We start from the raw sequence: 72,089 nt of genomic DNA on the forward strand, positions 1-72,089 counted from the left end.
ATTTTTTCTAAAATTATTATTATCTATTTATTGTGAAAAAACTCATTTTATATCTATTTATATATAAGAGTCATATAAAAATAAAAATTAATCATATAATAATAGAGATATTTGATTTTAAATAAAATTGATCTAATCTCAAAGATTACTATTAATAAATCTTATTATATTTATAATTAGTTTTAAATTAAAAATTTTAAATAATAATAAATTATTTATTATTTTAATTAATTAAAATAAAAGTAATTTATAATAAATGTAAATATAAGTATTTTAGACAAATTTATTATTTAATACTCTTTTCATTTTGATATATAATATAAATTATATATAAACCAAAAAAATAATAAAAATTATATAAATTTATTATAGATAATAATTAAATTAAATTAATATTTAATTAAATAATTTTTTTTTAATTTCTAAATGTAAAATTTTATTTTTTTTCTTAGTATATTAAAAGTATGTTACTTTTTATTAATATTATTATAAATATTTTAATACTTTTTATAGAATCTATTTAGTTAAAAAAATTCTATGAAACAACTATTGTTTAATCGGTTAGAACTTTTTTTTTTTTGAAAAATTTAAATTATAATAAAAATAATTAAGAATTAATTAGAAATAAATAAAGAATTTAAATTTATATAAATTATATAATTAATAAAATTTAAATTAAATTAGTTTAAATTTTTTAAAAGTTTTCAATTATCTATCTAATAAAATTATTTTTTAATTAAATTTAATCTACATAGAATAACTAAAATTACCTATTAAAATAATTTCATGGGTAAAACTAAAAAATATTTAAATAATATGATATAACAATTATATTAAGTATTTTTTATTTTTTAAATATTTAGATAGTATTAAAATTAGTTTAAAATTATGATATTTTTAAAATTAAAATAATGTCTTTCAAATATTAACTCCACAATTAATTTAATTAATAAATTTTAAATTAAAATAATTTGAATTTTTAAAATTTTTAAAATTATTTATCTAATAAAATTATTTTTTTATTCAATTTAATGCTGATAGAATAACTAAAATTATTTATTAAAACAATATTATCTGTAAAATTATAAGGTTTCGATATTTAAATAACATAATATAATAATTATATTATGTATATTAAATTTAAAATTAGAATAATTTTTAAAATTAAAATAATATTTTTTGGATATTAAAATTAAGATAATTCCACTAATAAATATTACAATAATATTTAAATAAATTTGGGATTTTCTATTCTTCATATATATATATATAATTTAAATTTATTATACATACATTCATAATTAGTGAACGTTCATGTCATTCAAAAATTTAAAATATCATTCAATCTACAATATCAAAATATTTATTATTCAATTCAATTTTGTAATGCTCAAATTTATTTATATTATTATGAAAATTAATTGTCCATTTATATTTTATAATTTTTATATTTATATTTATGACGAAAATCCTATAAATAGAGTTCTTATATAATATAAATGTAGAATTAAAATTATAAAACAATGATATGTGAAGTTGTAAATGAATCAAATTATTTTTAAATTTTTTAAAATTTGATTTGATAAAAACTCAATCTAACTAGATTTGATTTCTAAATGAATTGAGTTCAAACTTAATAAACGAGTCAAATTTGAAACTCATTAAAATTTCCGACCTGACTCATTAAGAGACATGTGAGTTAATTCATTAATAAACTCATGAAAAGACTCGTTAAGAGGTTTATGAGTATTTTTGTTAAGAGATTCGTGAGCAGATTCGTTAAAATATTCATCGAGCAGGCTCGTTAAAAGGTTCGACTCGATTCAATTACACCTCTTTTTTAAATGAATTAATTACATTTTTTTAACCACTTAATTTATTTAACACATATATAGTTAATTTTTATATTTTTATCTCGTAATTATATAATTATATTATTAATTTATATATTTATTTTTTATTATATATTTTTTTAAATACTCACTTTTTTTAAATTATTAAATTTTTTAATAAATTATTATTATTATTATTTTTATATGTTTATATATGTATTTATAGGATTATTTTCCTACGTAAAATATTATTCACTTAATTTTATAAATTAAAAATTTTATATAATTTAAATATAAATCAATATGATTATATTAATAAAATTTTAGTATAATGTATATATATAATTATATAGTTTAAATTGATTATATTTATATTAATATATTTATTTTATGTAATATTTTATATTTATATTATATGTATAGTTTTTTTATACAATATAACATAATTTAATATAAATAATATATTTAAATAAAAATAAATAATAATAATATATGAATAATTAAATGGCAACATATGAATAATGAATGATGATATATTAATAATTTTTATATAAAAATATCTATTCATATTAATAATAAAACTATATGAATTTAATTAAAATTATATAATTTAAAAAAATTATATTTCTCTCGCATCTATATAGACGATTTATATATAAATTTATATATTTATTATATATATTTTAATTAATTTTTTATATAATATAAATATTTAAATAAATAATTATTAAATTTAGTATTATATCATTCATCTTGTAATAATATATTTTATATAATTAATTAAAAATTTTATAATTAATATTTGAATAATAAATAATATTTGATGTTATAAATGAATAAATGAATATTTAAATATTAAAATTTAAATAATAAAAAAATAAAAAAAAATAAATATTAAAATTTAAAAAATTAAAAAATTAAAAAAATTAAACAGAGAATAAAATCCTTAGAAAAATCACATTTCATTAACTATTAGAGCATGAATCCACTTTCATTAAATCTCTATTCCGTTATTTTAATATGAAATATTGAATGTTACTGAAATATCATCTCCTATGTCAGTAACTTTCAATAACATTCCCTATTTCACAACAAAAATTTATGGGATGGAGTAATCTACAAATAAAAATTTCACTTTTATTGTATTTTAAATTAAAAATTTAATTGTAATAGATTTTAATTAAATTATATTTAATTTTATTAAAATCTTTTATCTTTTAATTTAAAATTTTAACGTTTAAAAATTTCAATTAATTATATTTAATTAATAAATTTTTTAATCAAATTTTCGAAAGTTTAAATTAACCTCATTATTAATTTAAATAAATTTTTCACGCGTCAAAACTTAAATCAATATTGATTATAAAATTTAATTTTTAAGTCGAGTTTTAACTAATTATTAGAGTTCAAGTCGAATTCCAATTCAAGTTTATAAAATTTTTTAATAAATGAATATAAGTTTTATAAAATTCACCAACATTCCATTACACCCCTAATGATATATGTGTATTCATATTATAAATTATTTTAATCAAATAATAATTTTAAACTTATTTTTACCCACATTTAAGCTAACGCTTAATTTATAAATAAATGCCTATCAATTTTAAACTAAGTTAGTATCAATTTTTTACCCTTTAATTAAATTATTTTATTTTGGCAAATTAATGCATGAATATGTTTTTATTTCGTAAATATAAAAATTTTAATTAAAATAAAAAATTAATCGACTAAAATTATAAAATTATATAAAAATTTGGCTAAAATATATCATTTAGCATGGTAGACTCCATGATTTTTAATTATAGTTTTCCTGACTCAGCATGCCGCATAAGCATCCTCCAACCTCTAAATTGATTCATAGTTAAAATTATTAACAAACCTTTTAATTTGACTAAATTATTTTAAAAAATAACGATAATATGTTATTAGCATGAATTTCTATTCTCAAATTGTATGAATATGTAATTTTTACCATTATGTTGAAATCGAATTTCATTTCTTTTATGATTATATTTATTTTTTATTAAATATTAATTTTTATATTTTATTTTAATTATAATTTAATTATCATGTTTTTTTAATTTCTCGGTAAAAATATAATTTATATATTTTATGATTATATTTCTATTGATTTGTTTTACATAATATTTTATTAAAACTATTTAATTTTTTTACTAATCATTTTAAAAATTTATAAAAACGAGAATTATTGTTTATATATTAAACTATTCTTTCTACGACTTTATTTGAATATGATAATTTTTTTAAATTTATATCTTTGGATATTATTAATAATTTATCTTCTTGAAATAACTTTTATTTCATTATTTATGTGAAAGCTAAATATTTCATGATAAAGTATCTATATGAACTCCATAGGAGTCCTTAAAAACATTAATTATAAAAAAATGTCAATATTAAACGATGAGAATATATTAAATAAAATATTCTCTATTTTTATGTTTTAAAAAATACTCCTGCAATAGTAATATATTAAAAATATAAAAAATATTATAAATTAATTTATAATTAAATTAATCAATGAGTTATTATTAAATAATTAGAAACTAACTCCACTAATAAATTTTTCATTTCTTGTGATAATCATTATTATATTATAAAATTATATTTTGCCACCAAAAGTGATGGATAAATAAACACTAAAAAATGGCTGAATAGGAGACAAAATAAAAAGAGAGTAAAAAATGAGTATTATCAGAAAAAAAAAATTCAAAATAAAAACCCTATCTCTGACCTCAACATGGCATACATGTTCATTAGTAGGACAATTTTTTTTTAAGTTAAAAACATAATTTGTTTCTTAAATTTCTTAAAAAATAATTCTATTTCTTTAATGTTACTTTCATTTTATTTACTTCTTTAAGATCTTAAAATTATTATTTACTTTTTTTTATAAATAATTAATATATAGATTGATTATTATAATTTTATTTTATTTTTAAAATAATTTTTTATTAGCTTTTCAAACATCTCTTAATATTTAATAAAATTTAATTTTTTTAAATAAATATAATTAAAAAGTTTATAAAAATTTTTTTATATAAAAAATAAAGTGGATAAAAATTATAAAAAGAAGGGAGTATTATTTTTAATTAAAATAAATATTAAAATAAAAAATTACTTTTAATATTTAAAAATAAAAAAAAATAATATTTTATTGTTAGAAAATAACATTTTATTTTTTATTACAATATATATTTGAATTTAAATGCAAATTAAATTCAAATTTTGGGATTTGATTTAGTTGAAAAAGATCAAAATTGATTTATTTGAATTTTAATAAAAACAATTGAGAGGCTCATTTAAACTATCATCCAAATACTAATTATGATACTAATATCTTAATATATTAATTTCAACATATATAAAGAAAAAAAATGTATCATTTAGGTTTGAAAATTTTATTATGCAGTACTAGTAAAATTTATTAATTAATTATTTAATTTTAAAAAATATATTAAATTTTTTTAAAAAATTTTAAAAAATTTATTAATTAATTATTTTATTAATTTTAATTATTAAATATTTTATTATTTAATTTTTATAATTTAAAAAACTTACTAATTAATTATTTAATTTATAAAAAGTTAATTATTGTACTCACAATTTTATTCGGGTGGTAAATATATTTAAATAAATATTTTATTCTCTTAATTTTTAATTTAAAAAAAATAAAAAATCAATTACTTAATTTATAAAAAGTTTATTTATTAGTTATTTATATTAAAATATTTTAAAAATTTTTATAATATTTAAATATTAAAATTAATAGAAAAATTAATTAATAGATTTTTAAAATTTTAATAATTTTATATATTTTTAAAATTGATAAATTAATTAATTTTTTATAGTACATGCGTAAATAATAATTTTTTTTATTTTTTGAAAATAATTTTTAAAATATTAAAGATAATTTCAAAATTAATATATTTTATTTAAAATTTTAAAATAGTTATATTATTTTTAAAAATATTTTAAAATTAATATACATATTTAAAAAAATATATATAAATATTTTCTTGCCTATCACAGTATTAATGTGGACATTAGATTAGATAAATCTCTAGTACTACTAGAGGGGACCCTTAATGTGAAAATCAAGTAATAAAGTAGGAGGAAATGCAAAGGTGTCAGGATTATAGTAGAGAGATAAAAGGAATTCCATTCTAAGGTGTTAAAAAAACTTTTTAGAGAGTGTCTAGGGGTGGTGAACCTTGGGAGACACAAGCCCCCCTCAGTTTCTAAAACCAGCAACTTCTATGTCAGCATGCCCCACTTCAATAAGAGAAATTCAGTGAACCCAACCCCTTTCTCTCTCCTCCCTCTCTCCCTCTTTGTGCTATGAATCTTCAAAATTTTAAATAGTAATTATTATACTAATACAGTGCAAGAAACCAAAAAGCCTTCAAAATTCATCTCTTTCCACTGAACTTGCATCTCCTCCATTCTTTTCTTTCTTTGGTTCTTTCCTTTTTTCCTTTATTTCTCTTTCATCTCATTGAATCAAATAGAGAAAGAAAGATCGAAATAAGAGTTTGTTCATGCCCTTTTTGTTATTGCCTTATTTGGAACCACCTTCTCTTCCACCATCTTCATCACAGGTATTCTCTTTTTTCTTCTTTATTTGTTTTCTTAACCTTGCAAGAAGATAAGCTAATTTTTAGTTTCTAATCTGGGTATTCTTATTTCTCTATTTTAATTTTGTTTTCTGTATTTGGATTTTCTGGTATAAGAATCTTCAAGATTTCATAGAAAAACTCTCTCTTGAAAGCCCTTGTTTGCTATTATTTTCTTGGCATGTTTTTCCCAGGAATTTGTGAAGTTAGGCTTGAATTTGTTTCTTTTAATTTGTTTATATCTCTTGTGGATATTAAGATCGTTTAACTTTAATAGATTACTAGTAATGATTAAACATGATTAAGATTTTGAAACTGACTCCATGTTTCCTCTTTTCTGATTGTTTATCCAGCTGTGTGTGATTGGGGACAAAGTTTCTGGGTACTGAAATTGAAGGCAGCTGGTTTTTCTAAAATATAACGGCATAGAGAATGGTCACAAGAGTTGGACATTGCTTTTATTAATAGAATTTCGAACCTCATCTAGGTTTCTTGTGAATTTGTCTTTGAATCTGGTTCAAAGTTCTTGCAAATGAAGCATCAACCGTCCACATTGTGATCTACAAGAAGCATTTGCATTATAACACATCTTTCTTCAAGATTAGAGTCCTGCTGGTTTGCTGCATATCACATTTCAGAATCTGGGTTAGATCTTAAATATTTCAATATAGAGAGAAAGATTTCTGGGTTTGGACAGAGCTGGTTGTCCATTGAACAATCTCGAGAAATCAGAGGCTCAAATCTGTGGCATTGTCTGGGGATTTGGATTTGGTGACTAAATCAAGTATTAAATGAGTTCTGGACATACTGAATCAGGTACAAAATTCTCAAGAAGTATAATTAATTTGCAAGATCGTTGTTCTAGCAACATAATGGATATGAGATCAAGAAAGTTGAGCGTCTCATCTCCAAGTACACCTCATCATAGAGTTGAGAAGAAGAAAGTGGAGTATCAAAGATCTCTATCACAAGGCAGTGGGAGAAAGCTGTTTCCGGCGAGCTATTTCAGCTTGGAATCACTGCTGCTACTAATATGTCTCACAGCATCTCTGTTGATCCTTCCTCTGATACTTCCGCCGTTGCCTCCGCCACCTTTCTTGTTGCTTCTGCTTCCTATAGGCATATTAGCAGTGCTAATGATCTTGGCTTTCATGCCTGCCAATGCAAGGGATATAACTTATACATACGTGTAATTTTCACCTCTTTTTTACCTTACAAATTTTGTATTTTCAGCCCTCCTAAATGTTGAAATTAAAGAAAGGAATATAACAGTTCTTTTATTTCTTAATCTACTCCTCATGGATCTTTAGTTTTATGCCTTAATACTTGTGTTCAACTTAGTTTATTCTAAAATTTAACTTTTCAATTTTTAGATTAAATTTAAATTTTTAAGACGAATACTGGAGTAAAATTAAATATTTAGCTTTGATTTTTGGTTTTGATGTGATCTTATGCTCAAGATTATTTGGAGAAATTTTGTGTGTTGGAATGGAACTAAGCAATTACTTCATGCCATTACATTTGTGGCTTGCGAAGAAAGGCATTATGTGATTTTTCCCTTTTGTGGTTTTCAATAATTCTTTCCCCTTGATTTTAAGATCAGATCAATTATTCCTCTCAATGGTATGAGTTTGAGTTCTACCTGTTAAAAAAATTTTTATTATTCGAGATTTAAGATTAAATTTGTTTTGAACATTATATTTAAGATCAAATTCGAGTTTCATTGCAATATACGGGTACATATCATATAAGGTAAATTAATATCATATAAAATATATTAATTTTAATATTTTGAGACTGATTTAGTTGATCTATTTTAAAGGATCATAATATATTAAAAAGGAGCTAATTTAGTTGGTATAAAGGATTGAGCAAATTTACAATTTAAAATTAATGTAATTTGATTTAAAATTACTATTTTTAAAGTTATATTTGTTGTATTTAGTTTTTGAAATGTAAGTGTATTGTGTTTGAACACTAAAAATTGAAAATATAATGTGAGGGAGAGTAAGCGATTTAGGTGTATTTTCATTACTCAAATTGATTATTCATTAATATAAGGCTTTAAACTCCCATCATTCACGGAAAATAATTTTCTGTGGAATATATTTTTTAATTAAATAATTTATTTTTTTATTATTTAATTTTAATTTAAAAAATAAAATATATTAATAAATTTATATATAGAAATTTTAATGGATGAAAAATAAAAGGAAGTCAATTTTTTTAAATGTTTAAAAATGTTAAAAATATTTTTTTAAAATAAATAAAATGTTTGTATATAAACTCAATTATATACTACCTAAATTTGTATTATTAAAATTTGATTAAATTGAGTATTCGAAAACGCCCATTTATAAGAGAGAGACATAAAAGCAGAGAAAGGGATAAAGTGAGAGAGATATGGAGCTCTCAAATTCCATCTCTCCATTCAGAAATTCAAAGTGTAATAAGGCCTTCATTTGTATAATAGAAAGACTCAACAAAACAACAAAGCATCTCGAGTCTCCATCACATAATCTCTTGTACACAAATTTATCTTATTTGCTTGATTTTAACAAAACCATTTTCATGTTGAAATTGAAGTATTTAAATATAGTAAAGTAGAATAAAGAAAGAGAGAGAGAGAGAGAGAGAGAGAGAGAGAGAGAGAAGGAACAAGGAAGGAACAATTGAAGATGGAGATGAGTATGCAAGAGAAAACATGTACCATGGTTCGGTAATCTGCATTGTTTGACCACAGCCACACGCCTTCTAGGATATTGTGCGCAAATGTTAGGCAATTTCTTTCAAACACAATCACCTCAACATACCCAAATTCTATTTTTCTTTTTTTTTTTTATTTATTAAAAAAAATAGTTTAAGATCTAAATTTTTCTTTATTTTGAAATTCCTTAATTAAAATATTTTTATATTTTATAAAATTATTTTTTTATTTTTTCTATCAAATAAATTATTAACTAATTTATTTTAATATTATCAAAAAAATCAAATAATATGAATATTTAAAACTATTAAAATTAAATAATATGTGTAATTAAAATTATAGAGATTAAATAATTAAAAATAATTAATATTCTTTTAATTGAAAAATTACAAAATTAAATTTATAAAATATAAAATATTTTAATTAAGTGATTTTAAAATAATAACAAATTAATTAATTTTATAAATTTAAGAATTTAATAGTAATTTATAAAAAAAATATAGGTATGCTTCTTACCTTAAAATAATCAATTTTTATTTACTTAATTTGATAATTTTACTTTTTCTATATTCTTATAAAAATGACATCAATTAATATTATTAAAATTATTGAATGAACACATAATTAATTTTTTTTTAAATACAGTTATTGCCATATAAAATTTTATATTTGTTTATACAAAGCTGATTTGTTAAAAATATATATATTCATATAAATTTAATAATAAAACATGTTTTCAAGTACTTTATCAGATTTTTTAATTAAAAATTTTCTTTTTCGTTTACATGTTCTATAAATTGATCGATATTTGTAACAAAAACTTACGGATATTTACTTTATACAATTTTAATAACTACACAACGGTGCAGATTCTTTAGTCAAAATTTCAAATGGGAATTTTCTTTTTTTTTTTTGAAAAAAAAAATCTCTGACTTTATAGTTTCCATAATTAAAAACTAATTTTTAAAATAACCATATGTATATATATTCGATTGAAAAAATAACGAATCAATAACATAAGATCAGGAAAATAAAAATTCAAACAATAATTTTAGCATATTCTTTTTTTTTTTGTTTATATATACATAATTCATCAATATTTTTGAATTGGAAAAAGTTCAAATTCATTAACATACAATGAAAGATTAAAATTTTAATTCAATAATATTTAAATTGCTTTTTAAAACTTAAAATGTAAAATTAATTCTATTTGAAGATAAATAAATAAATTTAAAACAAAATTTGAAGAATTATATATATAATTATATCAAAAGAGTTAGAATTCATCAATCTATATTGTATTTAGTGAAAGATGCTAGATATTTTTTAAATAAGATTAACCAATTTTGTAATAAAAAATATTTATTTAGACTCGATTTATTATAAATTAAATTATTTTTATATAAATAAATAAATTGTTTTATAAAAAATAAATAAAATTCACTTTAAAATTCCTTGCGTTTATGGTAGATTTAAAGAACTTTTCTCTTTTTATTTCGATGCTCCAAATGAACCTGAAATAACGTGTATTTCGAACACCGGAGACCTAGTAAAGAGGTTGAATTTCCATAGCATAATCCTAACCAAAATTGCATGTAAATTAGATAAATAGTATTTTTAAGGCCGTACAGAGGTATAGAGATGTTTGCAATTGCAGTATGATGGAAAGAAAGAAAGAAAGAAAGGGCCCAAAATCAAAACGAGGGCGGCTCTTCCAAAATTATTTTAGTGGGGGGAGAATTCAAACCCACCAACCCAAGCCATCCATCTCCATTTGATTAATATAGCTAGGGGTGAGCATTCGGTCGGTTCGGTTCAAAACCGAACCGAACCGAAATAACCGAAAACCGAATTGCAGAATTTTACACAAACCGAACCGAACCGAATAAGAGGAATAACCGAATCGAACCGAACCGATTTGGTTCGGTTCGGTTCGGTCGGTTCGATCGGTTCGATTCGATTTTTAAAATTTTTTTTTCACATTCATTCTAAAATCCAATTAAAATATTTTAATTTTAATTTTTATAAATAAAAAATCAATATTGGGACTGGGGACGGGGACGGGGACGGGGACGGGGACGGGGACTGGGGACGGGGACGGGGACGGGGACGGGGAGCGGGGACTGGGGACGGGGACGGGGAGCGGGGACTGGGGACGGGGACGGGGAATGGGGACTGGGGACCTGGGACTGGGGACGGGGATGGGGACGGGGACGGGGGCGGGGAGCGGGGGCGGGGAGCGGGGAGCGAGGACTGGGGACGGGGACTGGGGACTGGGGACAGGGGACTGGGGACGGGGGACGGGGACGGGGACGGGGAAGGGGACGGGGGCGGGGGCGGGGGCGGGGGCGGGGGCGGGGGCGGGGAGCGGGGAGCGGGGAGCGGGAAGAGCGGGGAAGAGCTAAAACCGACGTAGTTTAGTGATTTCGGTTCGGTTCGGTCTGATCGAAATTTTTGAATCTAAAACCGAACCGAACCGAAATCACCGATTTTTCAAAAAATTAAACCCGAACCGAACCGAATTAAAAATAAAACCAAACCAAATTTTTAGTTCGGTTCGGTTCGGTCGGTTATTTCGGTTTAAACCGAATAGTGCTCAGCCCTAAATATAGCCAGCTGATGGCATAATAAAAAATGTGACACACCTCTCTTTTTTGACCACTACACTTTTTTTTTTTTTTTATGGGTTTGATTTGTAATGCGCACTTTCAACCTATTACAAACCCTGCCGGCCATCTTAGATTCTTCCTGCCACACGCAGTTGAATTGAATAAACATGGACAGAAACACGGATCAACATTTATGACCTGAATTCCCCTTTTTTCTACATGATCAGGAAATCCTATTGTTCAAACTCTATAGCAAAGATACGTGTATTCATGTAAAACGAGTGTGGGCTCTGTGAAATCAGTTCATTGTCAGCAAGGTCTATCAATGGGCTGAGTTATGACCCTCTCGGTCCCTATTCCCTTGGGTGGAAGCCTATACATTTCAAAGCCCATTCAGTAAACTGTTGAAACTTTGCACCAGATTCTGCATTCAAGACTTCATTCCTGGAGGCGCTCATGCAGCCTGATGAAAAATGCAACCCAAACAACAAATGGGCATGTCATCTTCTGCTAAAATCCAATGTCATCTTCTGCTAAAATCCAATGTATCATTTAGTATATACTCTCAACAAAACTAGTCCTGCGCTTCTATTTCTACACTTGGTTTAATAATACAAAAAAATCCATTCAAGTAAGCATGATGATGTGGATTTAGTATCAACTAAGATGTGTGTGCAAAGCAACCCATCTGCTGATATGGATGCTTATTGTATGTATATGATATGAGGGAGAGACTAACAGATGATGATATTTAAATTAGTATAGATCGATCACCTTACATTAATGAAATATTCAGAAGGGTTTTTTTTTTTTATATATATTTTAGGCATCATTTTGTGTACCTAAAAGATTTAGAATCTTGTATAAGTGCAATTGATGATGCCAAAAGGCATATTATAACTAATTTAGTGACAATTTCTTACAAAATCGATAAGTGAAAGACTCTAAGGAAACAAATTTATGATGTTGGTGATTTAGGAAAAGCTAATAATAAAGTGGAACAGACTATGTCAAAGCACATGGCCTGGGAAGGGTACATTGGATGCTTTTTGGAGAAAGGACGTATTGTGATTAGAAGCACTTCAATTTGCTTGGTGCTCTGGGAAGATTTTAATCTGATTGAAAATCAAAGCATCTTTGGGATCATTAATTGATCTATAATTGTTGGATGGTCGACCTTCAAAACACGAGTGAGCGGTCAAAGGCGGTGGTTCTTTTCCTAAGCGGTGATTTTGTTCTTTTTCTAGGCTCTAACCCTGTTCGCACCCATAGCCCATGGACAGAAACTTGATGGGGATTCCTCCCCTCTATTTTTTCAGAATGCGGTTAGGTTAGCTGTTGGCTCTAGTGATGGGTGCTCTCCACTTTTTCATCAATGATGTGCTACTCTTATTAAGCCCTGGGTGCGGATTTGCTGATTGTGTATTGACTTATAGTTGAATCTTTATCTCCAGAGAAGTGGTGCTTTTCTAGGTATTTCTAAACGCTCTTTTCTTATTATTGGCCTCTATCGAAATTGAGGTTGCGGAGGTAGCGTCAAGCTCCTATTGCTATCTAGTGTTTAGAGTTGTCGATAATGGGTTACAGCAAATGTAATCTTTCTATCTTTCAACAATAATAATAATAATAAAAAGGAACCATTAAACAGTTGAAGAGAAAAAAGAACTAAGAGAAGAAATCTATCAACAAATTGCTGTCGACATATGCAAAAGTAATGCATGCGTTTTGAAAAATACAGACATTATCCAATCTCCTTCTTACCGTGAAAACTAGGCAAAATACTTCAAGGAAGAAGTATAGCTTGTACATTGAAATTACTTACCCCTTATTTTTGTTGCTAAAATATTAGTATTAAACCAAAAACCCTTGGTGGATGATGTGACTTATCTTTAAGAAATGAAATAATCGGTTATATAATTTTCATATAATCTTCTCTTTTTTATATAATCTATATGCAATCAAATTATCTGTTTTTATCTCATTTTATATATTTTTATTTATTTATATTTATATTTTATATTAAATTATTATTATTTATTATTTTCTATTTCCTTTTTATATTATTTCGAATTTATCATATTTATATATTATTTCTTTTTATGTTGTTATATTTTTATAATTTTATATATTATTCTATCATTTAATGTATCATACGACTGTAAAATAAAATAAAATAAAATATATAGAACATAGGAAAGGAAAATTGTGAAGTAAATATTCACATTCAATGAACTGAAGCAATTAGAAGGAAGAAAATTTCATAAAATTCAATTTTCTCTCCACTATTGTTTTTTTATTTTAATTTTTCTACTTGGCATCTTCAAAATCCACAAGTATTCTGCTGATTACGCAATGGAAGTGGGATAGAGGGATAAGAGTGTGGGATGTCAGCAGTGGATTGGGCCAGGTGATATCCCCAAGGAATAGAATGACATCCATTGCGATTTGCGAGCTAAACACCGAAAAACCATATCCTCTGGAGTTTGAGCACTCAACGGAATCCTAACAATAATATCTTCACATTCAATGAACTGAATTGAAGCAATTAGATATTTACACATTCCATCAATGACAACAAGTAACATCTATCAATTCATCAATTCTTCCCTCATTTCACAATTGCCTCACCATGGATGGCCGATCAAGAAACAAGGGGAGATACTAGAGCTTGTAATCTCATAATTTTATTGGAATATGGTAGAAGATAAATATTCATAAAGGTACTTCTAATATTAACATTAATTATTGTCCCACATATTCTCCGATGTAATATGTAATTCATCTCCATTTCTAATACTAACCATGGACAAGTGGTAGATTAAGGCCATTGTGCAGAAACCAATATTAGAAGAACTAATATATTCTTTGTATAATTTTATACTATTCCTTTGAAATAAAGATTTATTTAAAATTCAATTTAATTGGTTTAGTTTTTAATAATAATTTTATTTAAAATAAAAAATAATAATTTTTTAATTTAAAAAATTTTATTTTAAAATAAATAGAAATTTTTTTGTGATTTATAAAAATTCAATTAAAATTTTTCTTCCAAAATAGTGTAATGATAAAATTTTTAATTATGTGAAAATATATATAATTTGTGTTTTTCTAAACTAATATTTGTATAACTCGTCTCCCAGAAAAGATAGAACCAATCATTATTCTATTCACTCTGTATATAATAATAATAAATAAATAAATAAAATAAAATACAATCCCTTTTCTCATATGTAGGATATTTTGTTGTTTAGTACGTAACTGTTCATTCTTCAAACTAATATATATACATACAAGTTAATCAAACAATCGTCCTCCTCTAATAATTATTATTATTATTATTATTTCTCATGTTGAGAAAATTGGAATGCTAAACTTGAAAATTTTATATTTAATTTTCAAATGATATATTTACTGATTGATTTAATTAAAGAGTTGTTTTTTATTACATGTTTGATTATTTTATTTAATAAAACATGAAAATGTTGATATATGAAATTATAATCATATAATATTACTTATTTTATTTATTATTAATTACTTCTTTTTACCATCACAACCATTATTATCATCATCATAAAACCATCGCGATCATCGTTTAACTATCACTATTGGAACATGCTTATCAGATTACTTTACCACTATATCTCCATTATCATTATCACTATCATATCTACTAATATTAATTGTATGGCCATTATCATTTTCGCCACCACCACCTTCACCACTCTTTAGCCACCACTTTCATCGCCTCTAAAACCATTATTACCACCATTATTATTTAGCTCTGATTAAATTATATTTTTATTATCAAACTAAATATAATAATTTAATGATACTTATATTATATAATTGACTATATCCCATCATTATATCATATTTAAATGTAGTTTTTAGTATGAGTTTGAATTTTTTTCTTAGATAAAAATTTCTGAGAAAATTGATAATAAATATATACATACATAGTGGTAAATAAATGTATTTATTATTATGTAAAAAGTAATATTAATTCTCCTAGTTTAAATTTGGTTAAATTAGTAATCACTGTTACTTTTATTTTATGAACTGAGTCCATATGGACTTTATCTGAGATTCAGAGATAAAGTTAATAGAGCTGCTAACTTCCCAACTAGGGTGACTTATCGTATCTTAGTTTCATTATTTAGAGAAACTCTCTTAGTTTTCTGAGTTTGTTATTGGAGTCTGATATTTTTTAAAATTTTCAAATAACATTATGAATTTTAAATTAGATGTAAAACTGTTCAATTTTGATTTTAATAGGATTCTAACTATGAATCATTACTGAAATTAAATCTCTATTTTTTTATTTTTAGAAACCATACTTAGAACAAAATATAAGTAGGATTTCAATATGATTCTGAGTAATTTTATCACGATTTCAGTTTGATTCTGATTTTTTTTTTTTAACTTTTGTTAACTTTAATTTTAGTTTTGAATCGTTTTATATAAAATTACAATATTTTTAATTTATTCTAAAATAGTAAATAGCTAATATTAAAATAATAATAAAAATAAAAATATTAATATTTAAATAATAATAATAATAATAAGATATTGTGTACCTTTGATTCAAAAAAAAAAGATATTGTGTACCTTCTTAGTAAAACTATTATATTATTTTAATATATATAGTTATTAATTATATAATTTTAATTAAAAAAAGCACATTAGTAATATGTGATTTATTCATATAATTAAAAATTATAAGAGATTAATATATTTATTGCTAAAATAATAAATACATATATATACAATCTATTATTTTATTACGACAAAAAATATATATATATATATATAATTTATTCAGATAGAATAAACTATATTTACTATTTAAATTATGTAGCTAGAAATTTATAATAATTAATTATAGTTTTTTTTTACTGAAATATACGCATATTTAAAATAATGAAAAATTATATCAAGATTTCGGTATACTTAAAATTAATTTATATGGTTGTAAAGGGGCATTTAATGATATATAAAAATAATAAAAAAAAATAAAATAATAAATAATAAAATTAAGAAAAAGAAAAAAAATTAAAAAAATAAAAATAAAGATAAGGATATTTTGAACTTTTTTCTCTTTCATAGACTTTTTCAAAGGGACTAGAACTAATTGGAGTAGAGGCAGAATAGATCCTTTAAGGGCCCATTTGGCCACTTTTAGGATCAAAGTGATAATCTTGTAGATTTTGATTCTTAAGGAGATTTAAGGGTTTAATTGGAAAGTGGTAGGATCAAAAAATAAACAAAAATCAGCCCTTTTTTGGATCAATGTGGTCGTTTCCCCAAGGGAAAGGAAGAGATTTTCTCCTTTTTTTTTTTTTTTTGTACATCTATTTAATCTATTTTCTCTTTTAAATTCCATAACTATCTCTTCGTTCAGTTTTAGTAGCTGACCTCTTTCCTCTAAACTCTTCAAATTCTCTCAATTCTACGAAAATTCAAGAAGTCTCGTAGCTCTAAGCTCATAGCCGCTTTCCCTTTTAATTTCTTCTTCTTTTCTTTTTTTTTTATTTATAAAAGTAATCTATTGTAATAAATTATTTTATATCATAAAAATATTTTTTTTATATGTTCTTGAATTGATTTGAATATAATGGATATTTTTCAGATGTGAAATTTGAGAATAATACAAATTCTATGCATGAGTTATCTAGGTAATTAGACTTGTTCAGCCTCTACCCTCTCTGATCAGGAGAGATTATGGTTCTTTAAATATTTTTATATATTCTTCTTGAAATTCTCTTTAATTTACATATTATTTACATTTTTTTTTATTTATATTAAATTATTTATATATTTTTAAAATTACAAAAATAAATTTAAAAATTTAATCAATTATAATACAATATCCAAAATTTTAAAAGACAATAACTTGTCTCCAGATTACCGATTAGATGATTCTTGAGTTTAAAGTTAATTTTAAGAAATGTACAATAAATTTTATAGTTTAAGATTTTTATGTTTCTGCCTCTAAATTATGGCTATATTACAAATAAAATTAGTGTATAAACTTCAACATGTGCTGGAACAACACTCACTGTGGCCGTCGCAATATCTCAAACAAAAAATCCTTTTGATTTCTTTCCTTTTCCTCCCGTGCAATCCATGTGCTAGAAAATTCTCATAAAATTTTATAATTTTTTTAGTATATTTAATATTTTTCATTTAATTTTAATTTTTAGCGTCAAAATTATCAATAATCAAATGAAAATTTTTTTTTAAATCGAATTTTGATATTTTATATTTGTTTCTATTTTTTTTATATTTGATATTTAATTTTATATTATTAACGTGTATTTAAATATTATAACAAATAATAGAGCGGTTAGAGTTCTCTCTTTCTCATTTGGAAGAATTGTTTGCTTTCTATTCTATTTTTCACATTTAATTCTCTTTTAGTTTCAGATTTTGATGGATTCATCGGTAGAAAACTCATTAGTTAATCTCTATATTTTTAAAAACACATTAAAACGTATGATATTTTAAAAGTTTATTAATTAGTGTCTTCGTTAATTTTAATTATTAAATATTATAAAAAAAAATCTAAATGTACATAATTAATAGACATTTTAAAAATCTAAGAGACCAACTAATATAATTTTTAAAATTATAGTGGATTAAATAATAAAATACTTAACGATTAAAATATTGAAGGGACTAACTAGTAAAATTTTAAAACGTCAAGAATATTATAATACATTTTTCAAAACTAAAGGAACAACTAATAAATTTTTTCATATAATAGAGATTGAATAATAATTTTTATTTTATTATTTAATGGCTTATTTCTATTATTTCTTACTTTATTTAATTTATTTCTTACTATCTTAAGTGGTGATTGTCTTAATTAATATATTTTCTTTTCATATTTGCATGATTTACTTTCTTTATTCAAACTTATTTCTTATCATATTTGTGAATATTTTTTGTCATGTTAGACACTAAAATACTTCTTTTCATAATAGAATTAGTTTCTTTCCGTAACTAATTGAATTCCTTTTTTTATTTTCATTCCTTATTTGAGTTTATTTCTTTTTTATTTATTGCCTTTTTTGATTACTTTCTTTTTTTTTTCTCTTTCATTATGTAAGTTAAATTACCATGAGTAAGCTTGAAGAAAAGAAACAAATATAATTCTCTTAATTTTTCAAGTTTTGGCCAAATGGTGTAGTGTCTTTGTTCCTTTGGGAGCATATGGTGAAAGTCCAATTGAACATAGAGGTCTATTGGAGCATTTTGAATTCTTTTTGCAAAGAAAGATAGGCTTGTAATAGTTTAGGAATAGTTAGTTAATTTTTAATTAGTTATTTTTATTTATTTTTTTAGTATGTAAATTAATTTCTTTTTCCTTCTTCTTTTCTTGTGGCTATTGGGATTAAATTCTATTCTCCTCTCAATCTCTTTATAGTTTAAAATTTGAATGTTGTGCAAACCTTTTCTTTGGTGTACCTAAGGAGCATAACATGGAGGCTCATTGGAGCATTTTGAAGGTAATGGGCTTAAGGCTATGTAATAGTGTAGGAATAGTTAGTTAATTTTTAATTAGTTATTTTTATTTTTAGCATGTAAATTAATTCCTTTATCCTTCCTCTCTTCCCTATCTTTTTAGTGTAGAATTTGAATGTAGTTAATTCATTTCTCCTTCCCTTTCTTTGGTATAGTTTATTTTGTTTCATGTACTTCACCAAATATGTATGAAATAAATTTAGTAAATTAGGTAACTTGGCAAGTCTAAAAGTAAACCTTGGTATGTTAGAAAAATATTTTTATATTCTTAGGAGATAATTTATACTTTGGCATAAAAGTCACTAAGTAGTAATGACCTTAGAGCAAGATGACTATAAAATTGTACTTTAAAGATGTGTGCTTAGAAACTTAATAAGACCTTTATGCTATGTGCTAAATATGAATATAGAAATTATGCATAATTAGATTCCCCACTTCGGTATAAATTGATTAAATGGTATGAAATGAATTTATAAATATAATTAATTAGGGCAACTTGGTAACTCCTTTATTTTAAGTCGAGTAGAAATTTGTCATGTTTAAACTAATGGATGTATATGAAATAGATATTTTATATGACCAATACGCATATAAAATAAGATTGTTTATTGTCGAAAATAAATTTTTTAATAAATAATTGAAGATAAAATATAAAAATTAATATAGGAGATTGATACTATTCTTAAGTAAAATTTAAGTCAGAGAGGTGTATAAATAAGATTGATTATTATCGAAAATAGATTTTTCAATAAATATTTAAAGATAAAATATAAAAATTAATATAGGAGACTGGTACTATTCTTAGTTAAAGTCTAAGCCAGAGAAGTGTTTAACACATTCTCTTTTTTATACCCAGTATTTTGAATATAGATCATTGGGTTATAGATTAAAAAGGATAGTGGATCATTACTAAGAATATGTCGCACAATCACATTCTTCGGTTTGTTCCCACTTTTATGAGGACAATGACTCCTTTCCTCAGCTCTTTATGAGTTCTAAAATATCTAGATTTTATGGTAATGGTAATATTATAAAAAGATAAAACCCTAATTAGTTATAGGAAATTCTTACGCGCATACTAATTATGGTTATTTTAATAATATTGTTAATAATTATTTAATAATTAAGAGAGTAAATCATATTTAAATTATATGAATAATTTAATTTATAAAAATAACTGGATAGTATTAAATATAAAAATAATCAAAAGGGAGTATACAAATATACACAATAAATTAAGTTTTTAATTAAATTTAAAAAAACTCATAAAAGATTTATTTTGTTTATGCTTTTATTTGTTTGCAGTTTTTTACTATATATTATTTAGGTGAATTGATTCAATAAGACTTAATATTTATATGGTAATGGTAATGAGTTGCACAGGGCACTAGCATTTACCTCTAGGCAGGCGTGCAATCACTATTTACATCTAGGAAATCAAACACTAACCCACTATTCACTCTTAATAGAAACAAAATATACATTTAACAAATTTATTTAATATAATTATGTTAAACTAATTATAATTTAACTAAAATTAAATTTAGTAAAAACATAATTTTAATTTATTAATTTGAATTTATTAAATTTTTATTTAGTTGAATTAATAAAATTTTCACTTTCCAATTTTTTTTTTTAAATATGGGCAGTATATTAAAAATAAAAATATACTTACATTTAACCTATTTCCATTTAAAACAGATCCTGGCTTAGGTCCATCACTGATTTAGTTCTGTGCTTGACCTCATTTTGGCTGCTAAACCAATCTTGAACAAGATAGGCGTGCATTTTATAGGTGTTCTTCAATCTGTGTTTAATTGTTAAAATTCTCTTTTGTATTATGAGTTTCAATCTAAAATTGTTAAGTCCAAATTCCAAAGCAACAGCATTAAGATTTGAACCTGCCTCCTATTTATATTTTAGATAATTTTATAATGTTATATAGGAATAAATTTAAATAATACTAAATTAGATACATAAGCAAAAACTAAGTTAGAAACAAGGATTTTATCATGAAAGTCTAATATAATTAAAAAAGCAAACATATAATTTTATCGCTAAAATTTAGAAAAAAAATTTATTGTTATTAATTTTTATTACAATTATTTAACCCCTAAATTTTATAAAACATAATTATTAAATTATTAAACTTTTAGAAATGTAACTATTCTTTTTTAGCTTTAGAAGTATAATTATTTAACCTCTATAATTAAAGCGAAGCATAACTCACATTTACTATAAAAGTTAAATAGTTACTTTTATAAAAATTTAATATTAAAAATTAATAGTGAAAAAGTTACATGTGAAAAATTAATAGTGAAAAGTTACATAATACCAACTAACTTTTGTAAGTAAACGTCAGAAGTCAAATTATCTATTCAGCTTTTTAAAAAAATTATAAAATTATATAGATTAAAATTAAGAAGTTAAAATAATAAAAATTTAATACCTCTGTTAATGAAAGGATGATACGCTTCCTGTGATATTTAAAATTGACAGTGAGATTTGAAAAAAATGATAGCAATATCCAATTCCATCTCAGTTCATCTATTTTATAAGATCATTCTTGAAAAATAATACAATTGTAAAAGCAAAAGTGTATAACAAGAATTTGTAAACAAAGCTTTTCCAGAATGTTTGCTCTCATAACTCATATTTTAGAGACATGAGGTTGTTTATGCAGGCCTACCAGAGTCAATGTTCATGTACAATCTCTCCTGCTTTTCTATCTTCAGTTGTAGACCTCTCTGGTCCAGTTCTTGTCAGCAGGACTGCACCTGGGGAATCCTCCTTGTGACCAACTTGGCTAGAGCCATTAGCAGCCTTTCTAAGAACTGCGTTCTTTTTGGCCTGCTTAGCCCAACCAACAAGACCCTCTTGAATATGTTCATCAAATATTGCTTTCTTAAATGAACTTCCCATCTACATTTTAACACACACACCAAAAAAAAAAAAATTCAATATGAATCATCCTTACCAAAATCAGAAGCTCCGGTGAAAGTCCGACTTACCTGTGTGACTATTGCATACAGTGGCAGTGTGCTATAGCTGCAGACGAACTGAATGAAAGCTCTGAAATATGTTGGCAGTAAAGTAGAGCATATAAGAGTGAATGCAATGCCTTATTTAATTTTTGTATAAAAAAGGAAGGTAATTTATAATAGTCTTGAAGTTTAATAAACCCAACTTACTCTCAGCCATTTTAACAACAAACAATTTAATTCTTAAGATTTTATTTTATTGAAAAAATAGTTCTTTTATTAAAATTCACTATTAGATTTTAAATTTGGCATTGAATTTAGGACTAAAAAAAAAAAAGCTTTTTTGAAAAAGCACCATTTAAATACTGTTTAAACAAAACAGTTTAGAAAACACTGTTTTGTTATTTTAGCGTTTTTATGACTAAATTATGTTAAAAAATAATTTTTAATAATTTTTTAATAATTTCTTTATAGTATTTTTAAGAAAGTGTTTTTCTGGATAGCATTTCCAACAGCAATACAAATAAGCCTTTAGTTATTTGAATTCTACTTTTTATAACCATTTAGTTTTTTTAGTTCTAATAATATTAAAATTCAGTCATTTAATTTTAATATTTATAATAATTTAGTATCTTTAATTTGATTTGATTTTCTTAATTTATAATTGACTAATGGTAAATTTAATAGAAATATTATCTTATTAATAACATAAAAACTCATAAACTAAATTATTTACTATTAAAACAGCAGAAACTAAGTCATAGATTTTATTATATTTCAGGGATTATATTGTAAGTTATCCAAAATAAAATAAAATTTGCCCTTACCCTATGATGAGTCTCGGAATGATATAGCCAACTTCTCCCATTATACATGAATCAAAGCCATATTGCACCTGAAACAGTTTTCAAGTGTTGCATAGAGTCAGCAAGCAGCATATACTGTCAAAAGTTGCCTGAGGCGATGGTGCTGAATCGATCCCTTACCCATATCCAGAAGAAAAATGCAAGTTCAAAAGAATTTTGGAATAGAATGATGTGGATCAAGACAAGGACAATCTTAGGACTGTGGAACCAGAAGTGATCATCAGAAGGTTGAACGACCAAGTCTCCTTCAACTGCTACATGTTTCTCAGCAACTTCATGGGCTAATTGTGTGATTATGTGCTCCAACTTAGTTCCCACTGCTAGTAGAAGCTGCAAAAATGAAAACCATACTCATATTACTAACTCTTCCTTTGATATTATTATTTTGTAAGAAAAGAATTTAAATGAATTCTTGTAAAATTATATTTCTTTTAAATTGAAAATTTTTTAAATTAAAAAAAGATTCTTTTATTCTAAATAAGAAAATTGTTAGAAAAGAAATCAATTGAGTTAAATTCTAGCTAAATTTTTAATTCCAAATGGAGGATAAATGAAATTCAATATAGACTTGTTTTAACATTAGCAACGCTATACAATCGAACAACTTACGATGAAGGGAACGAACGCAATCCAGAAATAGGTATGCCAACCTGCATAGTAAAATCAGATATAAAGCATCCTTATTATCTTTATGGAGCAAAACAGAACAGACAAGACATCCTTGTGGAAGAGGAAAATGTACCAGAAACATTCAGCAACAAGAAAACAACCACAAATATCCAAAGATACCAACTGCAATCGATGCGATTAAATTTTATAAGTTGATATTTACAAAGATGAATCACAATCGAAAGTAATTAGCTTTCTCCGTTAATAAATGAGACTATTGTCAGCATATTGAACATGACAAACCTTATTCCAACAACTTTCTTGAAGTCGGCTTCAAGAGCACGCATCATATACTTGTGAAAATTAAATTTTGGGTTTCCCCTGCAATGAGTCTATAGATTGAATTATTTAAAACTGAATAGACAAAAAAATAATTTAAAAAAATTTAGGACTTAAGATTCCAAAAGATTTTAAGAAGCTTGCATAAATATAGTTGCAGAAAACTTACCATAATGAAGCCCCATCGCAATGTGATGTAATCAGATTTGTTTACAGATGCGTAGAACTGCTTGAAGAATGAACGCTGAGAAACGAAAGAAAAATCATAAATATTGAGAGGTCTTGTTGCTCTTAATCTGTAATAATTTCACTAGGCAGCTTATGTAATTGGTTTAAACTTAGAAAAAAAAGTTGACTGACCACCCAAGCCATCAAGTAGAAGTTCTTCCCAATACCCCGAAACCGGTTCTTGATAAAATCATGATCTTGGACGTGTGTAACCTTTGAGCTTTTTGCTGCGTAAATGATATTTGCATAAGAAAAACTTAACAAAAAATAAAAGAAAAATTAATGGTTTAGTCTCTCAATTTTGAAAAATACATTACATAGTTTTTTGAGATTTTAAAAATTATACTAATTAATCATCCGTTAATTTTAACTACTAAGAATTAAAGAAAAATTTAAAATATCTTGAATACAGAAAGATTAATTAGTAGACATTTTTATAAAATTAAAAGACCAACAATAGATTTTTTCCTATCACAAAAATTAAATAATAAAACATCTAATAGTTAAAATTAATGGAAGAATAGTGAATTTTTTAATAGTATTTTTCAAAATCAAAGGGATAATTAATGAGTTTTTTCATAATAGACGAACTACTAGTAAATTTCCAAAAAAAAAAAAGAAACTGACTACTTAGAGAGAAGTATAGGAAGGCAGAAAATGATCAGTGATGACCGCTGGATTCCTTCATCCCGGTACAGGGCCTCGACCACAACCTAAAGCCCACAAAGTAAAGGCCCACGTACTTGGCACCCAAAGCAGGTCCGGCTCATCCAACTTCCAAGGCCGGGCTCGACCAAGCCTCCTCACCCAGATGGACTCAGTCCGCGCAAAACAGGCCCTTTCCTCTCTGGCCCAACTCTCGGCCCGACCCAGTATCCAGAATGATACTCACCAGACAGCCTGGCAGATCCGTTCGAACGTACGCACAGGGAGAATCAGAGGCCGTTACGCATGGGGCAGGCGCCTGATACCCTCGTACGCCCGAATCTGTATGGCAGAGACTCGTGGCCCAATCCTGGAGAGACCTTTACACGTCACCAGCAAGCAAGACGAAATGGATAAAAGGGGAGTCCCCTCCTCAGAATGTTTAAACTTTATTATTCAATACAAAAACCCTTGTAAAACCCTATTCTATTGGATCTCAGATCATCAATTGGCGCCGCCTGTGGGAAATGACAGAGATCTTTTCATCACCGGAGTTTTCACTCTTAAGGAAACCCACTGGGATCCACGATGGCCAATCATCAAGAAAGTAACCTTAACGTCCCAAATGACCTAAGCTCTGCCCAAGAGGGGCAACAATTCTCCTTTTCTAGTCCTACGGCATTAAACAACCAAACACCTGTTCCTCTTAGTCCCTCGCCAAGTTTGGCAGGGAACACTCCCGCTGTCACCTTGTCTAACCAAGATCTTCAAAACATGGCTCTCCAGTTACAGAATACAGCCCATTGGTTGGGACAGATAATGCAACAGAGAGGCCTCAACACCCCAGCAAATACACTCCCGGTTGTAGAGGAACCTCAGACCAATGACCCCCGACCTGCACCTGACCATCTTCAAACCAGCAGCCGCGATACTGAAGAAAGAGGGAGAAGAGCCGGCGAAGAGGAAGGACCGGAGGCCCGAATCCATGGGAGGAGGGCGAGAGAGATGATAGCAAATGAGGAGGTGGATAACTATTCCGCCGAAATAACCGGGTGGACGGGAACTGAAGCAGAGGAGGAGGAGTACCACCTGGAGAAAAAACTCAGCCCAGAAGACGAGAAGGTGGACCAAAAGTTGAAGAAACTGAGAGAACAGCTCCTCGCCGAGTTAGGTAAGAAAGACCAAAGCCAAACCTCTTTGCCTACTTCTTCCCCTTTCTCCAAGTGGGTGCAGCAAGAGACTGTCCCTAAGAAGTTTATGATGCCGTCAATGGCGGCTTATGATGGAACTGGTAACCCAAGGGAGCACGTCATGAACTATAAGACCTTCATGGAGTTGCAAACTCTATCTGATGCCTTAATGTGTAAAGTATTCCCAACGACGCTCTCGGGACTAGCGCGGGCGTGGTTCAACAGCCTTGAGGCCGGAAGTATCAGGAGTTTCGGAGACCCAGCCATTCACTTCATCAGTCGATTCATAGCCGGAGTGCCAGCGGAGAGGAAGACGAGCTACTTGGAGACAGTAAGGCAGAGAGAGGGTGAATCGCTCAGAGAGTATGTCGCTCGTTTCAATACGGAGGCCCTGTAGATTCCCGATCTTGATGAAGGAAGGGCGGTAGAGGCAATGCAAAAGGGAACGACCTCTGCCGAGTTCTTCGGTTCCTTGAGCAGGAAGCCTCCCACATCCCTGGCCGAGCTGATGCAGAGAGCGGAGAAGTATATAAGGCAGGATGACGCCTTAGTAACGAGCCGATTTGCCAAAAGGATGGCAGGAAAAGAAAAAGCCTTAGAGGAAAGGAGGACGGAGAAACATGAAAGGAAACACGGCAAGAGGCCCGAGCCGTACAAGCAGGCCTGGGAGCGAAGGGATCAAAGGCCTCCCCCTCCACGGGCCCTTGAGCCAAGGTTGCCTCCCCCTTGGGTCCCTGAGAAGCCAACTCCATTAAATGCGTCTAGAGCCGAGGTGCTCATGGCTGTCCAGGATAAGGATTTTCTCCAGTGGCCCAAACCTATGAAGTCGGAAGCAGATCATCGGAATCCTGACAAATACTGTCAATATCATCGGACGCATGGCCACGATACCAACAACTGCTTCCAGTTGATAGCAGAGATTGAGAGGTTGATAAAGAGGGGGCACCTAAAGAATTTTGTAAAGAAATCAGAGGGATAAAGGCCTCAGGCCAGCCCGGCGGTTCAGGCGCCGAGGAGAACAGGAGCGGGACCAGTAAATGATGGATCCAGTGGGACCATCAACATGATTGTAGGAGGCAGGAGGACGGATGGGCCGCAGAGGGAACAAGAGAAATCGGGAAGGAGAGACCAGCAGCACCGAGGTCATGCAGATCGTTGACCACTCTCCCATGACAATCACCTTCTCTTCAGAAGATGCTCAGGGTATTCAGATGCCCCATGATGACGCGCTCGTCATTGAAGCCGTCATTCACAATTATCGGGTAAAGAAGGTCTTAGTGGATGATGGGAGCAAAGTCAACTTGCTACCATACCGGGTTTTTCAGCAGATGGGAATTCCGGAAGAACAGTTGGTCCGAGACCAAGCACCAATCAAGGGGATTGAAGGAGTACCGGTGGTCGTAGAAGGGAAGGTGAAGCTGGCTCTCACCTTGGGTGAGGCACCCAGAACTCGTACTCACCACGAGGTATTTTTAGTGGTCAAACTTCCGTTAAGCTATAATGTGATCTTGGGGAGGCCTGCGCTGTTCAATTTCGAAGCTGTCACCAGTATCAGGTATTTGGCGCTCAAATTTCCAACAGAAGAAGGAGTGGGAATAGTCCGGGGCAGCCAGGAAGAGGCAAGAGCAGTATACTTAGCCACAGTAGTAGAACCAAGCTCCATTGGAGAGGCTCTTGACTCGGAAGTCCTAGAGGTTCGAGATGAGAAAACAGAGGCCAGGACAGAACCGGTGGGGGAGCTGGAGACCTTCCCTTTATCAGAAGCAGAGATAGAAAAGGTCTTTAGTCTCAACGCCGGCCTCACTAAAGAATAGAAAGCTGAAGTCATGGCCCTGATCCGAGGTCATGCGTCTAGTTTCGCTTGGAAGCCCTCCGACATGCCTGGAATTGACTCCACGGTAATGACACACAAGCTGAATGTACTCCCCGAAGCCAAGCCAGTAAAACAGAAGAAGAGAGTGGTAGGAAGAGAGAAGCAGCAGGCCACCAGGGAAGAGGTACAGAAACTTGAGGAGGCAGGCTTTATTAAGGAGGTTATGTACCCACAGTGGTTAGCAAATCCTGTATTAGTAAAAAAAGCCAATGGAAAATATAGGATGTGCATAGACTTTACTGACCTAAATAAGGCCTGCCCTAAAGATTGTTATCCACTTCCTGACATTAATAAAATGGTCGACTCTACGGCCGGTTTTGATTATATGTCTTCTTTGGATGCTATGTCTGGTTATCATCAAATCCCAATGGAAAGGTCGGATGAGGAAAAAACCTCGTTTATAACTGAAGATGGGACTTATTGCTACAGAGCTATGCCATTCGGATTGAGGAATGCCGGGGCAACGTACCAAAGATTGATGAATAAAATCTTCAAAAATCAGATTGGCAGGAATGTAGAAGTTTATGTAGATGATATGGTGGTCAAAAGCCCAAACTTCCAACAGCACATGGCAGACTTGAGGGAAGTATTCGGGGTATTAAACCAGTACAGAATGAAGTTGAACCCAGCAAAGTGTGCTTTCTTTATTCGAGGAGGAAAATTCCTGGGATTCATGGTAAGCGGAAAAGGCATCGAGTCTAATCCGGAGAAGGTGGAAGCCATATTGAATATGCCAGAGCCGACCTGTGTAAGGGACGTCCAGAGACTAACTGGGAGAGTAGTGGCGCTCAACCGATTCATGTCAAGATCGGCAGAAAAGTGCTTGCCGTTCTTCCAAAAGTTGAGGAAAGTACCGAACTTCGAGTGGACGGAAGATTGCAAAAAAGCCTTCGCAGAGCTTAAGAAATATCTTAGCTCGCCCCATGTACTCAGCAGCCCTGTAAAAGGAGAGGAACTTCTGATATACTTGGCGGCCTCAGAACAAGCAGTCAGCGCAGTATTAGTGAGGGTGGAAGAGGGGGAGCAGAAACCCGTCTTTTACGTCAGCAAAGTACTCCGAGATACCGAGGTCAGATACTCAAACATTGAAAAAATGGCTTACGCCCTATTGCTAGCAGTTCAGAAATTCAAGGTTTACTTAGAGGGCCACCAAGGAGTTGTGATGACAGATCAACCCTTAAAGAAGATTCTACGCAGGCCGGAAACTTCAGGTCGGATGTTGGCTTGGTCCGTCGAGATCAACCCTTACTGTCTAGAATATCGACCCAGGACAGCTATAAAATCCCAAGCTTTGGCTGACTTCATAGCAAAGTGCTCATTCAACGAGGTGCAGGGAGGATCATCCTCAGGGACAGCAAGACAACAATGTGAGGGGGAGCCTCATCCAGAATTTAACTGGAAGCTGTATGTAGACGGAGCATCAAGCACTGAGGGCAATGGTGCCGGAATAATGCTCAAGGGGCCAGAGGAGTTTAAGGTGTGTTACGCCCTACGTCTAGAGTTCAAAGCCTCGAATAATGTAGCAGAATATGAAGCCCTGGTGAATGGAATGTTGGTAGCTTTGGAGGTAGGGGTAACCGACCTCGAGGTGAATAGCGACTCTCAGCTAGTGATCAACCAGGTGACGGGAGTATATCAGGCTAGAGACCCCGTTATGCAGAACTACCTTGATAAAGTAAAAACTTTGGAAGCCGAGCTCATGGGTTGAGGAGTAACCATCAGGTTTCAAAGAATACCCCGAGAGGAAAATAAGGAAGCAGATCTGCTCAGCCGATTATCCAAAGAAGAACTGGAACAGCTTTCCGATGAAGTATACATACAACAGGTCCATACACCCGCTTTTAATAAAACTAACGCGATATTGCAGGTAGAACAAAGCCCAACTTGGATGACCCCATACCTGAGATACTTGGAAAAGGGCGAGCTCCCCGAAGATAAAGATGAAGCCAGAAAGATAGCAGCTCGTGCCGCTAACTACCAAGCAATAAGGGGGACCTTATACAGAAAAGGAAAATCCAGTCCATGGCTCCGATGTGTGAGCCCGGAAGAGGCTACAAAGGTAATGGAAGAGATACATAGAGGCCTGTGTGGAGCCCACGAGGGAGCAGGAATATTGGCCAACAAAGTATTCAGGCAAGGATACTATTGGCCCACTGTTAAAAAAGAAGCAGAAGAGTTTGTCCGGAAGTGTGACGTATGTCAGAGATTTGCTAATGCCATCAGAACCCCTGCCACTCCTCAAGCAAGCATATCCAGTCCATGGCCTTTCTCACAATGGGGAATCGATATCCTGGGACCGTTCCCCAAGACCACGGGGCAAAGGAAATTCGTAGTGGTGGCTGTAGAATACTTTTCAAAATGGCCAGAGGCAGAAGCGATTGCCACAATCACAGCTCGCAAGATGATAGATTTCGTGTGGGGGCATATCATCTGTAGATTCGGCATACCTAGAGTGCTTATCTCAGACAATGGCAGACAATTTGACTGCAGTACCTTCAGAGCCTTCACGACGAATATGGGCATATGGCACAAATTCTCCTCTGTGGCCCATCCTTAAACTAATGGCCAAACAGAAGTCACTAACAGAGCTATCCTCCAAGGGTTAAAGAAACAGCTAGATGGTGAAAAGGAGAATTGGACTGAAGAACTCAACAGTATCCTGTGGGCACTTCGAACCACTCCCAGAGCACCCACTCAAGAAACACCCTTTGCACTTGCTTATGGCACAGAGGCCGTAGTCCCAGTCGAGTTGCAGATTCCCACTCACCGAGTCCAATTCGTTAGTGAAGACACTAATGGGGAAAAGTTAAGAAACAACCTAGATGCTCTTGAAGAAGTTAGGGAAGAAGCCCAAATCCGAACTGCTGCTTATCAACAACGGGCAGCACGATATTACAACCAAAAGGTTAGAGAGAGAAGCTTGAAAGTGGGAGACCTGGCCTTGAGAAACCTAGAAGCTACAGGGAAAAGAGCGGCCGCGGGCAAGTTAGCACCGACCTGGGAAGGTCCATTCAGGGTAACAAAAGTGGTCAAGCCAGGGGTATACCGGATCGAAGATATGCAAGGAAACCTTGAGCCCCACGCTTGGAACATCCAGCACTTAAAGAGGTATTTCCCTTAATATATTTGTAAAGAAAAACATTGTATTCTGACACACATGAGTGAATAAAATTGTTTATACAATGTGATTATCTTTGTGAATAATACTCCTCCGTGAAAAAGAACGAATAGGGCTCAGAAAGACCCCTGGAAAAACAAGACCTCAGTTAGACACAAAACCAGCTGAGATGACAAAGCGACAGTAAGGCCAATGTGCCTGAATATTGTGCAAAACCTCAAGAAGGTACAAAAATAACCAGGATCCCGTAAGATCTCCTGGCGCAAAAGCAACCGGCGGGGCCCCGAGGTCACCCCGGAACAAAATAATCAGGATCCCGTAAGATCTCCTGAAGCAAAAAGCAGCCGGCGGGGCCCCGAGGTCACCCCGGAACAAAAATGACCAGGATCCCGTAAGATCTCCTGACGCAAAAGCAACCGGCGGGGCCCCGAGGTCACCCCGGAACAAAATAATCAGGATCCCGTAAGATCTCCTGAAGCAAAAAGCAGCCGGCGGGGCCCCGAGGTCACCCCGAAACAAAAATAACCAGGATCCCGTAAGATCTCCTAGCGCAAAAGCAACCGGCGGGGCCCCGAGGTCACCCCGGAACAAAAATGACCAGGATCCCATAAGATCTCCTGACGCAAAAGCAACCGGCGGGGCCCCGAGGTCACCCCGGAACAAAAATAATCAGGATCCCGTAAGATCTCCTGAAGCAAAAAGCAAATGGCGGGGCCCCGAGGTCACCCCGGAACAAAAATGACCAGGATCCCATAAGATCTCCTGACGCAAAAGCTACCGGCGGGGCCCCGAGGTCACCCCGGAACAAAAATAACCAGAATTCCGTAAGATCTCCTGGCGCAAAAGCAACCGGCGGGGCCCCGAGGTCACCCCGGAACAAAACGATCAGGATCCCGTAAGATCTCCTGAAGCAAAAGGCAGCCGGCGGGGCCCCGAGGTCACCCCGGAGCAAAAATGGCCGGTGAGGACCTTAAAGGACCTCCCAGAGCATGAAAACCGGGATCCCCTAAGAACTCCCGAAAAAACAAAACAAAAACGGTCGGTGAAGGTCCCAAAAACCTCCCGAAGTAAAAACTTCTCATATCATATGCAGGGACAACTTATAAAAATACTGTTCCAACTTCACAAAAAAGAAGAACTCAAAGCTATCAAGCAAAAATCAGATTCCGACCTCCCAAAGGGGTTCCGACCTCTTGAAAAGGTTCAGGGCATAACAGGACTGCTAATACTTAAAGCTGGGGTAAGAAGAAAAGGCCGAGCCCCAGTTCGGATAGTCCCGTACCCTAACGCTCGAAGTATAAAGGCCGAGCGAAAAGCCGAGCTCCCTCTATAAAAAGGCTCATAAACGAAGAAACCAGCAGGAAGATAAATGAAGGTAAAAAGGCTATACTCAAAGCCCAAATCAGTTTGTCTGGAACAGACATCCGAAGTCACAACCAAGAAGAAAGGGTTAAAAACAGAAAAATAGACATTTTAGTCGCCATTAAAAGATATGAGACTTGATCTCTCAGACAAATAGCTAAGAACTGAGCTCACAACTTAAGACTGATTCAGTGGGGAAAAAGCTTATGAATGAGAATACGTAGTGTAAATATTACAAGTATGAAAAGCAGAGATAAATACGAAGAACAAGAATAATTCAAGGAAAAAGGAATCAAAGTTTCATTAAAATAGCTATTACAATTTATTTTCGGACGAGGTGGAAGGAAAAATAGTCCTTAAAGGACTCACATCTGTGAGAACATCCTCGCCTACACTATCTTTATTTACAACTACATCTGGAGGAAGCACGACCTCCTTTGGATCAGGCCTCTCAACAGGGGCAATCTCTGACCCTAGGTGGGGGTCCTCCTTCTCAGAATTAGGATTATCTCCCTCTGACCCAAGAACTTCCTCGTCCTCCCCCTCCGGGTCGGATTCTTCTAAAGAAGACACAGATGGCCGCCGGCCGGCGACGCGACAATCCCCTCTGGGCATAGGGAAATCATCTTTCCCATATAATACAGGCTCGCCATCCGAGTCCACTTCGGGCTTACGAAGCTTTTCCAAAGGAATATCAGGAGCTTGTCTAGCTTCCCTTAAACCACGATTATAACCAGTCACGTACATACGGAAGGCTTTCTTAAAAATGGCCGACCCCATCTCAGCGGAAGCTCTATATTCATCAAGATGTGCTTCACAAGCCTCAGCTACAAACGCCTTCAATTCAGAGTAATCTTTGTAGTCCTGAAGGTGAACCTCACAGGCCTGATCGATCTTCCTCTTCAGTTCATCAGACTCCTCATACTCCGCTATACATTGCTCACGCTCTAGCTGAGCCCTGTCCTCAACATGTTTTACTACCTTGAGCAGGGCTGAACACTTACGTTCCAAGGTCCTGACTTCATGGTTGAGCTGTTGGTGGCGAAGGTTAAACTCTTCAGCCGACGAAGCCAGGTCCCTGATACGATCAGAGCTCGTACTCAGATCCTGCTCAAGGACCTCCACCCGAGCTAGGGCCTCTTCCTTCTGAGCTTTCACCTCCTCCAGGTGAACCTGCAGTCCTTCAGAATCAGCCTTTAAGGCCTCATATTGACGCTGGATCTCAGTTTTCTGGCTCACAGCCTCATCTCTCTCTCGAAGGGCCCCCGTCATAGAGGACAGCTGCTTCAAAACTTCTGCACAACGAGCCTCCACGGCAGCTGCTCTCTCATCAGACTCCTTGAGAACCTTGCGAGTATGAGACAGCTCTGCTTCTAAAGACTTGGTGTGCTCTGCTGTCTCAGCTGCCTTCTCCTCAGCCTTTTTAATGACGTCCAGCACAGAGTGCAATTCTGCCTGGAGGGACTGGGTATGCTCCCGAGCTGCTGCAAGGTTACCCCTGGCGTCACTAGTTGCAGACAAATTTTCATCCAAACGTGCCTCTTCAATCTGACGGTCTACAGACTCCCGAAAGGAGCGATCACGAACATCCACCTCCATAAAAAGCCCCGTCACCTAGTGTGGAATAACAATCGTCAAGAGAAAGAAATAAAGCAAACTAAAAGAGAAGTAGAAAAGTAATTTACCATCAGAAGCATCTCCCTAATCGTCGATCCGAGCTCCTCACGAGAGCGAGACCGGAAGGACACTTGTTCCTTGGTAGAACTGGCTAAGAGACCAGTCAGAGCAAGAAGACGCAGATCCGAGGCCTCGGTAATTCCACCGAACATTCGCTCTCTAAGGAGTTCGGCAACAGCACTGGCCGGAGATTCAGAGGTAACGTCCGATGCGTTTAGAACGTTGTCAGAAGAAGACAACAAAGGCACAGCAGGAATACCTTTCTCCTTCCCAATAGGAGGAAGAGCTGGAGAAGATCCTGTGGCGGCCCTGGATTTCTTTCGAGCAGGAGATGGGGAAGACGTTCCAGAAGGGGTTGGGCGCTTATCCCCGGTCTTTAGTGGAATGCCTTCAGATCCCTCAGGCCTAGTCCCCACAGAGGCAGGGGCATCTTGGGAAGGAACATCTGGGATTTGGTCCTCTATGAGGATGATCTCCATCCCTGTCCCAGAGGCCTCCTTGTCTTCAGTAACGGGGGACTTAGATTTTCCTCCTGACACCCCTTCAGGAGAATGGACAAGACCCGACTCCACTTGTTCAACGACTTGGGTCTGCTCCACAATGGCTAGGGAGGCTCCCCTCACGCCCTCTGAGGAAGCTGAAGTAGATTTAGACCCTTCAGCGGGCTTAAAAGTTGAGCTCGATCCACCACGGCTAGATGGCCGAGTGATTTGGCGCCGCGAGAGCTTGGTTTAGAAGCTCGAGAAGAAGCCTTGGCAGGCGGTCAGTTAACCTTTTTGGAGGAAACAGCTTGAACCACCTCCGCAGCAGCCTCAGACACCGAACGCCCAGCCGAAAAAGCGTCGAAAACTGCGTGCATATTATCCCGAGACAGGACAAAGTTCTTGGGGAGCTTGATTTCATCCATTTTAACCTCAGAAGTTGCAAAAAACACGAAATTATAAAGAGTCAGCATACTTTCTGATATCATGAGCAAAGAAGAAACAGAATCGTTGGACAAAGTAATATACCCGTGTCCCGAATATCCCTAAGATTAGACACGAACATACACTTCTCGACGTCATACTTCCTTTCAACGGAAGTCAGTCGAAGCAACCCCACCTGCTCAATAAGGCTCAATTGGGGCAGCTCGTTGCAACCCGGATGGACCTCCTCCCAACTTAGATCCACATCCCACGATCGGGCGGACTCTAATTTCAGCTCCGCCACAAGGAAATTCTCTACCCATCCCTTTATGGAATCCTTGTAGCCCGTGAAAAGAGACAACCCACTACGGGGGGAAAAGTAACAAAAATTCTGAACTGCCCTAACCAGACGGAAAAAAGTGACAAACAGACACGCTGTGGGGGTAAAACCCCAACTCAGGCAGATAGACTCAAAACAGGACAGAAACAAAATAGAATTTGGGGATAACATCCGAGGGGTTACCCCGAAATACTCGAAAACCTCAATAAAGAAAGGGGTAAAAGGAAACGATAGACCGAAATCCCTCTGTTTGAGAAAGAACACTATACAGCGACCCCTTTGGGGATCAATCAAACCAGGAGGAGGAGGGTTAGGAAGGACTATCCTTTCGTTTTGAAAAGGCGCTCGAATGAGATACAAAGGAGTATCTAAGAGCCTCTGGGAAATGTGCTTAGTTATGTTGGAAGAAGTAATATGCGACCTAATATTAACGACATCGGGGAGCTTTGGACCCTCCATAGAAGAGCAAAGAAGCGTACCTGAAAGCACAATAAGATGGAAGAAATAGAAGAAGTTGCAGGAAAACAGAGAGCAGAAGAGAGCGAGTTTCTTCAGAAGACAAGGAGAATTCGAAGGGAAAGGCAATAATGAGATGAAACGTTGTTCTGAGCAGTTTTGTCTTGGAGCGGCGCGATCATTAATTGCTCTCGAAGTTTACCCTCTCAACGGTTAGATAATAACCGGCGAGAAGGTAAAGGGGCAAGGAGATGACCGCTGGGCTTCTCCACCCCTACAAAGGGCCAGGCCCACGACAATAGCCCATCAGCCGAAGGCCCACACGCTATTCGCATAAAACAAACTCAAGTTGTCAAAACCTTAAAACCGAGCTCCAGTCGAATCTCTCAGGACGACCTGACACGCAAAATGCACATCATCACCGCTCAGGCAGTAAAAACTAAGGAAAAAGAGTAAGTCATAGAAAGACCCAAGGAGACAAACAGGGGGAAGCATGATAAAGGTCAGACCAGCCTATCACCTAAGAAGGATCATCATTAAGCAAAGGCCAGGAGCCCAGAACGAAGTGATGAAGACGTCTCGGAATCTTACAAAGTTATGGGTCAGAAGCTCAACCTTTTTGATTAAAAGCAAAGCTCATAGGTCAGTCAGTTCAGCTCGGAAAAAGTAAAATCGAAAGCTAAGAAAACTTAGAGCTCGGATCATTGAACACAGACAGAGCTCACAAGTCGGATAGTCCAGCTCGAAAACAGAAAAGTGAAAGTTATGGATCAGAAGCTCAACCCTTTGGTTAAAAGCAGAGCTCGGAGGTCGGATTAGTCTCGCTTGGACAAAGTAAACCGAAAGCAAGCTCGCAGGTCGGTCGGTACAGCTCGGAAAGAGTAAAGTAAAAACTCAGACTGGCTAAATGGATTCCAGGTCGGATCAGAGAAAACCACGAAGAAAAAAAGTCATCTCATGCATAATAAAGAACAGTTCGGATATGAACGAAAAAACGAAAGTTTCATTACAGCGCGTTACAAATACCCACATTACAGAACAAAAAGCTATCCTTAGAGGATTTACATGACCAGATACATCGTCTACGTTTACAACACTATCACCTATCACTATCCTAGTCTTCGACACAGAGGAACTCTTGAATACGAGAAACGAGCTCAGTAGGTCGGCCGAACCCTGCGTCGTTATTATAGGAGAACTGAACAAGTTGATTCCCATAAGCATTTCTCACTGTTCCCCTATGGACAAACATTCGGTTGCCCAAATGTGATGCGCGGTACATTCGAACAAGCTCAGATATTATATGCTGTCCGGATGTCGCGCATGAAAAACATAAGTCTTCGAGTTACGGCCTCAAGAAGATCACAGAGCATATATTCAAAGGCATCGCCGAAAGCTTGACTGAGTGCAGCAGATCTCAGCCTTTCATAATACGGGTACTTCACACCAGAGGGGGTAATAAATTGATCATTTTCGCCACTTCCATTTATATCAAAAGCGGACAACATGGACATCGGAAAAATTTCCTTCTTGAAGGAAGATAAAGTCAAAACAGACCTCCCAGCAGCCCATAGCCTCTTTGGAGCCCGAACAACAACCAAAGGGGGAGGCCAGCCAGACGATCTGGGTAAAACAGTTTCAACGACCTGCCGAATGACTCCACCCACCAACCGCCCTGCTAGAAGGACCTCAGAAGCAACATTCAGACTCCCTCGAGGTAATATCAGATTTTCAAGAGTTTTAGACTGATCCATCTTTATCTCAGGTACTGCAAAAAGTTCCAAACAAAGAAGTCAGGATAATCTTTTGAAAGCAAGGTTAAAGCAAATCCCTGGGGCAGCAAAGCAATGAAGCCTCCGGCTCACCTTAATTTGTGTGAAGAAAACGTCAAATACATCTTTTGCGGAAAAAACATGAGAATCTCGCTGGAAGGAAAGACTCCTTTTCTCCGACAAAGGGCCTAGAAGTGAAGAAGAGTCCACACTGATATATACTCGAAATCTGAAGTCTTAGCACAAAGTAACTCTAGACTCTAAGACCACAATGTCAGGATCTTTAACAGATATTTATGGAAAAGGAAAAAGAAGCGCGTCTAGGCAATAATGACAAGAAAGTAAAGAAGAGCAGAGCATTTGAGAGGTAAGGAAAGGCCAGAAAGGGAAAGAGGCAGATAGAATTCAAGAAATGAGGAATGACAAAAAGATGAAAGGGAGTTATGAAGGCATCTGTACGCGAACAGACGCGGTCATAATGGTTCTCGACATTCACCCCCTCGGTAGTCAGAGCAATAATTACCGAGAAGGTGAAGGGGCAATTGATGACCGCTGGATTCCTTCATCTCGGTCTAGGGCCTCGACCACAACCTAAAGCCCACAAAGTAAAGGCCCACGTACTTGGCACCCAAAGCAGGTCCGGCTCATCCAACTTCCAAGGCCGGGCTCGACCAAGCCTCCTCACCCAGATGGACTCAGTCCGCGCAAAACAGGCCCTTTCCTCTCTGGCCCAACTCTCGGCCCGACCCAGTATCCAAAATGATACTCACCAGACAGCCTGGCAGATCCGTTCGAACGTACGCACAGGGAGAATCAGAGGCCGTTACGCATGGGGCAGGCGCCTGATACCCTCGTACGCCCGAATCTGTATGGCAGAGACGCGTGGCCCAATCCTGGAGAGACCTTTACACGTCACCAGCAAGCAAGACGAAATGGATAAAAGGGGAGTCCCCTCCTCAGAATGTTTAAACTTTATTATTCAATACAAAAACCCTTGTAAAATCCTATTCTATTGGATCTCAAATCATCAATCAGGAACCATCATAAATATTTGTAGAATTCAACTGCTAATAAGCTTTACCTTCTTCAATATCATACTCCTTATTTGAGACAGATTCCTCCCAGTGCTTCCATTGTCTTATCTACATCAAAAAGAGTGTTTAATGAGATATTGAAACAAAGTTTCAGAAGAAAAAAGATTGACAGAAACTCCAGATGATATGGATAATGTAAATTATCTAAGCCAAAGCGGCAAAAAGAATTTGACATTTACCTTTGCACTTCCGAAAAGAATGGTTAGAGCACAGAAAGCCACGTGCACACAAGCTAGAACAAAGATAAATATATGAAGATGATGCAATGCAGTCGTAGACAAAATTGGAACCTTTCCCTGAAAAGTGACAAAGAAAAGAAAATGCATTTTCACAATTTGATAATGAAGGAGAGCTTAATTATTTACATATTTAAATGGTTATGCAATCCTAGATGACCAACTTGGTAATTAAATCAAATCTCTTTTCTAATGAATCTAAAATATTCAAATGGCTTGTATTACTTCTTGTGCATGATCTTGATAAATTAAGCTAATAAATTCTACAGAGAGGAAGTATCATTTACTGATAACCTTTAAATATTTGAGCATTAAGTACTGCAGAAGAATGCATTAAATTCTGAAGGAGTCTCCCTCCAAGATATAAAGCATATAAGTCAATTTTTAGCATTCAGATCTAAACTGCTGAATAGCAACATGTTCATTGAAGCTTTTTCAATCTCTACCAAATAATTTAATAATGATATCCTGGAAGATTTCAGCTTCTTTTCAGGTAGTTCACATAATGAAAAGAAAGTTATATGAAAATGCCCACATACCAAAATTTCAAGTTGTTTCTCTAATTTGGTATGAAATTCAAAGCATGTGTAGGACAAGGGAAACTTAATCTAAGCATGTGAAGTTGTGGTCTGAACGTTCTTAAAGATGCATTTATTTTATTTAATATATATATATTCTTAATTTCATGACATGTCTGTGGGGGGGTTTTATTAATCCAAAGTCAATGCCAAGAGCCTTTCAAGTTTCAACCCAACAACTGTTATATATCCTAAATTCTTTCAGTTCAGCCATGGAAGATAGTTTATTTTGAGAAAATTATTATTTGATCCATAAAACTAGTGAAATTTATAGGTAGTTTATCGATTTTGAAAATTATATTTAAAAGTTAATAAAATTTTAAAAAGTATATTAATTAATTATTTTATTAATTTTAATAATTAAATATTATTAAAAAATTTAAAATAATAGATAATTTTATAAATATGAGAATTAATTAATCGATTTTTTTATATCACAGAATAATAAAATATTTAATAAATAAAATTAATTTTTTAAAAAAATTTTATATATTTTTTAAAATTAAAAAATTAAATCTAACCACTTTAGATATATTATTAAAAATAAAATAATAATTTTTTTAATATATTTTTGTATTGTCATTGATAAGACAGCCTAATGATGGGTGGACACCCATGATCTTAGTCAATAACTCTACCAAAACCTAAAGTCCTCATTACACACTTCTAAGCGGGAATTCTAGGACACTCATTCCTCTTGCAACTACCCATCAATCAAGCTTCTGTGATCCCTCCATTGGCCCCATTTCATTGACTTATTGGGATTTCTGCATTCTCATACAACCAATCAAATCAAATAGCTTTTGCAACAGACTCCCGAGTAAACATTTTATCGAATAACTAGCTCGTAATTGAAAAAGGCATGGAGATTTTAATTTTTAACCCTTGGTTCCCCCAGGTTAACAAAGAAGCATTAATTACCTTGTCGCATTTAGACTTGGCGTCAGAGGGCTCAGCTAGAAGGCGGCGAACCGACCCACCAGGGAAAGAGAAGAAGGTCTGAAAATGGGAAGAACCAGTGGCCTCTGGCTTTTTCTTGCAAGGTAGCAATTTATTAGCTAAATCCTCTGAGATGCAGAATGAGGTAATCTTGTCTTGGAACACTGTCAGTAGCAGTGATATGAACCCCAAAATCATCAATTCTGCATCATCATCCAATGAAAGAGCCAAAAATAAACATAATTAGTAAAAATGTACACAATACAAAAACATGGTTAGAAATCCAAATACCTTCTTTGATCTTCTGCAAAGCTTCAAAGAGGGGTTTCTGGTTTTTCTTCTTCAAGAACTGCAAATCAAAACCATTCAATCAAATCCCACTAACCAGTACACAAGAAAAAGGAAAAACATCTATATGTGTATACCTTGCCGAGGTAGTGAAGAAACCTTTCAAGAGCAAGAGATATGATCACAAAAACAGTGCAAACAACAGCAACCACCCACGTAGGAGTATACTCCAAGGTTGTTCCTCCTTCTGCCATCTCTGTCTGAAACTAATCTCTCTTTCCTTGGTTTCTTCAATGCTTGTCTCGGCTGTAGAATGGTGTATATAATTATATATAATGAAGATGATAAAAGAAATGAAAGTCCATGCAAAATGTTGATTCAGTCGTTCTAAATATGCATTATTTTATTACGGTAGCTGGTGGTGGAGCTTATATATGGTGATGATGTGGTGTTAACAGAGAGCACAGACAAAGAAAAGAAATTGAGAGATTTTACCAATTAGTGGAAAGCGCGTTACCGGACTCTACAATAATTGTTCCAATGTTGTACTGATATGGTGGTTTTATAGTTAAATATTTATATTAAATATTAAATAAAATTAATTAATATATGTATAATATTACATAAATACAAATATAAATATAAACTTTAATATAAAAAGTTTAGCGACAAATATCTCTCACTAATCATTTTAGCAAAAAAACATAAATTTAATGAATTAAATCGGTGTAAAAAAATATTTTTCATATATTAAAAATTAAGAAAGTAATATAATAAGCGAATTTAAAAGTATTTAAATTTTAATAATTTACGTTTTGAGGATAGGTGTGGTGCACTATTTTTTTTATGTGATCATATAACTAGAAATTTTTATAACTAATACTAAATTTATTTTTTTAACTTTATGAATTTTTGTATATATATTTAAAAATAATTACTTACAAACTGTACTATATTTTAAATTTCAAATAATATTACTAATAATAAAATAAAATAAAAACTGAAAGTACAAGATATATTTAGTCAATTTAAATAGTTTCATTAATTTTAATATATTAATTTTTACTTATAATAATCAAAATTTAATAATGTTAAATTAAAACACCAACATAAAAAAGTATAAAATTTTTGTTATAAGAGTAAATAATATTTTTATTATATTAAAATAAAATTGTAAACAAAATAATGTTCAATAAAAAATTTATATATGATGAAAAATTAATTACATATTTCAAACTATAGAAAATCAATAATTTTAAGTAATACAAAATATAAATTATTAATTTTAAAATTTTTATTACATTATGATAAAGTTAACCAATAAATTACTGCTTTTTTCACCTATTCTATCCTATGATTAGAGTATAATAAGTTTCTTTAAAAATATATTAATAATTATTTCATTAAATAAAAAATATTAGTGAATGTAATAAAAAAAATTGATATACTATTTATCATATTTATATAGCTAATTGGTGAAATCAGATTCAATTTTTATATTATTTTATATTTTAATTTAAATTTTGGACGAATTGATCAACCATTACTTTTTAATAATTTTAATAATTTTTAAAAAATAAAATGTAAAAATTCAAATATCATACTTTAGTTATTTATTACTTTTTAAATATAAATTAATTTATATATAAAAATAATATTAAACTCACTTAATTATAATTAATTAATATATTTATTTCTAAAAAAAAATAACTCAATTGTTAAATATGTCTTCACACTTTCAATTGTAATTAAATTTTATTTTGTAGTAATAAGTATGAAAATTTTGTAACGAATATGTTATTTAACCAAACAAAACATCATCAATAAAAATTGGATCCTATAAAATTAATACCAACCAAATTTTTAACTAAATTTATTATCCATAAAATACTTCAAAAATAATAGTATATATAAAATAACCCCAAATACATCTAAAATAGCAGCGTATTAAAATGAATTGTTAGAAAGCTGGAGAGTTACATATTCAAGATATATATTTTTTAACTAAACTTATATTACAATAGGTTGGACTTTGTCAGTGTGAATCTATTAGTAATTTAATCTTCCCCTTTGAATTAGTAATTTGGTCATTATCAAATTATTGATTCGTTCAATAAATTTTAGTTTATTCCTTTTATTAATTATACTATGATCTTATTGAGAACATTTTATATTATTTTTTAAAATTCATTCGACTCATATAATTTTTATTTTTGAAAATGAATATGATTAATATTCTTAAAAAATTTTAATTTTTATTATAATTTTAAAAATGAATATGATTAACTCTCATATTTTCATTAAAATTCTTTTTATTGCTTCAACTTTATTTTTATTTTATTTATCCTTTCATCTTTTTTAAATTTTGAAATAATTCAATGTTTATAATTAAAATATAATATTCACTTGCTCTCATTAGGGTGAGCATTCGGTCGGTTCGGTTCAAAACCGAACCGAACCGAATAAACCGAAAACCGAAATTTGAGTGTTTATGAAAACCGAACCGAACCGATTTTGGTCAGAAACCGAATCGAACCGAACCGGTCTGATTCGATTCGGTTTGATCGGTTTCGATTTTTAATAATTTTTTTTATTTTTTACCCTTTATTTTTAATATTTTAAAATTTAATTAAAATATTTTAATTTTAATATGATTTAATTTCTATATATTATTGAAAAAACATATTATTATTACTAATCGGTTCGGTTCGGTTTTTTCGGTTTTTTTCTGTTCAAAACCGAACCGAACCGAAATAACAGAAAATTTTGAAATTGAAAATCGAACCGAACCGAAATATATAAAAAACTGAACTAAATTTTCAAATCGGTTCGGTTCGGTCGGTTTTTTCGATTTGAACCGAATACTGCTCACCCCTAGCTCTCATGTTAATTATAAAAATTAAAAACATAACATATACTCATTTTCTTGTTATTTATAATTAAAAAGTTACATGAGTAGATAGAATGAGAATAGGACTAAAGTATAGAATAAAATTTTTTATACAAAGATAAAATTGCCATTTATGTATTCAGCCATTTTGAAAATATATTTTATCATAATTAAGTCTGAGTTAATTTAATAACTAAACTAAATTAAATGTACATTACTCATATAATAAAATTAGATTTAAATTTTTATACCTTTATTTTCCATTAAAAAATAAATATAATATATATATAGAATTTTAGTACCTTCTACTATTATTATTATTTTGTCTCGAGAAAATTTCTGCTTGAGATATGGTGATGGGAAGTGACCTAAATTTTATAAAAAAAGTTGCCAGATTAAAGGCGGAATTTTGCCCATGATTAAATAGTCCAGCGCGTTCCCCGCGTAGTAAGTTGCTTGCAAACTTCCGTGCAGTTTGGTCGGTAGATTGGCAGTTGGAACAATAGTTTTACTTGTTGGGACTTGGAGCGTGAGATTTAAGTTCCTAACTTTTTCTTTTCTTTTTTTTTTTCAGGGATATTGGAGACTAAATTTGATACTTACTATTCTGAAAATAATTTTAATATTAATGAGCTAAAGGTCATTACTTGAGACCTTAACTTTATACCTAAATAAAAAGGAAGGAAACAAAGTAATATAGGGTTCTCTTAAAGTATAATTTTGTAAAATAAAGTTTTTTATAATTTTTTTATTATTTTAAAAGAAAATATTTTTAAATATTTAGATATTTAAAAAAAAATTTTGAAATAGAAGCTATTGTCTTTATCGAGCAAAATATAATTACACTAAATCAAAAGATTAAAAGAAAATGAATCATTGCCAATGATCTGTTTGGCCAGACAATGAGACATTACTAAGTTTAATTGGTTGGAAAATATCATATATACAGTTAGGGATGATTTATTTTCAAAAAAGATTTAAAAATAATACAATATAGTTGATACTATATAAGAATAATTCAAAGTAAGTCATAAGCCGTCACCACAAGAAAAGATCACATAATGAAAATTTAATAAGTGAAAAACGTGATCCTATCCGAGAAAAGGAAGATTTAGACACTTCGAACATTCAGTTTATTATCAAGACTCGCTCGCCCCTGAATAAAACGAGTCTTGGTATAAAGTTACCATTATCAGACACAATCCAGCGTATCTCCATTACGTCTGTAATCACGGGATCATCAATCTATTAGCTGGAGATATCCGTTATCAAGTAGCCGGCCACATCATCGTCGGATTATCATAAAATACTATATTTATCTCCACCTTCATATAATATAAAAGGAGAAGGATCACAAAGGTAAATGTATGATATTCTCTCTCACTACTAAGGTTCTAAGCAATTCATTGCTTTCGCCATATTCTCCAGTATACTGACTTGAGCACCCATCACCTTACGTTCTTTTTCTTGTAGGTCTAGCCAATCACAACACAGCTCTGTTTTTCTGGCAATATCACTTGGTTCCATTGCCGGAAAAGTTCATTGAATCATCCCTATTCATTTAGATTACGACTCGTCCCTTACTCTTTTTCTTGAAAAAAGGAATCTCTCCTGTTTCTTTCTCAAAATGCTCAGTAGTTCACGAGCTGTTGCTAATATTGCTACTAATGAGGGTGTCATTATTTCTTCTATCTCTGGTAGTGGACATAATAAGCCCCCAATGGTCAATGAAGTATATCTCAATAATCTAAACAATAAACAGATACTTCAATACATTGAAAGGTTGCATGCTACCCTCAAATAGTATAAGACTTGGGAAAAAGTGTCAAATATGACTTTCAAGAGAAGAGAGGAGGCATCTGTAGACACCCCAAGAACTCAGAAAGAAGTGGTCGAAACACAGCCTAAAGGAAACGCCGAGTCCGAAGATGAATAAGATGAAGCTCCGAAAGGCATCAATTGGGAGTTGGTATAGGTCGTGGAAAGGTACCAAAATGAACAAGAAGAGGACTTCGACCTAGATAATGCCTCACCTCTTTCAGAAGAAATCTTAGTAGAAACATTTTCAACCAAGTTCAAGCTGTCTAGCTTGGACAAGTATGATGGAACAACAGATCCTAGAAGCCACCTGACAATTTTTAGGATGACCATGCAGTTTTAGGATGTCAACAAATTTGTGTTATACTGAGTGTTTCTATCAACACTCACAGGTTTGGCTCAAAAATGGTACCAACATCTAAGTGTAGGTTTAATTCAAAACTTTACACAGTTTGCTATGTTATTTAAATCCAGATTTATTACTTATATACCTCCTAAAAAACTTTTCTCTGACTTGCGAAAGATCTTTCAAGGAGCGAGTCTTTAAGAAGTTTTATCTCTCGATCAATGCTTGATCAGTCCAAATTTAGACTCATTTATCATGTTGTTATTAATGTTAATTTTCTGTCTAATTCTGTAGTTTTGATCTCATTTTGCAGAAAACGGTGTAAAGAGGTAATTTGGTGAAAATGCTCTTAAAACTGCCTAAAAGAGGATAAAGGAGAACAAGTTGTTTGCCCAAGTCAAGTTGCAGCTGAAGTGAAGATAAATAAAGAAAGTACAGTCAGCAAAGTAATTTGAAATTCAAATTTCAAATCTTCAAGAAGTCTTTCCCTTATTAAGGAAGCCAAATCTCAAGAAGATGCACTTGCCTTCCAAGAATTCAAAATTTAAAATTCAAAATTCAAAAGAGAACATTCAAAATTCAAAATTCAAAATTCAAAATTCAGCATTCAAAATTCAAAAGTCAAAAGAAGGCTCCACCTCATCAAGGAAACCTAGGGCAATACTTTCAGCTATAAAAGCCTCTCCAAGCTGCATGCCCACTTCTTCTCTCCAACCTTTGGATTGCAAGCCGCATGCCTCCTTCTTCTCCAAGCTACCGGTTCCTTCTTCTTCTTCTCTTTCTTTTATTTTTTGTTTTGTTTCAGCCATAAGTGGCTGAAACCTCTTTTTCTAGTTGAAGATTAGGTGAAACTTTAGTTGTCTTATGGATTGGAAGATCTGAACATATATTGTTTATCTTTTGTTTATCAATATTTATGCAATTTCATGCTTAATTCCATTGTTACATTGTTGTTTAGATCAATAAGACCCATTGATTATAGGTCTATGAAGAATCGAACACTCGCCTTCAGCTTCTCCTCGAAGACCATAATAGTATCCTTTGCAGGAATCAAGTCATTCACACGAATGCATGGGGAAAGGGCAAAGACATTAAAAGTCTCTCGTAGAATTTGGTAGGTATCATAAAAGCGATCTACATCTTGCTCTGATAAGATGGATGGATGTCACAAATCGAGCTACCTTCGTTGTCTAGAGCCTTCCTCAATGAAACGATAGAGGCTGGGGCACGGATGGGGCTGTCAAAGGAGGAACTTGAAATAGAACCTCTACTAGGGGTAATAGAAGAGGAAGTATTCCTGTTCATTCAGAAGAGGAAGTATTCCTATTCATTTTGAAGAGAAAAAAGGAAACATAAATTGTTGTGGGAAGTATAAACGAAAAATAAATTGTGACTGAGTCTTTTTGAAAGTAAAATATCACAGTTGAAAGCAAAAGTGATATTTAGGGAAGAAAAAGGGTTCTTATAAAATGGTTTTGATAGCAGGCTTTAAATGTGGCACAAGAAGCAGGACAGTCATCATTGAGGAGCTAGATAGGCGAAATGATGTGAGCAGCAAAAAGCCAATATCAGTGGGCCACATGCTCCAAATCTCGAGAATAGTTATCTCCTTCGAATATGAAGAATCGAAGACCAGCGGGAGGACCTCTGATGCTACATAATAAGCGTCCAAAGTAAGTTATGAGCTATCACCATAAGTCAGAGTTACGTGGTAAGGATTTGATAAGTGGAAAACATGGTTCCACACAAGAAAAGGAAGACCTCGGACACCTCGAACATTCGGTTTATCATCAAGACTCGCCTGTCCCCTAGATAGAATGAGTCTTGATATAAAGTTACCATTATCAGGTATAGTCCAGCGTATCTCCATTACGTCAGTAATTGCGGGATCATCAACTTATTAACTGATGATATCTCTTATTAAGCAGCCAGCCACATTGTCGCTGGATTTTCAAGAAATGCTATATTTATCTTCACCTTCTTACAGTATAAAAGGAGATGGATCACAGAGGCAAATGTACGTTATTCTCTCACACTACTGAGATTCTAAGCAATTCATTACTTTCGCCCTATTCTCTAGTATACTGACTTGAGCGTCGGAGTGGCTGTCATGGGTACCCAATAACTCACATTCTCTTTCTTGTAGGTCTAACTAATCACAGTACAACTCACTTTCTTTTTCTTGCAAATCTAACTAATTACAGTACAGTTCTATTTTTCAGCTACATCAATAGTTATCTTGAGATATTTTATATATGAATTCACATTTATACATACAATAAATTAAAAAAAAAAAAGACAATATGAACAAAAAGGAATATAACCACATAGTTGTGATAAAAACATGGACAAATATATTACAACAATTTCCATATGTTGGTGGAACCATGGCTATAAGGATATTGTCAATTAAATAATTTTTGACTGAATAATTTAATTTGATTAATTTATAACATTATTCTTAATCAACTTTAGAGATTAATTTGTACAATGAATACTAAATCAATTTAGATCACGTTTCCAATTTATTTGATGAGTTGTAAAACTCATAATTTTTTTTCTCATTTAATTCCTTGATCTTACTATAATTTTCATATAAATATTTAATTTTAATTTGAATTTAATTTTAGACAGGGTTTTGAGCAGAAGTTGAGAAAAAGAAGAAAAAAAGGCTGAATTAAAGGATTTTTTTTATATTGGGAGGCTACAACCTTGACCAAACTTGTAGCTCAAGGTGATGAGGAGATAAGATAGATTTTGCCACCTAAGCAAGGATAAGATCAGTTTCAAATGGGGTCAAGTTGAATCAAACTCAATCAGATGGGAATAAAGATAAGATTAGGATAGAGATAAGATAGAGGTAGTAGATTTTATTTTAAACTATTAAGTTTTATATTTTTGCGCCTATATAAAGGCTCTTAGCATTAAACCATATTCTACCTCTCACTCTCATTTCCTCTCTTGCTGCCCTCCCACCTTCTTCTCCATCTTCTTTTCTTTTTCTTCTTCTTTTGCTGAGTTGTTATAATTTTATTATGGCCATGAGTGGTTAAACAATTATTTTCAGTTGAAGGTTAAATTAATTTGAGATTTATTCAAGTTGTGAGGTTATGCACTACAACTCTCTTCATCTTATTTCTATTTTTTTGTCAATTTCTGAATTCGAGGAACACCACCTCCATTGTTGTTTTCTTGAGAATTCAAGGGGCCCATTGAATTTCTTAGGAAGACAACATATTGCTAATTAATCTAATTAAATCCGTAATTATTTAATTAAATTAATTAAAGTAGTAATTAACATATTAGTTTATATTAAGAAATTGACAGATTTGATTTAAATAAAGCGCGTGTTTTTATTGGTCAAGTTTGGGTTTTTCTCTCTTAATGAAGTTGACTAATTAAATCTATACGCGTGTTGGGATTGTTAGTTAACTAGGAATTAATTTAAGGGCGAAGCGAATTAATTTATTTATAAGGAAGAATTGATGGGATTTGCGTGTTTGACCACTATAACCAAACAATACATAATAAAATGAATTATTTTTTTTAATCAATAATCAACTGCAGGACACCTCAATTTGATCACCTTCAACTCAAAGTTTTAATTAATTATTTATTTCTTAATTTTCAATTACATTATTTATTTTTTTCTTTTAAGTTTATTTTTATTGGCTTGCCCAAGGCAATACCACTTTCATTAAAAAATTCTCTTCTTCTCACTTTTTTAATTAAATTACTCTTCTATTTCAAATTGGTCATTTAAATTAAGCAGGATTAAGGTCTCTGTGGGATCGATGCTCACTTATCCTGTCATTAGAGACTTATTTTTAGAAAGATTTTTTCCAGCGACTAAAGCATCATTAATAAGAAAGGAAATAAGTGGAATTAAACAAAGAAAAAAAATGAAACTTTACATGAATATTGGAAAAGATATAAAAAATTAATTGCAAGTTGTCCAAAACATGGAATTACTCCAAAACAACTTAATCTTCACTTCTACGAAGGACTTTTGCCATTAGAATGAAGGATGATTGATGCTGCTAGTGGAGGTGCCATTTTAGAAATGGAACCTGAAGAAGGTAAAACCTTAATCTCTAAAATGACCGCCAATTCTAAATAATATGGCCAAGAAGAGGACATTTCAAGAAATGCCAATGAAGTAAGTATTGCATCTTTAGATTCTAAAATTTCACAACTAACAGTTGCAATTCAACAATTGGCTGTAGGGCAAGCAGATCACCCCACAGATATGTGTCATCCTTCAAGAAGGAGAGCAACAGGTAAATGCCATTGGAAGGTTCAATGGACAACAATTCAATGGACAATAAATGAAGTATGACCTATTTTCAGGCACTTACAATCTAGGGTGGAGAGATCATCCAAACCTTAGCTATGGAAATAGACAGTAGAACTACCAACTAAGAACCAACTATCAAGCTGCAAAATCAGGTATGTCTCTAGAAGACATTGTTTAGTCCCTTGTTAATAGCACTCTTGCTTTTCAACAGGAAACGAAGTCAAGCATCCAGAATTTGGAGAATCAAATGAGCCAGCTTGCTACATCAGTGAACAAGCTGGAATCTCAAGGGAAACTGCCCTCCCAAACCATATCAAATCCAAAACAGAATGTAAGTGCAACTATGATGTGAAGGGGGAAGGAGTTAGAATCTATCGGCCCGAAGAGGCTTGCCTAAGGCAGTACGGCAAACCAAAAGGCAGAAGTAGAAATAGAGATTCCAGAAGAGAAACAACCTCAGAAATTTGAGGAAGAACAATCCCCAATGCAGGTAATACGTCCACCTTTTCCCGAAAGATTTGCTCAATCAAAAAGAGAAAAGGAAGAGAAAGAGATCTTGAAAATTTTTCGCAAAGTCCAGGTAAACATACCCCTTATTGAAACCATAAAGCAAATACCCAGGTACGCAAAATTTTTAAAAGACCTTTGCACTAATAAAAGAAAATTGTATGGGCACGAAAAGATTAAAATAGGGGAGAATGTGTCAGCTGTACTCCAAAGAAAAGTTGCACAAAAATGTAAAGACAAAGGCATGTTTGCTATATCATGTAAAGTTGAAAATCTTGATGTAATACCCGGCTAGAGTCCGGCACCGGAAGTCTTGTCGTCCGGTGGACTCCGGGATGTCGGAATCCTTTAGAGGGTAGGAGATATGAGTTTCTCAAGAAATGTTGTGTGGTTTATTGTGTTACAGGTAAATGGAACCAAGTTTTGAGTTGAAATGGACCAAGGCAGAGGAGCCAAGTTCGGCCGCCGAAGATAAGTTCGGCCGCCGAAAGTGCCCAATATTCGGCTTCCGAATTCAGGTTCGGCCCCCGAATGTTGCATGGTTTTGCATGCGATCCGGCAGCCGAAGCTGAGTTGCTTAGCCAGCAGTTTTGTATCCCTTAGTCAGCATGTTGGACAGGTGTTATGTCCACCTTGTTGCCAGACGCTTGGCCACGTCTCCCTTGGTTTATTTGCTGAGTTTGAACAGCTCTTGCAGAGTGTTTTGCTAAGTCACAAGGTTTTGACTGTTGTGAAGCAAAAAGCTCCGTTTGTGCGAGTTTGAGAGTTTGAGGAGAGTTGGTCCGTTTTCCGTAGTTCAGAGTGTTCAGCTTCTTGTTACAGGAGGTAAGGAATGCTCTTGACCATGTTTCTATGTTTTCTGAAGGTTTTATGGGAGTTGTGAAGAGAGAGATGCATGTTTAGGTTTTAAATGGGAGTTTTGCTGATATATGCAGGTATACAGGAATATTAGATAGTTTTGGACCCCTGTGAACATATACTTGAGTATATGTGAGTTGAGTAGATGAGGTATGCATGTTTTGAGAGCTTGAAGGGAAGGAGGAGATGGTTTGCCGTTGAAGCTGAGTTCTGGATGAACTCAGGTTCGGCAGCCGAAGGTTCATTCGGCCGCCGAAGGTTCATTCGGCCGCCGAACCTCTTGCATGGTGGCTTGGCTGCCACAGCCTGTTTTGCATGTTCGGCTCTGTTTGGGGGATTCGGCCGCCGAAGGTGCCGCCGAAGGTGCTTGAGTTTCGTCTCTGGAGAGGACTTTCGGCCGCCGAACCTGCCGCCGAAAGTGTCCTGTCCAGCTTTCTTTTGCATGCTTTGCATGGATAGTTGAATGAGTTTAAGGGGATTCTTGGGGAAGTTTAAGAGAGTTCTTTCTACGCGTGTTTGGTCCCTCATTTGAGTCCATCTGTATAGGTACAGACCAGAGGAACCAGAGAGAGCAGCAGTGAGTACTGCTCCAGAGGTTTAGAGCCTGCAGAGTCAGTCAGTCCAGATAGCCAGAGGTGAGTGGAACTAAACTTCTGACTTTTAATTGAACCACAAACTGCTTTTAGCATATCTCATGCATCATGTTTATGCCATAGGTTGATTGCATTAGTATTCACGAATATGTTGCATTGCATCGTTATTTGGTGATGTGAGTGAATGCTGAATGATCCAATAGTCTCAGACAGGAAGTCCAGGAGCCTTTGACTACGCCCTGGCAGGTATAGCGAAGTCCAGGAGCCTTTGACTACGCCCTGGCAGGTATAGCAAAGTCCAGGAGCCTTTGACTACGCCCTGGCAATGGTAAGTACAGAGGTGTTATATATACATATACATATATGACAGGAAGACCAGGTGCTCGATTCTACGCCCTGGCACAGAGTTACTGGGACTATGTGGTGACAGGTTTACTCTTGATGTGGCTTGTCTGTGATATGGTGCATTCCATGAGATCATATTTTACTGAGATGTTTTACTGTTCTACTCACTGGGCTATAGAGCTCATCCCACTCCCTTAACCCCAGTTTTGCAGGTTCAGTATACAGTGTACAGGGACAGTCCAGCAGAGTACAGGAAAAGTAAAGAGATCTGTAATAGTTTAGAGTGGACATGTAATATTAAAGAGATGTAATAGTTGTTGCTTGACCTAGTGATGTATGTTTTATACATGATCTGTATATGTATATATGTTTTTCTGTATGTGACAACCAGGCTTAACAGGTATGAGTTAACCCATCTAGAGCAAGCTCTAGTCAGGGATACAGAGTACAGAGTACATGAGTACAGAGTACAGAGATAGTGCATGCACAGGTTAAGCCTTGGTTCAGAAAAGAGTTTTATTTTCACAGAAAATGTATGATCATGTATGAGGTTTACAGGTACACAGAGAGTATAGCAGGCTTGCTACGGGTTCTGGCGGCCTTAAGCCGACCTGAATCCTAGCGCCGGTGACGGTCCATTTTGGGGTCGTTACACTTGAAATCAAGAAGGCAATGTGTAATTTAGGAGCTTCCATAAATGTTATGCCTTTGTCAGTTTATTTGTCTTTGGATGCAGGTCCTTTGAAACAATCAGGAGTCACACTCCAACTCGCCGATAGATCAATAGTTTATCGTAAAGGCGTATTGGAGGATGTTTTGGTCCAAGTGGGGAGATTAATTTTCCCAGCTAACTTTTTTGTCTTGGATATGGAGGATGACAATTCGTCCAACTCTACAGATTTATTGTTAGGAAGACCATTCCTTAGCACAACTAGAACGAAGATCGACATGTACGAAGGCACGCTCTCAATGGAGTTTGATGGAGAAGAGCACTACAACATTATCCATATCTTGTCACAAAATAAATTGTAGCTAAAAATCAAATTTTGGTGGCTAGATGCTTTTGCCATAACATATTTTTCCCGTGACATGCCGTAGCTAGAAGTGGCGTAACTAAAGTTTAGTTACAGGATTTACCTGTGTTGTGGCTAAAATAAATATTTATAGTCACACTTTTTATTTAAATGAAGCAAAAATATTGCCATTAAAAATAAATATTGTGGCTAGTTATTAGCCACGAGAATGGAATATTTGTAACCATATTTTCTTTTTGCCACAGCAACTTTTTTTTGTAAGTGATTTTGCTATGATTATGTTATAAAAATAATAATGTGGCAATTTAACCTTATGTATAGTTACAAATTTAATTTTATGGCTAACATATCTAAATTTAGCCATAAACTTAATTGTATGACAAAAAATATTTACTATTAGCCACATTTAAATAATTATAAGGCAAGAATAAAATTTATAGCCACAAAAATAAGAAAGAGACAAGTTCTAGTATAATTGTTACGCTTAATTTTATTTTATAACTATTGAATAAAGCCACAAAATTATTAAATTAGAAGCTATTCTAAATATAGTACATACGGCTACTATTAATTATTTGTAGCTAAAATGTAATATTTATTTAATTTATTATTGTTTAATGGGATTATATTATAATTTACTATTACATATGTTATTTATCTATTAATAATTTTGGTAAAATTTATAATAGAATATAAAATTTATATAAAAAATTTAGCTAAAATTTAAATTTATAAAATAATTATATATTAATATTAAGACTCAATCAGAATGACAATTATAAAATAACAATAAATTTAATCCAAAATAACTAATATCCAAAATAAACTAATTTAAGTCATAAAGCAATCACACTAAAAATACTTGAAATTATAATACTATACTAACACTAATATTAATATCTAAATTTTCTAAAAGTAGTATTATAAGGCTGTTGGCTGCTTCAAAATCCAAAACTTCAAATATACTGCAAATCATCCACCAATTTCATCATCTTGGGAATTCTCCATAGGCTGTATAAAATTTTATTTAAAAATATTAATAACAAAATTATATAAAATAGATAAGGTTCATACTAGTTATATAGCTTACAAAAATTCTTATATTAGAAAAAAAATGAGATTTAGTTTTTAATCACTTACTGATGCAATATTATTGTTTTTCTCCAAAAGCATCTTGAATTTCTGCTCCTATATTCTATTCATCTCTGCAAGTTTCTCATCCATTTGCTTCTTAACAGCATTTACTTGTTCACTTGCTTCTTTTTGAATTTGTTGGACACGCTCGTTTGCTTCTCTTCTTGAAGTATCAAGTTGTCTAAGTAGTTCTATCTTTGTAGGTCTAGCACCAAAATATTCCGTGACATTTTTTCCAGGACCATAAGCACGTACATAACAATTTTTTTCTGGCCCAAGTACATCAGCAAACATAGCATCATCATCCAGTGAAATTTGTCCTTCTTCTCGTTGTTTCTTTAGTTGCTGAAACTTTTTCTATAGAGATATTTATATTTATTGATATTAAAAAAATCAAAATGTAGCATAAAATATATAACAAATAAATAAAACATATGTAAATGGCATATCAAAAAGTTCTAACAATCATATGAACTTCAAAAGGCATTATTATTTTTTTTTTGATAAAAATAGCTTTTATTAGAACTTTGAGAGTTATAGCAGAATACAAAAAATAACAACAAGCAGCTAGCTTATACCATTACAGGTTGACCAGTTCTTGATTGTTGAGCTACTAAAAATAATTTGGATTAAGGAATAAGGAAAGCTAGGTACATCTTAAACCAAACAAAAGATCCATAAAAGATCAAATCATAAACTTTCTCAAGCTCTAAACTACAATTATCAAATACTATTTTATTTATTTCTAGCCATAGTCCACAAAACAGTAAAAAGGGATTATTTATGTATCATTTAATTAATAAAAAACACTATAATACTAATAAAATAAAAACAAACTCATACCATATGATCTCTCAATCGAGCAAAGCTTTTTGTCCCGTATGGCGGCATAGAACGCTTGCATCTATTTGTCTTATTTTTGTTGCTTCTCTCCTAAAGAAAAACAATGAAAAATTTTCAGAATTTATGTTAGCTAACAGAAACTGAATTCATATAAAATAAATTATTAAATTTTACACGAATTTTTAATACCTGAAATGCATTTTCTGTCCAAAGATTAACCAAATACTTTCAATCTTTTACATCCATATCCTTAGGCTTGTTTCGGAGATGAAGTGAATAAGTTGCTTTTGAATCAAAGTACTTCTTCTTCAACTTATGCCTATAATACCTATATAATGCATTCATATGACCGAAAATTACTCCCTTTCTTGCATCAGAATACTCAAAAGTGAACTTTTCCTTTTAGCAAAGAAGTAAGAAACAAAGATTATGATACTTAATAGAACTAAAAAAATTATAATCATTTTATAATGGATGTAATTTAATATAAATTTTCGTATCAATATGGTAGACCACATTTGGTCGAGCTTATCATTGGTAATCTTATTCTATTGTTTCACTTGCAATGGACAACACGACACACTTCTAATAGTTTGTCCTAAAAACCAAACAAATGCAGTAGCATTATCACCAATAGCTTGATCATCTTCATCAAATTCTACTGACAATTTTTGCCCATTCTCCAATTGTGTGATTTTCAAGCATCCTGTTGGTCCTCTAGTTTTTCTTTTAATTGTATTGGAACCTATTTCAAAACAAAAGTAAAACAATAATCATATAATAACAAGAATTTATGTACATAGAACAAGTAAACATAATCAATTGTTTAAATAAAATTAAATGAGTCAACCTATTGTTGCAGTTGCATTTGGATTTTGAAGTTATTAGAAGTGTGATCAATGGTAACTGCGGGTAGCTCATCACCAAGTCCATTTGGTAAAATATCATAATCTCGAAATAGAGTGTATATATCAATAGGTTTCGAAGGGAACTTCTTATAACTATCCATCATATTTTTCACATCTGTATCATCTTTAACCTCTATCAATGCATCAAGATCACTAAGAGCTTTATCAGCCTTCAAGTAATAAAATTTATCTCCTTTTATAACATCAAATCTACAATCCTTTTTCAAGTCATCCAATATATTAAAAAATGAGATGAAATCAACATCAAAATTAGGTTTCTCCATGAACCTACCATTTTCACATATTCTATTTGGTGAAAATATAAAATGGCCTCCATAATGATACCTCATTGTCTTCTGACTAGTATTCCCTAAAAAAAAAAATTGAAGTTAACCATCTAATTATTTACAAAAACAACTTAAAATTTATAAATCACATAAATATTATTTACCTTGAAAATTTGAAGCCTGATTTTGGTGTAACTCTTGAGTTTCTTGAAAGTTCTGGTTAACATTATTTTCAGTCTTATTTTCCAAGTTAATATTGATGGAATTCCCTTTCCGCAACTTGCATCGTCGAGCCATGATGTTTGCTTCTGCTTCATGGAAAAAATTGAATATTACACATAGAGGATAAATTAATATAAAAATAATGAATCAAAGCTTTTTAACAAATGAAAAAAGAATGAAAAGTAAATATCAGATGCCTTTCACGTGTTTAACCTAGAACAATTACAATGAAACATTAATTTTAAGTCTTTTGTAATTTTAAGTGTGCCAAATTTTATTTTATTTTATTTTAAGTGTGTCAAATTTTATTTTATTTTATTTTAATTGTTACACAAAAATATTATTTTATTTTATTTTAACTGTTACACAAAAATTTTATTTTATTTTAAGTGTGCCAAATTTTAATATTTTTTATGTGCTAAGACTAATCGTTTGATTCTTGAAAAATGATTTGATAAAAAAGTTTCCAACACTATTATCTAATTGTTTTATGTGCTGAAAATATATATACATCAAATTCTTAATATATGTATCTTGTGATTTCCAAATAGCAAAATTAACTTTATAAAATAACAATCAGTTTGAGAATAAAAAATTTTAAGTGTGCCAAATTTTATTTTATTTTATTTTAACTCTTACACAAAAATTTTATTTTATTTTAAGTGTGCCAAATTTTATTTTATTTTAATACTAATATTTTTATGTTTCTGCCATAAATTTTTTGTAATGACTAATAAACTGTAGCTAATAAAATAATTATTACTACAATTATATTAGCTTTGTGGCTATTAAAATTATTACCTATAATATTAATGTGTTGTGACTACAATGGTAGTAATTATTACAAAAAAATTAAATTTATAGCTATTATATCTATTAGCTATGATATTACTTTGTAACTAAAATTAATTGTAGCAAATAGTCAACAAATAGTTACATTATATATAAAATAAAACAAAAAATACATATTAGTTATAATTGTTGCATTTTTGTTACTAAATAGTTTAAATTAGTTACAATAGGTTTTTAGCCGTAATAAAATAAATATATTAGCCACAATAATTTTTTTATAGCTACGTATCGTAACTAGAGATGTAATATGTTGTAGTGGAGATAAAGTTTAATGTCTATGATGCAATGAAGTATTCTGATGATAATTCTTCTCTTTGCAGCATAGATGTTGTAATACCCGGCTAGATTCCGGCATCGGAATCCCTACCTTCCGGCGGAATCTCCGTTGGAATATGGAATTTTGATGATGCCAGTCTTCTAGAGGGGTAAAATGTGATTTCTAAAATGATTTTTACTGATTTCATGGTTTTAAATGATAAAGAAGTGAGTTTTGAAAAGAAAAGACCAAGGAGGTTTTTGCCAGGTTCGGCCGCCGAAAGTGAAGTTCGGCCGCCGAACATGAGTTGGTTTTGGGGGCGCTTTTGGCCTCCGAAAGCTATGTTTGAACAAATCAGGTTCGGCCGCCGAACCTCAAGTTCGGCCGCCGAACATGGGGGTGTTTTGTATGCACGTTAGGCCGCCGAAGGAGATTTGGCTGGCCACCTATAAAAGCCCCTCAGACCGAAAATGGGCGAGATTTCTCCCCATTCTCGAGCTCAGGTGTGTTCATGTCCTCCTTTGGTCATTTTCATATTTTCTCTTCATCTCCTTCATATTTTTATGAGTTCCATGGTTGTTTTGAAGAGTTTTCAAGGTTAGATCAAGTTTTGGGAGCTTGGAGACCCAAGGAGTAGTTTCCTCCCATCTCCAAGTTAGAGCTCGCACAAACCCTCGATCTTCAAGAGGTAAGTGTGGATCTATGTTTTCTTTTACGTTTCATGAAGCTTTAAGTGAGTTTTAAGAGGTTTTGATGGTTGAGTAAGGGTAGATATGCATGTTAGGGTTTATGTGGGTTTTATGCCCAATGTATGTTCTTGTGATGTTTGTGTTGGGGTTTAAGTTAGTTTTCAAGCCCCTTGAACATATGGGAGAGAGTATGCATGATTGGGAAAGAGTATGTGAGGTTTGGTTTGTTCTGATGGTTTTGGCCTATGTGGGTCATAAGCTATCTATGTATGCTTTAGATGTTGTTTTTGGGAGTTTAAGCTTGTTTAAGCTCCATTGTGCATGGTTAATGATGTATGCATGTGTTTGAGAAGTTGAGTGCTTGTTTTGGGGTGTATGGAAGGTTTGGAAGGCTTGAAATGCACAAAGGTTGAGTTCTGGATGAACTCAGGTTCGGCCGCCGAAGGTGGTTTCGGCCGCCGAAGGTGGTTTCGGCTGCCGAACCTGCCTGAGGATGCAGGGATTGGCCGCCTAACCTTGCCCCCGAAAGTTGAGTTTTGGCTTGAAAGCAGATTTTCGGCCGCCGAAGGTAATGTTCGGCCGCCGAAAGTGCCTGACTTTCGTCTCTGGAGAGAGGGTTCGGCCGCCGAAGGTGCCGCCGAACCTGCCTGACTTTCGTCTCTGTCTGGGACTTTCGGCCGCCGAAGGTGTCGCCGAAAGTGCCCCGTCCAGCCCTTTTCATGGGTGTTTTCTACGTTTTTTTTAGGATGTTTAGGGGGTTTTTCGGGGAGTTGTCTATGTATTGTTTAGAGTATGTTTGGCACCTCACTGGAGTCCATCTATGTAGGATCGGACCCGAGGAACCGAGGTGCTTAGCAGTGTTAGCTGCTTCAGATTTAGTCCAGAGCTAGCCAGAGGTGAGTGGAACTAACCCTCATGTTTTAAATCAAATATTTTCAGCATGTTCAAGCATGTTCATGCATCATGAATACCATGTTATACAATAGGTTGTTTGCATTAGAATTCACGAATATGATGCATTGCATAATACGATGATGATGATGTGGATGGATACTGGATGATCCTCTAGCCCTCAGTATGTTATGACATGATATGATATGGCATGTACAATATGATAGAGTATGTGGAGTCCAGGCGTGGCCGTATTGCCCCTGGCATAGAGTATGTGGATTCCAGGCGTGGTCGTATCGCCCCTGGCATAGAGTATGTGGAGTTCAGGCGTAGCCGTATCGCCCCTGGCATAGAGTATTGTTGACTTGTTATGGTATGAGATTGATATGTAGAGGGCTATTGGTGACAGATTCATCCTTGAGGTGATATATTTGTGATGTGACGCATTCCATGATAGTATACGTTAAAATAAACTGTTTTCTTTTATGGTTTCTGCTCACTGGGCTTTTTAGCTCACCCCTCTCCCCTAGCCCCAGGTTTGCAGGGTCAGAGATAGTCAGGAGATCAGCAGGTTACGTCCATGGTCATGTTTATGTAATAGAATAGTAGTGGACATGATGTAATGTAAAGTTATGTAAGGATGTAAACGAGTTATGTTGTAATATGATATTATGTTATATGTTCAGAGTTATAGTATTGTGCTTGGCCCGAGTTGGATAATCCCTTTGTACATAAGTTTTATTTTATGTTGTTACATGTGATGGACCGAGTTTGACATAGGGTATGCTGACCCTAGGGGTTCTATGAGTTCAGTCATAGTGCATACACAGGTCAAACTGGTTAAAGGTAAAGTTTTAAATGTTTTATGAAAATGTTGGATCATGTTTGGGATTATACCAGCTGTACAGGATGCATAGTAGGCTTGCTACGGGTCCTGGCGGCCTTATGCCGATCTGGATCCTAGCGCCGGTAGCGGTCCGGATTTTCGGGTCGTTACAGAATGGTATCAGAGCCCTAGGTTCACATGGTCGGACCTATAGTGTGTCGGGCTCATAGAGGTTATAGTAGGGCAAGCACAATAGGAAGATCATGTCCACTAGGATAGGATATGGAGTCATGTCTTGTATGATGATGTGGAATGCCATGATGATGAGCATGTGCATTAATGCTATGATATGTATGTTATGTATGTGGTGCAGGTTCATGTGTTTCCACATGAACCATAAGATGCTAATGTTTATGTGCTATGTTATGCTTTCAGAAGTCTAGATGAGAGGAACTCGTCGATCTGCTAGATTGACTGGAGCTCCGCCAGAGAATGAGGGCATGGATGCCCATTTCCCTGCTCTGCAGAGGGCAAGATCTTGTAGGACGATCAGGGAAAGTACATCAAGGGACCCTAGGAGGTCTTTTGATGCAGGTCGGAGGAGATCAGTTCACGAAGGTATGTCAGCGGATGTGATGGAAACAGAGGAGGATAACCAGAGAAGAGATAGTGGTTTGGGCATGAGTATGTCAGTAGAGGATATGGGAGAGTCCCAAGGAGGCACTCATGCCTCGGGCCTTGTTCCACCACAGTATCCACCCTACCCGCAAGGGCCAGGGTATCCGATGGGAGGTACATCGGATTTCTTTAGCCATAACCCATATCCCACCTTTATGCCCTATCCTCCCTTTTACCCACAGTACCCCATGTTTCCATCCTCACCCTTTTTCCCAGGTCCAGCAAACCCTAACCCAGGGGATGCTGCACCTTCTCCTCCACCAGCAGAACCAATAGTCCCGGATGTCCGGATACCCAAACCTGGTTCATCAGTTGGGGGTAAAGTAAAGATGACAGATTACCTCAAGTTGGATGCCCCCAAGTTCGAAGCAGGCGATGACCCCTTTGAGTATCTCAGAACGGTAAAGATGATAACAGATGAGCTAGGAGCAAGTGACAGTAGAGCCATTCAGATGGCAGGGTTCACATTGAAATGCAAGAAGGCAAGGGAATGGTTCAAAAACTATGTGGACCCAAGGTTGGAGAGCTTATCCTGGGAGCAGTTTGCCAATGAGTTTGCAGGATGGGCTTTTCCAGATAGTTCCAGAGAACTGAAGATGATTGAGTTTGAGCAGCTAAGGCAGACAGAAGAGATGAGTGTAGATGAGTTTACGGACAGGTTCCTGGAGCTGTTGCCGTTTGCAGGACAAGGTCTTGACACAGACCTAAAGAAGTCTAGGAGATATGTTATGAAGCTTCACTCCAGGTATTCCTCGTTGGTTCAATCAGCAGAAAGGGAGAGCTTCCATGCTATAGTGGATATGGCACGGAGAATGGAGGCTAGTGCCATTATCCAAGGAACAGTTAAACAGTACGTGGCACAGTCTTCGGGTTCCAAACTCTCGGGGACAAGTGATGTTAATCTCTCCCCTCTAAGCGAGGCTGTCACAAAAAGTAAGAAGGGAGACAGAGGTCTCAGGAGATCTAAGAAGAACAAGTTCTGGAATCGGATAAAGTCTGGTCTGGGATTAGGAGGTGGCTCGAGCTCAGGCACAGAGGTTGCAGAGTGTACGAGGTGCGGTAGGCCGCATAAGGGAGTCTGTCGGTTTGGGACTACAGCATGTTACAGATGCGGCCAGGAGGGGCACATAGCTCGGGAGTGCCCTAAGGCAGCTTTTATGACACCGTCCCATCAGACAACTCCAGGCAGTATGGTACAGCCATCAGCTCCAGTCATGTTTCAGGGCAGTGGTAGAGGCAGAGACAGGGGGACAGCCCCTTCTTCAGCAGGTTCCCGTGGAGAAGGTCCATCAGCTCTAGCGCGGATCTTCGCCATGACTCAGCAGGAGGCTAACACATCGAACCCGATGGGATCAGGTAATCTCACTCTGGTATGTTCTGGTGTGTCTGTTTCATGAACCCTGATGTTTCTCTTTTCTTTGTTTGCTTGTGAGCCCTTGTGAGGTTGGGTTGATAGCTTATGGGTTAGAGTATCCCCTTAGGGTCAGTGCACCCAAGTGTGATCCACCTGTGGCAGAGTCAGTCTGCCGGTATAGTCAGAGTATGTGTTGTGAGTAGATGCCTTCCAGCTGACCTAGCGGTTCTAGATTTGACTGTTCGACGTCATTCTAGGGTTGGATTGGTTCTTCTACTAGTGGTCCTACCTAGTCTGCAGAGACAGGGTAGTCAGGTTCAGAGGTCAGGATGGATCAGAGGTAGTCCTTAGAGGGGACAGAATAGGGATACCTAGAGGTTCAGTCTCTACCCTATAGGCTCGTAGGTTGTTCAGGAAAAGTTGTCAGGGGTTCTAGCTCTTCAGAGAGAGTATAGCAGTCAGGTTAGGGAGCCCGCCTCAGTGCCCATTGTTAGAAAGTTTTAGATGTTTCCCCAGACGAGTTCCCAGGACTATCACCTGTCAGGGAGATAGAGTTCAAAATAGAAGTAATGCATGGGAGTGGACCAATCTCTATTCCTCCCCACAGGATGGTATCAACAAAGGTTACAGAATTGTAAGGATCAGTTGTAAGAGTTGGTAGTTAAGGATTCCCATCTGACTGAGCACTTCACCTTGGGGTGTTCCAGTGTTGTTATGAGGATGAAGGATGGATCCCTAGGACTTTGTATCGACTACTAGTCGTTGAGCAAAGTCACTACCAGAACAAGTATTTGTTACCTTAGATCGATGATCTATTTTAAGCTAGCTAGCAGGAGCTAGTTGCCTTTCCAAGGTAGATCTGAAGTCTAGGTACCATCAGATAAGATCAAGGAAGAAGATGTACAGAGAGCAGTGCTTAGAACCAGATATGGGCACTATGAGTTCCTAGGAATGTCGTTCGGGTTAATGAACGCCCCTACATCATTCATGGACCTCATAAGCAGAGTTTTAGTCGGTTTCTGGATCACTCCGTTATTGTCCTCATTGACAGTATCTCGGCGAGTTCCAGAAATGCAGAAGAGTATGCCCATCATCTGAAATCAGGATTGCAAATCCTGAGAGAACATGGCTTAGATGCCTAGTTCTCCAATGTGAGTTCTGGTCGAGGAGCATATCCTTCTTGGGTCATGTGTGTCGGAGAAAGAAAAGTGAAGTAGACCTGAGAAAGGTAAAGTTGTAGCTAACTAGCCCAGGCCCCTTGTAGTGACTAAGATCAAGAGCTTTTTGGGTTGGGCAGGTTACCTAATGGAGGTTCATCTAGAACTTCTCTAGAGTTGCTGCTCCTATGGCCAGATGGATCAAGAAGAACCAGAGGGTGTGTGGTCTACTCAGATTGAAGAGGGCTTTGAAAAGCCAAAGGAAATGTTGATGTCAGCACCAGTGGTGGCTCTGTCCGCCAATAATGAAGATATCACAGTGTCCTGTGATGCGTCCCGTGTGGGACTAGGTTGTGTGTTAATGAAAAGTGGTAGAATGATTGCTTATGCTTCTAGGTAGCTGAAGAAGCATGAGTTGAATCATCTTACACACGATCTAGAGATGACAATGGTAATACTTGCACTCAAGATGTGGAGGCAATACCTGTATAAGGTATGTTGACAGATCCTTGCAGATCGAAAGAGCTCGCAATACATCTTGAGTCAAGGGAGAAGAACCTGAGGTATAGGAGATGGGTAAAAACTGCGTGGTATTCACGACTTCAAGGTTAAGTATATTCGGCTGAGGCAGATATTTCGATAGATGCCCTCAACCGGAAACCACTTGGCAGCTTACCCCATCCCTTAGTATAGTAAGATGAAGGCCAATAGTCAGAAGATGAGAAGAATCAGAACTGCTGTGAGTCAGCAGAAGAGTATGAAGTCGTCCGCAAGAGGCATGTAGAGTTTCAGAAGAGAAGAAGAGTTTTGTCAGAGTGCGCAGCGGAAGCGTGTTGAGGTTCTCGAGGAAATCGAGGTTTGCTGGAGGTGTCTCCTAAAGAGAGGGTGATTCGTTACGGGCAAAAAGGTAAATTTACTCTCAAATACATTGGACCCTTTGAAATCCTGCAAAGGATTTGGGAATGTATCCTACGAGTTAGATTTACCCACTTCTATGGAAGAGATCCATTTGTCTTTCCATGTTTCCACGGTATATGAGTTCGTGTCGGATCCGAGTGAGGTTCTTAAAGGAATCAGAGGTGGAGACCGTAGAGAATCTCACCTATGTTGAGCAGCTAGTACGGACCGCGGACACACAAGTCAGAAAGTGTGGAAACAAGGAAATCCCGATGGTGAAAGCCCCTTAGAATCACCTTAAGATGAAAAGTGCACCAGGGAGGCCGAGAGTTTATACTCCAGCAATGACCGTGTCTCTCTTTTAGAAGAGAGGTTTTTAGGTTTTGCTTGCTTGTTGCTTGCTTGCTTATGTATGTTAGATGCTATGCTTTGAGTTACCTATTTGTTTGTTTGAACATTCGAGGACGAATGTTCTTAAAGGGGGGAAGAATGTAATACCCGGCTAGATTCCGGCATCGGAATCCCTACCTTCCGGCGGAATCTCCGTTGGAATATGGAATTTTGATGATGCCAGTCTTCTAGAGGGGTAAAATGTGATTTCTAAAATGATTTTTACTGATTTCATGGTTTTAAATGATAAAGAAGTGAGTTTTGAAAAGAAAAGACCAAGGAGGTTTTTGCCAGGTTCGGCCGCCGAAAGTGAAGTTCGGCCGCCGAACCTCAAGTTCGGCCGCCGAACCTCAAGTTCGGCCGCCGAACATGGGGGTGTTTTGCATGCACGTTAGGCCGCCGAAGGAGATTTGGCTGGCCACCTGTAAAAGCCCCTCAGACCGAAAATGGGCGAGATTTCTCCCCATTCTCGAGCTCAGGTGTGTTCATGTCCTCCTTTGGTCATTTTCATGTTTTCTCTTCATCTCTTTCATATTTTTATGAGTTCCATGGTTGTTTTGAAGAGTTTTCAAGCTTAGATCAAGTTTTGGGAGCTTGGAGACCCAAGGAGTAGTTTCCTCCCATCTCCAAGTTAGAGCTCGCACAAACCCTCGATCTTCAAGAGGTAAGTGTGGATCTATGTTTTCTTTTACGTTTCATGAAGCTTTAAGTGAGTTTTAAGAGGTTTTGATGGTTGAGTAAGGGTAGATATGCATGTTAGGGTTTATGTGGGTTTTATGCCCAATGTATGTTCTTGTGATGTTTGTGTTGGGGTTTAAGTTAGTTTTCAAGCCCCTTGAACATATGGGAGAGAGTATGCATGATTGGGAAAGAGTATGTGAGGTTTGGTTTGTTCTGATGGTTTTGGCCTATGTGGGTCATAAGCTATCTATGTATGCTTTAGATGTTGTTTTTGGGAGTTTAAGCTTGTTTAAGCTCCATTGTGCATGGTTAATGATGTATGCATGTGTTTGAGAAGTTGAGTGCTTGTTTTGGGGTGTAAGGAAGGTTTGGAAGGCTTGAAATGCACAAAGGCTGAGTTCTGGATGAACTCAGGTTCGGCCGCCGAAGGTGGTTTCGGCCGCCGAACCTGCCTGAGGATGCAGGGATTGGCCGCCTAACCTTGCCCCCGAAAGTTGAGTTTTGGCTTGAAAGCAGACTTTCGGCCGCCGAAGGTAATGTTCGGCCGCCGAAAGTGCCTGACTTTCGTCTCTGGAGAGAGGGTTCGGCCGCCGAACCTGCCTGACTTTCGTCTCTGTCTGGGACTTTCGGCCGCCAAAGGTGCCGCCGAAAGTGCCCTGTCCAGCCCTTTTCATGGGTGTTTTCTACGTTTGTTTTGAGGATGTTTAGGGGGTTTTTTGGGGAGTTGTCTATGTATTGTTTAGAGTATGTTTGGCACCTCACTGGAGTCCATCTATGTAGGATCGGACCCGAGGAACCGAGGTGCTTAGCAGTGTTAGCTGCTTCAGATTTAGTCCAGAGCTAGCCAGAGGTGAGTGGAACTAACCCTCATGTTTTAAATCAAATGTTTTCAGCATGTTCAAGCATGTTCATGCATCATGAATACCATGTTATGCAATAGGTTATTTGCATTAGAATTCACGAATATGATGCATTGCATAATACGATGATGATGATGTGGATGGATACTGGATGATCCTCTAGCCCTCAGTATGTTATGACATGATATGAAATGATATGATATGGCATGTACAATATGATAGAGTATGTGGAGTCCAAGCGTGGCCGTATCGCTCCTGGCATAGAGTATGTGGATTCCAGGCGTGGCCGTATCGCCCCTGGCATAGAGTATGTGGAGTTCAGGCGTGGCCGTATCGCCCCTGGCATAGAGTATTGTTGACTTGTTATGGTACGAGATTGATATGTAGAGGGCTATTGGTGACAGATTCATCCTTGAGGTGATATATTTGTGATGTGACGCATTCCATGATAATATACGTTAAAATGAACTGTTTTCTTTTATGGTTTCTGCTCACTGGGCTTTTTAGCTCACCCCTCTCCCCTAACCCCAGGTTTGCAGGGTCAGAGATAGTCAGGAGATCAGCAGGTTATGTCCATGGTCATGTTTATGTAATAGAATAGTAGTGGACATGATGTAATGTAAAGTTATGTAAGGATGTGAACGAGTTATGTTGTAATATGATATTATGTTATATGTTCAGAGTTATAGTATTGTGCTTGGCCCGAGTTGGATAATCCCTTTGTACATAAGTTTTATTTTATGTTGTTACATGTGATGGACCGAGTTTGACATAGGGTATGCTGACCCTAGGGGTTCTATGAGTTCAGTCATAGTGCATACACAGGTCAAACTGGTTAAAGGTAAAGTTTTAAATGTTTTATGAAAATGTTGGATCATGTTTGGGATTATACCAGCTGTACAGGATGCATAGTAGGCTTGCTACGGGTCCTGGCGGCCTTATGCCGAACTGGATCCTAGCGCCGGTAGTGGTCCGGATTTTCGGGTCGTTAATGTAGTTGATCCTTTCGCTCGAGAAGCATTTGAATTAAGCAAGGAAGATAATTTGGAGATAATTTTAACCGAAAACTTGACAATGGGCTGCCTTAACAATAGGACATTGCAATTCAGTGAAGAAATCATAGAAATAATCCACTCATTGGACACTTTGAGTCATAAGGAACCAGAACTTGAGTTAAAATTACTTTCAGCTCATTTGAAATATGTATTTTTAGAAAGTAATAATACATTTTCAATCATAATCTCCTCCAAGTTGAATCCTTTAAAAGCAATGAAGTTAATTTGGGTGTTAAATAAATATGAAGAGGGAAGTGGATGAAACATAACATGCCACTGTCCAACCTAGGACAATAAACAAGGGTGCTGCTTGGAAGGCAACCCAAGGTTATATGCTTGCCTAAGCCTGTAGAGTCACAAGTAAGTTTTTTTTTTATTATTTTTTAGTTTTAATTAATTTATTAGATTTTTTTTAGAGCATATTGGACCTTCTCGACAATTTGGAACTTTAGGGAACCTTTTTGAAGGATGACCCACGCCGTTGCCGCTGCTCCAACCGAAAGCTGCCGCTCATCACGTCGCCGCAAGACTGCGCCAAAGACTCCAGCAGCCGTAGCGATCGGATCTCGCGCGCATCACATATCCACGATCACACTCCATCCTCGCCGATCGCGTAGCCTTCCTCGCTCATCATGCATCTCCCTTCGCAGATTGCGACGTCTTTGTCGTCGATTTCCAGTGCATCCGCACCTTCTTTGCCCATCGTGAGGCCCTCCTCACCAATTGCCACCTCCTCGGCACCGACACCACCACCTCCGCTGCCATCAACCTCCTCGCCGGTTGCAGCCACACGCCAACGTTTGCAGATGAGATGAGTTATGATCATGAGGAGGTAAAACATGAGATCCTGAAGCAACTCCAAGATTGAAAAAATGCAAGCCAACCACCAGCAGCCTGAGTTTTATGCGATTTACTCCTTAGGGAAATTCTCTTTGACTTACTTTTACTTTATTCTATGGACTTCCTCCGTTTGATTGAATTTTTTTTCCACATTGAGGACAATGTGAGGAGTAAGTGTGGGGAAGATGTGGTATGAAAATAGAAGTGTTTTTGTGATTAATGAGATTGATTGATGATTGATGAACATATGTATCTGTTGTATTCTGAAATTTTTTTTTCTGCCATTTTTCTTTGAGTTTTTACTGTTTGGGCTAGAGGCTTGCCCAAGCCTACAAACACTTGATCTGTTTTTATGATTCTCAACAGTTTCTCAGCACTTGTACTTGCTAAATTATTTTTCAGATTAAATTTTTATGATTTCTAGTATTAACATCATTTTATTTAAATTTTTTTTTTTACAGCTCCTTACTTTCCATAAGAAATTGATATGTCATTTATCATAGAATTCAAGTTCGTATGTGTAATGACCCGGAAACCGGACCGCTACCGGAGCTAGGATACAGATCGACTTAAGGTCGCCGGGACCCATAGCAAGCCTAACATACATCCTGCATACCTGTTAAATCCCATACATGATCATACATAAACATAAAAACTTTAAACTTTTCCTTTCACTAAGCTTAACCTGTGCATGCACATACTCATGAACATAAAACCCCAACACTAGAGCCCTCATCAAATGCTCTAGTGGGGCAACATATCATACATTAAGCTTGGTTTACATAAAACATCATAAAAACATACATAAGGATCATGTACAAAGGGATTAACTATAAACTCTAGGGCAAGCACAAAACTATCCTTAATACAAAACTGTACAATATCTTACATTACATTACATCATCATTCGTGTCCACAACTAACTATTACATACAAAGCCTCTACTCTGGCTGACCTCCTGGTCTATCCCGAACTTACAAACCTGGGGGTTAAGGGAATGGAGTGAGCTACAAGAGCCCAGTGAGCAGAATTGTAACGACCCGAAAATCGGACCGCTACCGGCGCTAGGATCCAGATCGGCTTAAGGCCGCCGAGACCCGTAGCAAGCCTGACATAAAACCTGTAAACCTGTATAATCCCATACATGATCCACAACATACATAAAAATTAAAACTTTTCTTTCCATGAACATCAACCAAACTCAACCTGTGCATAAACATTAACATAACATTGATCCCTCTGTGGGATCTCATCAGTGTCCCCAAGGGGTAACATAACGTATGCTGAGTTGGTTTACATAAGTGACATAAAAATCTCTAAGATCATGTATTAAAAGGGATACAACAATCTATGGTCAAGCACACACTAACATCCATAAACCTCATTACATAACTATACTGTACTTTTACATTACAATTTGATCATGTCCATTGCTAGCTATTACATAAGCATGACTTCTTTACTCTATCCGGACTCCCGCACTATACTGTACCTGCAAGCCTGAGGGTAAAGGGAGAGGGGTGAGCTAAAAGCCCAGTGAGCAGAGCTATTAAAACACGTTAACACTATGCTCTATGAAATGCATCATAACACAAACAATTCACATAAGGGTTGGGTGAACTTGTCACCAATTAGTCCAAGCTAACATTGTGCCAGGCTGTAGCATGGGGTCCTGGTCTTCCTGTCATACATACATTACTTACCATTATTCCAGGGCCTCCTCTGGGCTCCTGGTCTTCGAGTCCACAATCGTGCCAGGCCGTAGAATGGGGTCCTGGTCTTTCATTTCCGTGCCAGGCCGTAGAATGGGGTCCTGGTCTTCCTGTCATGGACTAATTGGGTCATCCAACATTCACCCACATCAACAACACATGATGCAATGCGACATATTCGTGAAACTAATGCAATCACCCTATTGCATAATCATGATGCATGAAACATGATAAAACATTTTATTTAAAAGATTAAGTTTAGTTCCACTCACCTCTGGCTGACTCTGACAACACCGAAGCAGCTGGACTCACTGCTGGGGTCCTCGGTTCCTCGGGTCCGAACCTACACAGGTGGACTCAAATGAGGGACCAAACATGCTAGAACATAACTCTAAACTACTCCCCAAAAACCCCCTAGAACATCCTGAAATAATCATAGACATACATGCATGAAGTGGCTGAACAGGGCACTTTCGGCGGCAGGTTCGGCGGCCGAAAGTCCCTCCAAAGCCGAAAGTCAAGCACTTTCGGCGGCACCTTTGGCGGCCGAAAGTCCCAGACAGATCCGAAAGTCTTCTTTCGGGGGCAAGCTTCGGCAGCCGAATGCTGCCTCCACAAGGGGGTTCGGCGGCCGAAAGTTCCTTCGGCGGCCGAACCTGGTTTCTGCCAGAAGGGTAGAAACTTGGTTCACATGAACCTCTTGCCTCCCAAAACCTCAAATCATGCATAAACTAGTTCTAAAACATGCATACATATCATACATTACACCTAGGGGTCTCAAACTAGTATATACCCCAACTACAACACTTCAATCACACACAAACAACACACATTGTTCAAAACATCAATATTAACCCATAACTCAACATATATCCTAACATGCATTTCTACCCAAAGAACTCATAAAATCTTACTTAAAACACATAAGGAGCTTAAGATCGGCTCTTACCTCTTGAAGATCGAGAGGGAGACGACCTAAACTTGGAGATCCACGAAAATGAGCTCCTGAGTTCCCAAAGCTCCAAAACTTGTTTCAAAAGCTCAAAACCTTCAATGCAAGCTTAAAACTCAAGGAAAATGGTGGGGATTTGAAGGAAGAACACTAGATTTGGAAGAGGGAGGTCGGAAGCTAGCTGTGGTCGAAAATGGGAGAAAGCTCGCCCATTTCGGCCAAGTGACCCTTTTATAGGTGGCTGGCCAGGCCACGTTCGGGGGCCGAATGTGCCTTCGCATGCATGCCATGTTCGGCGGCCGAACTTGACTTTCGGCAGCCGAACCTGGACTTCCCTCACTCATGCTTTCGGGGGCCTAACGTGCCTCCAAAAAGCATGCATGTTCGGCGGCCGAACTTGACTTTCGGCGGCCGAACCTGGGTTTTCCTCCAAGGACTTTTCATGCAAAAACTCTTTTAATTTCATACTTAAAACCATTAAAAACATGAAAACATTTTACAAAAACATGATTTTACCCTTCTAGAGGTTCTCGACATCCAAAATTCCACCGGACGGTAGGAATTCCGATATCGGAGTCTAGCCGGGTATTACATTCTCCCCCCCTTAAGAACATTCGTCCCCGAATGTTCCTCAACTAGCACATGCATAGCAAACAACATAACATACACATAAAACACATAGAGACTAACCTTAAAAGAGATGAGGATATTGCCGGAGCATGGACTCCCGTGTCTCCCAAGTGCATTCTTCCATATTGTGGTGGTTCCACAGGACTTTCACCATCGGGATTTCCTTGTTTCTCAGCTTCCTGATTTGGGTGTCTAGGATCCGTACTGGCTGCTCAACATAGGTGAGATCCTCTTGGATCTCCACATCAGGCTCACTAAGAACCTTGCCCGGATCTGACACGAATTTTCTCAACATAGAAACATGGAAAACCGGGTGGATTCTTGCCATAGAAGCAGGTAAATCCAGCTTGTACGATACATTCCCAATCTTTTGCAAGACTTCAAAGGGTCCGATGTACCGCGGAGCCAGCTTACCTTTCTTCCCGAACCGAACCACTCCTTTCATTGGAGACACCCTAAGCAATACCAGATCC

General features: G+C 34.6%; 2 protein-coding genes across 3 annotated transcripts; one reads left to right on the forward strand and one right to left on the reverse strand.

Moving 5' to 3' along the window:
• Window positions 1-7,263: 7,263 nt before the first annotated feature.
• Window positions 7,264-7,665, forward strand: LOC110615464 (protein AUXIN-REGULATED GENE INVOLVED IN ORGAN SIZE). The gene has a single exon (XM_021757305.1). It carries the CDS (start codon window positions 7,264-7,266, stop codon window positions 7,663-7,665), a length of 402 nt encoding a protein of 133 aa, XP_021612997.1.
• A 14,157-nt stretch (window positions 7,666-21,822) lies between these two features.
• On the reverse strand, window positions 21,823-41,336 carry LOC110614805 (MLO-like protein 1). Of its 2 annotated transcripts, XM_021756468.2 has the most exons (15): window positions 41,310-41,336; window positions 40,952-41,120; window positions 40,818-40,875; window positions 40,509-40,729; window positions 38,953-39,069; window positions 38,761-38,821; window positions 24,474-24,568; window positions 24,283-24,357; window positions 24,078-24,166; window positions 23,908-23,957; window positions 23,775-23,815; window positions 23,286-23,495; window positions 23,127-23,194; window positions 22,330-22,390; window positions 21,823-22,240 (listed from the first exon to the last, which is right to left on the reverse strand). In XM_021756468.2, the coding sequence occupies exons 2-15, from the start codon at window positions 41,066-41,068 to the stop codon at window positions 22,013-22,015; spliced, it is 1,491 nt and encodes a 496-aa protein (XP_021612160.1). In that variant the 5' UTR covers window positions 41,069-41,120; window positions 41,310-41,336; the 3' UTR covers window positions 21,823-22,012. The 2 variants fall into 2 exon arrangements, with proteins under 2 accessions (XP_021612160.1, XP_043812390.1); XM_043956455.1 differs by lacking the exon at window positions 41,310-41,336 and having other exon boundaries at window positions 40,952-41,260.
• Window positions 41,337-72,089: the final 30,753 nt, after the last annotated feature.

Source organism: Manihot esculenta, chromosome 5 (genome assembly GCF_001659605.2).
Source record: "Manihot esculenta cultivar AM560-2 chromosome 5, M.esculenta_v8, whole genome shotgun sequence".
Lineage (NCBI taxonomy): Eukaryota > Viridiplantae > Streptophyta > Magnoliopsida > Malpighiales > Euphorbiaceae > Manihot > Manihot esculenta.

Excerpts from the sequence above, each read along its gene's own strand:
- LOC110615464 (XM_021757305.1), top strand. The coding sequence starts at position 7,264 with ATGAGTTCTGGACATACTGAATCAGGTACAAAATTCTCAAGAAGTATA.
- LOC110614805 (XM_021756468.2), bottom strand. The coding sequence starts at position 41,068 with ATGGCAGAAGGAGGAACAACCTTGGAGTATACTCCTACGTGGGTGGTT. Across the intron at positions 40,730-40,817 it reads TTTGCAGAAGATCAAAGAAG|AATTGATGATTTTGGGGTTC; the intron begins GTATTTGGATTT and ends ATGATGATGCAG. Across the intron at positions 38,822-38,952 it reads TTCTTTTCGGAAGTGCAAAG|ATAAGACAATGGAAGCACTG; the intron begins GTAAATGTCAAA and ends TTTTTGATGTAG.